Source organism: Camellia sinensis, chromosome 8 (assembly GCF_055761805.1).
Source record: "Camellia sinensis isolate YWXY chromosome 8, ASM5576180v1, whole genome shotgun sequence".
Classification (NCBI taxonomy): domain Eukaryota; kingdom Viridiplantae; phylum Streptophyta; class Magnoliopsida; order Ericales; family Theaceae; genus Camellia; species Camellia sinensis.
The window spans coordinates 115,625,608-115,697,696 of record NC_138968.1 but is presented as its reverse complement, the minus strand read 5'-3'; the positions used below and the strand labels follow the sequence as shown (position 1 = coordinate 115,697,696).

The 72,089-nt window shown below is 39.5% G+C and overlaps 1 protein-coding gene, 1 long non-coding RNA gene and 1 pseudogene across 3 annotated transcripts; 2 read left to right on the top strand and 1 right to left on the bottom strand.

Moving 5' to 3' along the window:
- Positions 1–44,277: 44,277 nt before the first annotated feature.
- On the top strand, positions 44,278–51,567 carry LOC145797059 (uncharacterized). Its single transcript, XR_014338031.1, has 3 exons — positions 44,278–44,426; positions 49,818–49,930; positions 51,455–51,567. It is a non-coding gene; the product is annotated as an uncharacterized LOC145797059 (long non-coding RNA).
- A 2,385-nt stretch (positions 51,568–53,952) lies between these two features.
- Positions 53,953–54,568, top strand: LOC145797058 (transcription factor DIVARICATA pseudogene; annotated as a pseudogene).
- Positions 54,569–57,078: 2,510 nt separating this feature from the next.
- On the bottom strand, positions 57,079–70,065 carry LOC145797057 (esterase/lipase/thioesterase family protein). Of its 2 annotated transcripts, XM_082883193.1 has the most exons (8): positions 69,591–70,065; positions 68,086–68,214; positions 67,330–67,461; positions 63,301–63,443; positions 63,104–63,201; positions 62,929–63,023; positions 61,347–61,400; positions 57,079–57,500 (listed from the first exon to the last, which is right to left on the bottom strand). In XM_082883193.1, exons 1-8 carry the CDS (start codon positions 69,960–69,962, stop codon positions 57,288–57,290), a joined length of 1,236 nt encoding a protein of 411 aa, XP_082739319.1. In that variant the 5' UTR covers positions 69,963–70,065; the 3' UTR covers positions 57,079–57,287. The 2 variants fall into 2 exon arrangements, with proteins under 2 accessions (XP_082739319.1, XP_082739320.1); XM_082883194.1 differs by lacking the exon at positions 68,086–68,214 and having other exon boundaries at positions 69,591–70,050.
- Between the last annotated feature and the right edge of the window lie 2,024 nt (positions 70,066–72,089).

Here is a 72,089-nt window from a genome sequence, read left to right as displayed (position 1 = left end):
TAATGGAAATCAAGGGTAACACACTCAACCTTACAGAGATAAAAACAAGAACGGAGAGAGAGTGAGGAAAGTGGGATGCAATCATGCAAATAGGAGGATTAACCGGTTGCCTCGGTTTCAAATTTTTTACGATTAAATAATTCAATTGTCTTAATCAATTATTGTAATCTGATGACTAAAACTTGGGTTGCATATGGTGTGCAACCTTAAGGGGGTTGCACACTTAAACAACACCCTTAAACATTATATATGTATTATGCAACATTAAACGTGGGGTAATTTTGTTGATCTCTAGTTATGTATGCAATAATATTTTTTATTATGGAGAAATTATTATTTTTATACAGGAATTTTTATATTATTATGTAATTATTGATTTTTTTCATTTAATACAGGTAATTTGATTTGATTTGATTTGATTTTATTATTTTTTTTTCGACGGCACCACATCATCGCAAAAAACATTAGAGCTAAAACGTTTTTTTTTTTTTGGCGACATAGGCAATGTTGTCGCAAAAAAAAAAAAATCGCAACAGCATTTTGTTGCCGTCTCAAATAAATTTTTAGCGACAATACAACATTGCTGTCGCAAAAGGTCTCAATTTTTACATATTATAGGTGATAGTAAAATGCTGTCACAAAAGTCAACATTTGCCGTCACAAAAAAAAAAAAGGCGGCATATTATATGGAAATTAAATTAATAAAATTTATAGCTCAGATTTAATATTTTAATTGTTTAGTAAACAATTCAAAAGGGCAAAATAGTGTTTTGAACATTTATCATTCTCCATAATATCTTAAAAAAACATAAGATTCAATAAAATAGTCTAATCCAGACATTTAATCTCACGACTAAACAAACATAGGATATAAATGCAATCCAACCAAATAGTTTAGGGACAATGTATCTCAGGACTAATAGTTCGATGGATTACAATTCTCCCTTATCCAGTCCGTTCAAACAAACACACCCTTAGGCTATGTTTGTTTGGCCACTTAGGTGGTGGGATTGAATTAATATTCCTATAAGTCTCACCAAACCCATGTTTGATTGTACTACATGCTGAAGGACTATGGGTCCTATGGGACTACCAATCCTAGTTGGGGGTAGGATTAGTATACCTATGGTGGGGTAGGATTGTTAATCCAATCCCCTTGGATTGAAGCAAAATGTCTATTTTTCTCTTTATTTATCAAACACAATAAAATCTCTTTTTATGGTATAAGGACTTTTACATAATTTTATAAATTTAATCCCAATTAACTAATAACTACAACACTACTATTTTACTGTGTGGAAACCAAGATCTTCCCTTAAGAGAAACTTGATAGTCAAACGCTAGCCACACATGTTACAATCCTATAGCTAGCAACGATGAAAGTTGGTCCGAAAATATTCAATTATTTTGGCAATCAAATATATGAAGGAGAAGATTCTAATGAAAAAGCTGATTTGTCATACAGTTGTTGTAGACGGTTGCGGTGAAGTAAAGTTTATAAATTTTTTCATAATTTTAGAAATCATGGGGGTCTAAGTTGGAGTTATAATGGATATTTAAGAATCGCCTTCACATGGTAAATGAAAGAAAAGCTGGACACTTGTATTCAATGGCAGAGCCAAGACTTGGTCATTGAGGGTAAAAAGAAGACATGGAGATTAGTTTAGTTTAGTCGGGTGGGTAGAAGCGACTTTAAACAGTTTAAATAATTATTAAAACTAGTAATAGTTTAGTCGAATGGGTTAGTGAGTTTAAACAGCTAAAATAATTATTAAAACTAGTAAATCAATATTAGAGATTTTATTAAGTGTGTAATTAGGCTCGGCTCAATTATATTAATATTTATTAATTAATTAATTACACTGGTCTGAACTATATTAATATACATTAATTAATTAATTACACTTGTGTGCGTAACTTCTAACTAACAAAAATATTTGTTTGGAGTATTTATCAAAAAAAAATATATATATTTGTTAGGAGTAAATGGCAACCCATTCTCCAAGTCAGCAAATAAATTATCCTCAAAGGAGATGAAGGCAATAGAATGGAAACAGTTATATGAAAGGTGGGAATGGTTGAAGCTTCCTTCACTCTTCGATGCTAGACAAACCGTTAATGGACTTCACACAAAATGTTTGCAATGCTTAAAGCTTCTCGCTTTCGGAAAGCTTTGAATAGTTACAAAAATTTTATATAGATGGGTAAAGCTAACGACAAAAGTTATTCAAATGGCTGGCCATTGTATAATCAAGAGTCTTGTTTTAACCAATGAGTTGAGTTCGAGCTTGGTTATTTGGACTTGATTTGAGGTTGAACATGCCAAATTTTGACCGAGTTGAGCTTGAACAAGGCAATACTTGACTTAGTTCGACTCGTTTGCAACCTAGGAGCCAAGTATAGAGAAGTCAGATAAATATTCCTATACACATACACAACAAAAATGCTAGAGATCTCAAAAGTTCTACCAAAAGTTTTATCGAATGTCTCACATGGGTGTGAGATCCGCATGGTATAAGTATTTGATAGAACTATTGGACCTTTAGCATTCCTCCATACACAATAACATGAGACTTTAGCAAAATTTGCAGGCCAGGACCCTTGACCCCCTCCCTCCACCTGGTTGTATTTGTTTGTTATGTATCTAGTTATATATGAATGGTTATCCAAATTTGATAAAGTCAAGATGAGATTTATCATTTTTTTTATATTTATATAAAACTTTTAATTTTGTTATATTTATATAGATTGGCTTTGATTTGTAATATTTGCATGCATGAAGAAGGGCTGTTTAAGGGGCATCAGAGAGGATGTGCCCATAGTGATTTTCAAATCATATCACGTTTATGATGACCTCCCAAAAAACGAGAAATCTATTGTGTAAATTGTAAGAAAGTTATGATATTTTGTGATAAAAATTGTACTTGTTTGTAGTGTGTGTTATGACACTTTGCAATAAAATCATGAATAGTAAATTTATAGAGTGTTTTGTTAAGGATGATAATATTATGACACTTTGTGATTTTTGTTAAGTATTAAATTTTTGTTATGACATTTCATGTTAAAGAAATTTGTGATTTTTGTAATGAAAAAAGTTATGATTTTTATGGTTTATGTTATGAAAGTTTGTAAAATTTTGTAAAAAAGTTGTAAAGAGCACCATTTTAAGAGTGCATATTGTAATCTCTCTCTCCAAAAATATATTTTGTTATTAATGATTAATCTAGCATATGATTTAGGGAAAGACTATGGAGGGATGTGTACCATATGATTTGAGGGTTGTGTATTATATCTACCTTATAATTAAAGAAGAAAATAATATAATTTCATACTTTTTAAGTCATAACTGCAAAAAAAAATAATAATAAATAAAAATTATAACCAAACAATACATGAGGTATAACCAAACATCTCAAAATAATGTTATAATTAAATAAGAAAATTGTGTAACTAACGGTACATATGATAAGAAGTGTGTATGATAAAATTTTCCAAATTATTTAACTCTAATCGTTTTAAATTAAATTGCATGAATTAATTGAATGGGCTCAGTGGGCCTTTTGAAAATTGAATAGAAATTTTTTTATGTTTTGTACACAAGTGTATCCTGATTTGGAAACCAATTTCAACGAATTTTAAAATAATTTACAACTCAGAATTTTGTGGTATTTTTATATGACAATAATACATGGGTATAGTAGGAATTGGGGTTCCTGTTGTGCCTTGGCACAGCAGATGCTATGAGGCTCATTAAGGGCGTGTCTCGAGTCTTTTTTGATAATCCAAATTGTTCATATTGTAAGGTTCATCGAGTAGATCATCTATACAAAAAATCAAGTACTTTGGACATTTGTAGCCTTATAATAATAGCACATTTTTTTTTTCAGAAAATAAACAGTTACCATAATTTTAATAATTTTTTAAAAACAACTAGGACTTAATCATTGGGTTAAAGATGTCCGATTAATTTGATTTTTTATATGTATGATATACTCGACAAACTTTACAATATGAACGATTCAGATTATTAAAATACACACGGTAAATACCTCTATAGATTCTTAGAGCAGGGCTGTTGTGCCTTAAAGCACGGCAACAACCCTCACCTTGTAAAAATTTTAAATCAAAATTCTCTTGCGGTGCAAATCCTTGTTGGTTTTATTGCTTAAATTTAGGTTGCTTCTATTTTATTCAAACAAATAGAGTTTTAGAAATGTTTTGGTAAGTTTCCTATTTTTGGAAAGTTTTTATTTTTGATAACTTTTCAAATTTAGAAAATAATTAAAAAATGATTGTAAGAATAAAAAGAGAATCAATATGGAAGCAATCTAATAAAAGAACTCATAAAACTCATGTATTCAAACAAATAGTTTTTGAAATTAAGTTTTGACAAGTTTTTATGTTTGATATGTGATGACCGGGTCTCTTTTCCTCTCTTTCTTTTCCTTCTTGTTGGTTTTGTCCTCATTTGTTCTCATTGGGTTTGAAATGTCCGGAGGACACTTCTTTATTGAAACTATTATTCTTGTTTTGTTCAGTGTTGGATTTCACCAGTTTTGGAGGGTGTAGGGTTTGGTCCGAAGTGTCCGAGAATCGAGTCGGAAAAATTATGGGTTGCTGGCCAGGGTTGCAAGTGCGGGTGCTCTGGGCCGCACGTGCGGGATGGGGGCTACACATACGGGGGGCTAGGCCGCACGTACGGTGAGGGTGCAGCAGCAGGGGTTTGCACACTGCCTAAAAGGCACGTGCGGGGATGTGGGCCACACGTGCAGGAAGGGCGCTCCGCACGTGCGGGGAGGGGCGCCGCACGTGCGGCAGACGGGCAGTCTAGAATCTCTGTTTTTATTTCTCATTTTAGCTGAAGTGTATCTCATTTGGGGCTCCTTTCTCTCACTCTAAAACCTAATTTTTCTCCTCCTTCTCTCTAGAAAACATTCCCAAACATTAAAATCCCTTGATTCTTGCAATCCATTGGGTCTAGATCATCATCCTCACTCTCAAATCTTGAAGATCAAGTTGGGGCTCTTCTTGGTGTGTTGGAAATCAAGACTCCTCTCATCCTTGAAGTTAGGGTTTCACCTCTCCTTCATCATCAATCCTTGAGGTAGGGATATTCTTGAGTTATATATACATGTTTTGCAAGAGTGAGTGTTGATTTTATACTTCTTTGAATTTATTTCAAAATTTTGGTTTTTGATTAAAAAATAATGGAATTTCTCAAAGGAAAGTTTAAAGACTCAAAGGTTTTCATGTTGATCCTTAAGATCTTGTATTTATAATCTCATAAGGTAGGTTTTGATGAACTTTCACCATAAAATGGGAGTTGTTTTGGTTTTGATGCAAAACCCTAAAATTTGGGGATTTTTGGAAAAACATGGAATTGTCCATGAAATTTTCTTCTCATTTGATCAAAGATGAATGTGTGTAGGCTTCATAAGGTGGTAGCATAGATGGAAAACTTTGTCATATGGTAGTGGGGAACTTTCTTGGAAACTATGGTTAAGGATATAATGATATATGATAATAAGATAGCAACTTGTTGTGCACTTGGGTTTGTAAAAAAATGTAAACGTTGAAAACTTTAAGTTTGGAAGCATCACATGTAGTCTAGATGAGCATTGAAAGATATAATGAGAAACATGATTGTTGATATTATTGTAGAGGCATTGACGATAGAGAATTGTTATGAGTCATGGAAGAATCATTGCATTGCATTCTTATTCAATTATTATTTTGCATTGTGAATTTAAATTGGAGATAATTATTTCATGAAAGAGAATGATGTTGAAATGAGAACTGTGGAAATGTGGCATGGGGTAAATATGTTGGTAAGTCCTGTTAGGGGACGTAGATGATTCTTGATAAGTTGGCCTATTACAGTTTGGTAGTACTCGTAGAGTCTACTTGCAGACACCAGCCTAGGGATTACCAGTGTCGTATTTACCGCCCCTATTGAATTAATATTGGAAGTTTGAAATTAATGAGATTACAAGATAATGTTGAGAACATGGTGATGTTGAAATAATGCATTGAAATGAACATTTTCCTCATTTATTGACCTTCGCATGACATTGCATTTACGTTTATTTATTTATTTTGTTTTTTTGTGTTGAGGAAAAAGCATAACTGTATATATTTTGTGAGAATTCTCTACTAGGCTTTATACTCACCCCTATGGGATTTGGTGTAGGTAAAGATGTGGTGATCCCGCTGAGTTAATGGCGTGGACGTGATTGTGAAGAGTACTTTGCTCTTATATTTTTTTGTAAATTTTTGTAAAGCCAAGGGCTAATGTGTATGGGTCCGAGAGGCCATTTTGTGTAACTGGGCTATTGCCTTGGAATTTGTAAGCCCTTGAGAGCCTTATTCGTTTTGATTTGATGATCTTACATGTTGTAGATTCATGTACTAGTTTGCCAATGAATGTATAACCGCATGTGAGATTATTTTTATAAAACATTTGATCTTATGTAAAGGAATATGGTTAATATCTTATTTTGGAAGTGGGTTGATGTAATAGTTATGCGGTTAGTTCATGTCGAATTATTTCGGGGCGTGACATGATAACCCTTCAAATTTAGAAAAAAAAATTTTAAGTGAGTTTAAAAATACAAAGAGAATTTTATGGAAGCAATCTAATAAATGAAGTGATAAAACTCGTTCTTCTATGAACCAATCACAAGAAACATTATGGTGCATCATATGCACTTTATAATCAAGAAGAAAAATAGTATAATTTTAATTTTTTGCGTTATAATTAATATATATATATATATTATAACTAAACACAACATGGAACATTAGTAAAGAATTCATGAGTCATAATTAAAATAATGTAATAACTAAAAAAAAAAAAAGATTATAATTAAAAAAATAAAATAACATATCTACGAAGCATATGGTACATCCTTTTTAAAGAGTGTACAATAGAATTTCCCACCAATCACGTAGATGGTTAAGATTAGTTTAAAGGCAAGGCGAATTTCATCCGAATATAAATTTCATATAAAAGGAAAAATTACTCATAAATTTCATTTGGAGAAAAGTTATTCCATGTAGTCTTATAAGTTTTCTTTTAAACCAATTAGTCCCATTTGGAGAAAATTTATTCCATTTAGTCTTATAAGTTTTCTTTTAAATCAATTAGTCCTTTTTATTTTGGGTATGTTGTATTTCCTTCATTTGGGGGTTTGAAAGTTTACTTGTTTGCCATTGTGTGTGATTTTGTTTGGACTTTTTTCCTAATGTTGGGTGTGCTTGGGTAAGGTAGGTTTTTACGTTTTATTTATTATTATTTTTTTGTGTGTGGATTTAGTGGAGTGATTTGTAGGTGGATGATGTTACCCTGTTTGTGGTGTTATTGGTGTGGTGTTTGTTCCTTTTTGTAGTGTTCGTCCCTATTGTAACATTGACATTAATTACTATCCAAACGTAACACTAATGGAACACATAAAAAAATTCCTTACTGTATTTTTCCCAAACGTAACACTCTAATATAACACTCCAAAAAAATTCTTTAGTGTAACATTCTAAAGTAGCACTCAAAAAAATTTCTTATTGTAACACTCTTATGTAACGCATAAAAAAACTCCTTAGTGTATTTTTTTTTCAAATGTTACGCTCTAATATAATACACAAAAAAACTCCTTAATGTAACACACACAAAACTCCTTAGTGTAACACTCTAATGTAACATACAAAAAAACTTTTTGATGTACTTTTTCCAAATGTAACACTTTAATATAATATTCTAAAAAAACTCCTTAGTGTAACACTTTAACGTAACACACAAAAATTCCTTAGTGTGTAAACTTCTAATGTAACATACAAAAAAACTCCTTAATGTACTTTTTTTCAAATGTAACACTTCAATATAACACTCGAAAAAAATTCTTTAGTGTAACACTTTAATGTAACCAAAAACAAAAAAAAAAAAAACTCTTTGGTGTACTTTTTTTAAACGTAACGCTCCAAGGTAACACAAAAAAATAAAAAAAAATAAAAAAAAATAAAAAATAAAAAATTCTTAGTGCATTTTTTCTAAACTTAACACTTCAATGTAACACTAAAAAAAAAAAAAAAAGAATGTGAGATTTCAAACCATTCCAAAAGGAATACAAATATTCTTTAGTAAGTTTTGAACAAATATATAATTGAAGCGTTACGTTTAGGAAAAGTACACTGATAATTTTTTGGTTTTTACATTGAAGCATTACGTTTGGGAAAAGTACACTAAAATTTTCTTTTTTAAGTGTTACGTTGTTATGTTTGGAAAAAAGTACACCAAAACGTTTTTAGTGTGTTACATTGAAATGTTACATTATTGGAGTGTTACGTTAGTGTTAGGTTTTTATTCGTAATGTGGGATTTATTCTAGAATGGGAAAAAATTCAAAACTTCTATAGTGTCAATTGCCAAAATGTGTAATTTTACATTTTGAGAAAATCACTTTTATCCCTAAAAAATTAAACTCAAACATGTAAGTGATTATCCTTTTATATAATTTTCACTTCAATGGGACCTTTGGGTTTATAAGAAAAAAGAGAGGACTAAACCGCTTATGAAATCACATTTTAAGATTTATTAGTACTTCATCCCAATAAAAAAATATTTAAAAAGAGTTAGTAATCTTACCAAGATAAAAGGCTGTCTTAAATATTGGGCAAAAACAGTGCTCAACCAGTGCCTATTTCTTTTTGTATTTATACATCCAAATCAAGATATTTCGTTATGACAGTTCAATGGCTTCAATAAAAATAGAGTTAGATTTGTCTAATTTTCTCCTCAAAAAATTAAATGGTTGCAAGGCACACTAAGCTTCATTTGGCATTGGTTGCAGTAGTCAATTTTTTTGTGTTAAATTTTTTTTAGTCTGGCTTTTTTAGCCTCATTTAGTTTTTGTTTTTGAGTTTTTTTGACTTTTGTGAGAAAAAAAATTCTAATAATTATTGTTTGGATGTGATATTTTGTCCTATTAGCTTGTGTAATTTATTTTATTTTTTGGTGCTTTTTTAACCTCAAAATATTTACCAAACAAAAACTAATAAAATACATAATTTAACAGTTTAAAAAAAATAGATGAGGCCTAAATACACACAAATCAAGACAATTGATGCTTTGTAATTCTCAAACAACTAAGGGAATTCAAATTTATTAGTATATTATTTAACAGTCGTGCTGGAGACTCCCAGTCTCCAAGCACCCCCGCCACCCCCTGCACACACGTGGGGGTTGGTCATTGGATCAAAAAAATAAAAATAAAAATAATTGACCAATCACGTCCCAATGGAGGTCTGAGGCTTTATTGATTATTTAAACATCATTTACTAGGTGGGAATGTCTCAGGTCCTAAGTCAGCTCGAAAATCAGTATAAACAAATTAGAAAGATCGATCACATACAAAAAATAACAGACAAAAATTTGTACTTATCAAAACTGAAGAACTTGGAGTTTTATCATAATTATTTAAAATAAACTAGAATTTAATTATAATAATTAAAAGTTTAATTTTTTTTAAGATTTTAGACCATCTCCAATGGTGAATCAGATTTATCACCAAATTTGAATTTGATAAAAAAGTACAGTTTTTTTTTTTTTTTTTGTCTCCAACGATTTCATCAAAATGATATCAAATTGAGAATGACCTAAAATTTTCACCAAATTGAGGAACTAGAGTAGATTTCACCATTTTACTATGAAGGAATGTTGGTGGTGGGTCCCACCAGACGATCGGCTAGACGTCTCGTCAGTTGTCCTTTCGATCATCCGATTAAATGCACAATTCCCAGAACTAGTAGGCATGCTCTCTCAAAGCATTATTCGAAGAGGAAAATGAATCAAGAAATAGAAAATGCAAGGGAAAAAAATTGCAATTCAATTCTTCCATTACTAATCACTGACACCCCTATTCCCTCTTCTCCATCATCGCCACTACCCCCATGAATTCTTCGCCGCCATAACTACCCTCCAACTTCAACAAATTTACCTGTAAACCTCCAATGGCCCACCCTAACTCTCAGAACCATCAGTCTCTGTCTTCTCCTTGTTTCACTTCAAAATTCAAACCCTAATTTGATTGAATGACAGGGTTTTGATGCTTAAGAGGTGGGTGTGAAGTGGTTGAGGTTGCGCATGGTGCCGATGCGTTTGGATGGGTCTGCATTGTCGATTGAATCGCCTTTGAAGAAGGCGAAGACATCTTCAGCGAGGTCTGGTTTGAGAAAATCTCCAAGATTGTGTGCTAATGTCGATGTCAAGTGTAATTTGTTGGCTTTGCCTGTATCATCATCATCATTGTTGGCATTGCCTGTATCTCTCTAATCCATAAATTCACTTTCACTGTCCGGTTGACCCGTGCTCGTCCCCCAGGACGTTCAATGTATTTGATGCAAACTTTGACAGGCAACCTTGTCCTCTAAGCTCATCCGATCATCCTTCATGGCGAAAAACGACAACATTCCGCTGTCCGCCATCGACGACATCACTTTGGAGTCCATTTGGAGAAAAGATGGTTTTCCCGCCATCCCTACCATGGCTGGTTTGGAGATCTTTCGTGGAGAGCACCCCAGAGATGTGTGAGACAAGCGCGCAAAGAGCACTGACCACTCACGAAGCCCTAACGGGCACCGGCGTTGAAGAGAGTCACACGCTCAGCGCCTAGAGCATAAGCTGAGGGATCAAGACGTCCTCATTCGAAGGATGGCGGCAGAGATGGAGACACTAAAGCGACAGGTCAAAGGGAAAGGTGTTACTGGAGTGGGTAACCACAGTGAGCGCCCTCAACCCCATCGCTCAGGTAGCCAAAACCAGCGTCACACGCCTTCTCTCTCCATCACTAGAAGTTATGCGGTTGGAGACTCTGACCCGGCAACAAAGAAGTCTTGCGTGCAAGATAGCAGTTACCGTCCCTCACGTCCGCCAACGACGTCGAGATATTCCTACTCCGCTCGTTCGGAGGACTTGAGGGACGTCTTAGAAGAAAAAACGCCAACGTGAGGCGCAAAGGGCGCCGGCGCTACAGCGGTTATCCTACGGAGGTCGCGCCAGTGAAGAAGTCGTAATGCTGCCACCCCGTTCAGTTGTACTTGTCCCTTTGGACAAAGATTTGGCAAGGCTAAGCATCACCCCCTTCTCCCTTGACATAGAGACCACACTGCTCCATGCGGGCTTTCACCAACCCAAATTTATGCTCTATGACGAAAAAACCGATCCGTACATGCGCGTAAGCCACTTCCGACAGGTTATGGCTGGATATAGGCGTAACGATGCTCTCATGTGCCTTACTTTCCCGTCAACTTTGGGCGAGTTGGGCTTGCAGTGGTTTGAGAGGCTTCCGGAGGAAAGCCTTGAAAGGTGGCAGCAGTTGGCGGAAGCATTCGTGACCTGATTCAAAACCAACACCAAAACACCAAAGGAGGTTGACCACCTTCTGAGTGTCAAGATGGAACCGGGCGACTCCCTCAAAGCATACAATGCCAGATATTGGGAAAATTTCAACGAGATCCTTGATTGCCCGACCAACCTGGCAATCTCCCAATACAGGCTCGGTCTCCCAGTCAGACATAGACTAAGGGACTCACTCACGATGAACCAACCGACTTCCATGGAGCTGTTGATGCATCGCATCAACGAGCACATTTGAGTAGAGGATGATGCGATCGCGGCCACCGGAAAGACAAATTCGATGGCAATGGACAAAAGTGTGGCTAGAAAAGTCCACACGGTCGGATAGGAGACAAACCGTTCAAGTGACTGCGTCAGGGAATCAGACCGTGGTTCGAATCGTAGAAACTAGGGTAAAGGTTGCCGCAACGATCGAGTAGATTATCCCCACGATGACGCGATAGATACAAATAGAAAGTTAAATGCCCGGACAGGCATCACCACGGTTTTCAAGATCCCAATCTACCGCATACTTAGCGAAATCCACGACGAGGTATAGGTCCAATTTTTGGCCAAGTTGGGCGATGCACAGAAGGGCTTCAATCCGCGGTACCGCTACACCTTTCATAGGGAGTGAGGGCACCGGACGGAGGACTATTTGCCCCTAAAACAACACTTAGAGGAGTTGGTCGCCGCTGGTCACTTGGACTGTTACATCGATGGGGGCGTCAAGGCCGCACACCATGCTCTAGCTGAGCCAAGTGGTTTGGCTGCTCTAGAAGCACCCCCCCAAGGAGTGGTCAATGTGATCCATGGTATCGTCGAGCCAGCGCGGGTTTGTGAACTTTGGGGGATGATAAAAAAAGAGGAACAAACGAGGGAAGTCCTGTCAGTCCAGCCCACGGTCAAAAGAGGCAAAACCGAGGAGAAAAATGTGCTCAGCTTCTCAAGCAGGGATCTTGAGCGCATTCAAATGCCGCACAATGACGCTCTAGTGGTCACCCTTCACGTTAAGGACTTTGATGTTAAGCGCATTTTGATCGAACAAGGTAGCTCGGTCGAGATCATGTATTACGACGCCTTCAAGCAGCTTAAACTCAGAGATACAGATTTGGCTCCGACAATTTCGCCACTGGTTGGTTTTAACTCACAACCGGAGTGGCCAATGGGAGAGATAATCCTACTGGTCAAAGTCGGATCTGTGGTCAAGCAGGTGGAGTTCTGGGTGTTGAAAGTGGCCTCCACATACAATCTGATCCTAGGTAGGGGATAACTTCATACCATGCAGGCAGTGGCGTCAACATACCACTAGGTTATGAGGTTCCTCTCTGCTATGGGGAAGGTTAAAGAGATTTGGGGCGATCAGGTCATGGCTAAGCAGTGTTTCGTGGCAGTGAATGAGAGCCAAGTGGCCAAAGGCTTCGTGCAAATGATCGAGGGCCCGGAAGATCAAAGTGTCCTGGATGATATGGGCACTAGGGCTGAAGAAAAGATTATTGAAGATTTGATGGAGGTGCGGATCGGCGAAGATAATCCTGGCAAGTTCTCTTTGTTGGGATCCAGCCTGACCGCCCAAGAATGGATGGAAATGGTGGAGTTCTTGGTGGCAAATATCGAAGTGTTTGCATGGACATCTTACGACATGCCTGGCATCGATCCAAGCTTTATTTGCCACCAACTCAACGTCTTCCTGGACGCTCGGCCTGTCATTCAAAGAACGAGGAGATCAGCCCTTCATCACGCTGAGGTAGTGGCAGAGGAGGCCAAAAACCTGCTCGAAGCTAGGGCCATCTAGGAAGTGCACTATCCTCGGTGGGTTTCTAACACGGTTGTGGTACCCAAGAAGAATGGGAAATGACGAGTATGTGTAACGCCCTCAAAATAACAACATTAAACCCATCAATAAAGATATGCATTGATATGTAAAAGTTCCACATTCTTCCATTTATCAGAGTTCCATTACAAAAGTATTACATGTTAACAACAAAAGCAAATGCCCTATGGGCTTACAGCTTTCCAAGTTAACACTTGGTTACAACAAAAGAGTACTAACTCATTTACACATTAAGCCCTTGGCTTGAATTTACATGTAATACATCAAAAGTAAAATGACAAAAGTATGTCCGCCTCTAGCCTCCCAAGCTATGTCCTTGGAGGTGGCATGCTACTTGTACCTGAAAATGATATTCCCATATAGGGTGAGCCACAGCCCAGTAGAAATACACTAAACCAACCATGAACAATGACTAAAAGATTAGCAATTGATAGATGGCCAACACTGATACATTCACATAAATCACATATTTATGTCATACGACTTATGAGTCCAAGTTACTTTTCATTTTCCCTTTTTCAACAGATAGGCATATAAGCTCTATCCACATTCTCAACAGATATGTATAAAAACTATATCCCACATTCACAGACAAGCATATAAGCTGTATCCACATTTCACAAAGATAAGCATATGAGCTCTATCTTCACTTCTCTAGACAAGCATATGAGCTGTATCTACGGAGTTCATCCCCTATCTTCTCCCAACACTATCCGGTTTAGAGGTACATCCCCCATCTTCCCCTAAACCGCGAAGTACATCCCTCATCTCCTCCTCTACACATAACGTATACAAACACATTGGTTCTATATACAATCACTCAATACATACAATTAATGTATTCTATCAACCGTCAAATTCCATGACACATTCCATTGATTAGTTTCCGTTTGCCTAATCATCATGCATTGTCTACAACAATCACGACTATCCTCCACCGATAGCCCAAAGCAGTTATCTCTAAACAGAAAATAAATGCACAATGGATATTCAATCAACATTTCATTTCCTCATTTCTCACAATTAATTATCCCAATTAATCAAACAATGTAATTAGGTCATTATCCATAATTGACATTTCAACCCTTAGGTCCCATTTTCACCAATGATTCAACATTTATTCCATTTCTCTATGCCAAACATGCATCTAGGTTTATTATGAATAAAACCTCAACTTTTGTAAAATAACACAAAAGCCCCAAACTTTCACTAAATTACCAAACCAACCCCAACATCTCAAAATACTAAAATTTAAAGACAAAATCCATAGAGAGGAGTAGGATATCCCTACCTCGAAGTTTGAGCCAAAAAGGAGATGAAGACTCGAAGATCAACGTGCTCCAAATCCAAACTTTTTCAGATTAAGTCGAAGCTCTCAACGCCCTCTATCTTTTTAACAAAGGCCCTAGGCTAGATTCACACTCTAGGGAGATCAAATCTTAGAGAGAGTGTAGGTTTAGAGAGAGAGAGTCTCGGATCTAGGGTTTGAAAGAAAAAGAAAGTGAAAAACTGATGTTCAAAAACGCTACTGACCGCTGATATAAAACACGCTCGCTCGAGCAAAGCCTTTGTCGCTCGAGCGACCAGACACAGAAAACTCTCGCTCGAGCCGAAAACTCAGAAGTGCGCTCAAGCGAAAGAATGCTCGCTCGAGCCAACAACTCAAACCCTCAGGTCTGCAACCAGAAGCACGCTCGAGCGACAGACTTCTCGCTCGAGCGAAGAACAAACCAGACCGCTTGAGCGAAGAAAACTCGCTCGAGCCAAGAAGTGCAGCTCTCAGGTCCAGAACCAGACGCAATTGCTCGCTCGAGCAAAGCCACTCTGGCTCGATCCACCAGGCACGAACTCAACTCTCGCTCGAGCGACCAACTCCTCGCTCGAGCGAAGGTCCAAAAATCTGGGCAGCAGCACTAGGCTCCCAAACACAACCAACCTGTAACAAACCTGCCCAACACATCCTATAACTCAATATACAAAGTAAAGAGGATGCAAACAAGATAATAAACAACTACCAACATCCACGGACACATGTCCGGATCACTGTACAACAAGGGTAAACCCGGGATCGCTATAACCTCCCCCCCTTAAAGAATTTCGTCTCTGAAATTAAGCACAAGTTTTCAAAAACAAGTTTTTCTCCATTTTAAACAATGTTACATTTTAACATTCAACAATTCGACCCATTACCGGTCTTATAGCTGGACACAACCGACTTAGTTTCTTAGATACTTATTGCGGTTATCACCAGATCGCCATGCATGAGCCCGATAGGGAGATAACCTCTTTTATGGCGCCTAGGGGACTGTTCTGCTATAGAGTCATGCCTTTTGGCTTGAAAAACGCTGGGGCGATGTTCCAAAGAATGGTGACTATGATGTTCGCCCCTCTACTCAGCTGCATGATGGAGGCTTACATCGATGACATGGTGGTCAAAAGCAAACATTGGGCCGACCACTTGACCGACCTAGCAAAGATGTTCATCATTCTTAAACAACACAAGCTACACCTGAATGCGTCAAAGTGTGCCTTCGGCATGGGGTCAGGAAAATTCCTGGGCTTCCTAGTCACCAACCGAGGCATAGAGGCAGACCCCTCACAAATCAGAGCCATACAAGAATTGAAGCATCCCAACTCAGCAATGACATACAACATTTTGCTGGTATGGCAGCCGCGCTTAACCGATTCATAAGTCGGTCATCAGATTGTTGCCGCCTTTTCTTCCGAGCCTTGAAGTCCAAGTTTTCATGAGACGAAGAATGTGACAGAGCCTTGGCCGAGCTAAAGACATATTTGTCTTCTGCCCCACTCTTGGTCATACCTAAGCACGGTGAAGAACTCTACCTTTACCTGGCTGTTTATCAACATGCAGTTAGTGTGGTGCTCGTTCGGGTAGAAGGTATCCAACATCTCCCAATCTTTTACGTAAGCAAACCTTACTACCAGCAGAGTCAAGATACTTGCCACTGGAAAAACTTGTTTTGGCACTAATGATGGCCTTCAGGAAATTGGTGCACTACTTTCATGCTCACATAATTGTGGTGTTGACTGAATTCCCTTTGAAAGCCTTATTTGAGCAGGCGGATTTCTCTGGCCGAATTTTGAAGTGGGCAGTCGAATTGGGGCAATTCGACGTCAAGTTTCAACCTCGAACCGCCATCAAAGCCCAAACATTGGCCGACTTTGTTGCCGAATTCTCGCTTGGAATTCACCCGATATGCTGGTGGATCTTACCGAGGCAGCTGGGGTAAAGGGGGTAAACACAACGGAAATTGCACAACCAAATGATGATGGCGATGCAAAACTTGTGCGCCAGTCTGCAAATCCATCACTTAAAGGTTTTCTTCAGCCTAGCAATGCGATGTTGGATTTGGGAATAATAGGTCAACCTGTTGAATCCAATGCCGCATCACCGAGGGGAGATGAAGACACGTCTGTTACAATCGTCAACGGCGAGCTTGTAGCAGAAATAGCCGAGCAGCCGAGCAACCGTGATCACCTCAACCTTCAAGCATCCCAAGATGCCTTAGAATGCTGGAAACTTTTCATTGGCGAAATGTGGAAACTTTTTGTAAACGGCGCCTCAAACAGGCACGAAACCGGGCTAGGCGTAGTTTTGATCTTGCTAGACGGACTAACCATCGAACATTTTATCACGCTCGGGTTCCTAAATCAAACAATGAGGCTGAGTACAAAGCACTGTTAGCCAGACTGAAAAGCGAGCTCCAATTGCACGCATTCGAGTTGATGGTCTACAGCGACTCCCAACTCGTTGTAAACCAAACATCAAGAGAGTATGAAGCCAAAGATGACAGAATGGCCAAATACCAAGCCTTAGCGAGAGAACACATCAAGAAATTCCAAGCAATAAGAGTCCAACAAATTGGCCGTGAAGATAACGGTCGAGCAGATGAGTTGGCTGGCCTAGCTTCCATGATTAACAAATCAACTCCTAGCCCTCTCCTAATTGAGTTTCTCCCAAGACCCAGCATTGAGGACTCAAAATAGACGGAAGTATTCTGCACCGAGCATGGTCCTTCTTGGATGGACCCCATCATCATTTTCCTTAAAGAACGGATCCTGCCAACCAACAAAAAGGAAGCACACGAAGTTTGGGTGAAGTCTGAATGGTTTTGGCTCTCTCCATCTGGCTCTTTGTATAAGAAGTCATTCACCGGTCCATACCTCAAGTGTATTCATCCAAACAGTGTGGAGGCTTTCCTTTACGAGATCCACAAAGGCATGTGCAAAAGTCATATCGGGAGGAGATCTTTAGCCTACCGCGCTATTTCGCAGGGATACTAGTGGTCGTGCATGCAGGAAAATGCGCAGAAATATGTCAGAAAATGCGAGACATGCCAGAAGTTCGCCCACTAAATTCACCAGCCTGCTAGAGAACTCCTCCCCCTCACGAGTCCTTGGCTTTTCGCAATGTGGGGGCTTAACATAGTCGGACCACTCCCAACAGCGCCGGCCAACAGCAAGTTTTTCATAGCGGTGACAGACTACTTTACCAAATGGGTCGAAGCCAAGCCCTTGGCGACAATCAAAGAAAAGGATGTTAAGAAGTTTGTTTGGCAAAACGTGATAATGCAGTTTGGCGTCCCCAAGGCTTTGATCTCTAACAATGGCACCCAATTTGATGGATGGTTGTTCAGAGGATTTTGTGAGGAATTGAAGATAGAATTCTATAATTCCATCCCGGCCTACCCTCAGTCTAACGGCCAAGTCGAAGCATCGAACAAGACCATTCTAGATGGATTGAAGAAAAGGCTAGAGAAAGCCAAAGGCAAGTGGACCAAGGAACTTCCTAGTGTCCTCTGGGCTTATCGGACAACCCTGAGACGCTCGACCGAGGAGACTCCTTTTGTCTTGGCATATGGCATGGAGGCAGTCATCCTATTGGAGATCAGCATGCCCACCATCTGCAGTGAAAATTTTGAGCCCGACTTGAACGCTGATGCCATCGCTCTAGAATTGGACCTAGCTGATGAACACCGAGAAAATGCGTTAATCCACTTGGCTGCACAACAACAAGAATTGTCCAGAAAGTACAACAAAACAGTGCACCCCAGACTATTTAAGGTTGGGGACTAGGTTTTAAGGAAGGTGATGGGCAATACATTGGTGCTGGGCGAAGCAAAGTTAGAGGCAAACTGGGAAGGGCCTTACAGGATAATCGGTTTGGTGGGCAATGGGGCATACCACCTAGAGGACTTGGATGGCAAGAGTGTACCCCGGCTGTGGAACGCGACCAATCTCAAGTTGTACTATTTTTAGTCTCTATCATTTGAATGTAACTTTATGTAAAGGGACATGTTTTCCCCTCCATTTACCAATGTAATCCTCTCAGTCATTATGTGAATTCATGATTGCAATTTGTAATAGAAACAAATTATTTTACATAAGAAATATGTTGCGATTGAAGAAATGTAGTGCACTTGGGGAAACCGCCTCTAAAGCCGAGATGTTTTACCCCGACTAGAAGAGTTGATGATTTGTTCAACTCTAGGATTTTTAGTTGAGATGTCTTATCCCGGCTAGTAGAGTTAATGAATTGTTCAACTCTGAGATTCTAGCCAAGATGTTTTACCCCGGCTAAAAGCGTTGATGAATTGTTCAACTCTGAGATTCTAGCCGAGATGTTTTACGCCGGCCAAAAGCATTAATGATTTGTTCAACTCTAGGATTTTAGCCAAGATGTTTTACCCCGGCTAGTAGAGTTGATGAATTGTTCAACTCTGAGATTCTAGCCGAGATATTTTATCCCGGCTAGAAGAGTTGATTTGTTCAACTCTGAGATTCTAGCCGAGATGTTTTATCTTGGCTAGAAGAGTTGATGATTTGTTCAACTTTGGGATTTTAGCTGAGATGCTTTACCCCGGCTAGTTGAGTTGATGAATTGTTCAACTCTGCGCTTTTAGTCGAAATGATTTTTGCTTAGTCGAAGAAGTTAACAAATTATTCAAGTCTGGGATCTTAGCCAAGACAATTTTGCTCGGTTACAAGTCAGTGAGGAGTGGATGTTTTGTTCCAGTCTTTTAAGACCGAGATAATTTTCTCGGTTCAATCAATGTGTAACATGTCAAGCACGTATAGCGCGGTTGCAAAATGAAAAACAACATAAATTACAAGAATGCAAGCGAAATGCAAACAACTTTTCATTGATGGAAAAATTTAGTACATAAGGTGGGGCTTATAGCCCGGTTACAAAAATTCAAATAAAAAAGCTATGCTAATGGGGAGAGGTCGGCAAACTCGTCCCTGGCTCCCTCCGTCGCAGCTTCCAGGTCGACAACTGTAGCCTTTTCTTTCTCGCCGGGCTCTTTTTGGATGGCCTCATCCTCGGTCTCTTCTTCCGCCTCTTCTTGCAAAGAGTTGAAGACTTCATTGGTATAAGGTATCAGATAGGCCGACAGGAAGGCAGGGGGAGGAGAGGCGAACACCTCGGTCTCAGATCCTTGGCCAAGTTTTTTACAAGCAGCCTTCCAACCGAACTTGAAGTAGATGTCCTTGGTGGCTTCGACTTCCTTGATATAATTGTCTTCAGCCTTCTTGAAACCGAGATTGTTGGTCTCATCCACGGCGGCTTGCTTTGCTTGTTTTTCAACTTCTAGTTGGGCCTTTAGTGCGTCTCTCTCTTACTCAGTCCTAACGAGCTGGCCAAGGAGTCTGGCATTGTCAACATTGGCAATTTCAAGGGAAGACTTAGCCTAGCCAAGCTCAGCAGAGACGTCTTTACCAGTATTGTTTAGTTCAGTAACCTTGTGGCGTAGGTTTACAATGTGGTCCATGACCATGTGCTGTTTCTGGATGGCCTGTAAGAAGAAGGGTGTTAGCCGAAATAAGAAAATTAACCGAGCAGGAACTTGGTAAGATTTCGAAATGTACCCTCATCATGGACTTGATCATTGATTTCACGAGCCGGGTGTCAGGAACATGATCGCTTCCCGTCACGTTGCTCGGCATCGAAGGCTAGGAGGTGCTCCTTGTCCCCCTTGATAGACGCGGTGGCCGATATCTCTTTGCCCCGGTGTTTGAGCTCCGGCCTCCACGGTGTAGCTGGCTCGGTTTCCTATGCTGTTTGGTCAGTGCTTAGCTCGGCCACAAGCTCGGCTGAGGGGTTGGCCGACAGGGCTCGCTTGGCAGCGCAGCGGGACTTGAGAAGGATAGCCATAGAAGCCAGGGCGATCATGGTCCCCGAGCACTAGCTAACGAAGGGGGCAGGAGGTGGCATGCTCGGTAACTAGGTGAAAGTAGCGGTAATCAGATTCTTAATCTTGCTCCTCTTTGCCATTTCTTCTTCCTCGGTTAGTCGTATAAGGGGCACATCTGGCAGACTTGGGTCAGGCGGAGGAGAAGGAGCCTGGAGAAAGTCTGTAACCTTGCTCCTACGCGGTGCTAAATATCGGTAGGAGGGGATGTAACTGAGGAGATCGTGGCGATCTCGGTGCCAGTATCTCAGTATGGCCCTAATTGCCTCATTGTTGGGATACTGGTAGTTAGCTTGCAATTCTTCAATAGCTGCAAAACAAAAAAGAAATAATTAGGTCGGTATGAACAATTTTAGTAAAAGAGATCATTTGGGAAGATGGGCTTACAAGATGACCCGAAGTTCTTGCTGATGTACCAACTAGGCACATCAGCTGTTTCGTAGTTACCGGTCACCCAGAAAAAATCGTCATCGTTCATGTCCTTGTCTGGCGTACTGGTCACTAATCGTTCCCTACCTGGCCTTATTTTCAGGTAATAGTTGAAGCCATCTTTCGTTCGACCGAGCGTGTATTGATGCAAGATCTCCGCTAGGCCCAGATTTAAACCGAGCCAATTGTTCAACTTGGCCACGCCGTTTATGATTCTGAAGGTGTTGGTAGATACTTGGGTGGGAGCTAGCCTGGTACATCTCAAGAATTCGTACATGAGGGGCTGCACTAGGAAGCGCAACCCTCCCTCAATCATGCTTAATACGGTGAAAGGGCAAGATTCTAATCTGCCCCACGGATTAATGCCCTCTTCACCGAGCTCCGAGTGTACATCGACGACGCCGCCGTACTCCTTGGGGAACGCAGCAAGGGCGCCCAACGTGTCTACAAGGAAGCGGTAGCGCCCCATGGAGGATCGACTTGTTCAGCACGGCAGAATTGGTTTGATTAATTTTTGCACGGCGGTTGCTCGGTCTTTGAGAGTCCTTGTGTTGGTGTCTGGTCCCCTAGGACTCTGCAGTTAAAAGCCAAATGTAAGTGATAGCACAGTCGCGCAAACGAGCTTGACTTCAGCTCGGTTACTTTAGGCGTAACAGCACCTCAGCCTAATTAGGTGAACTCAACAGCTTGGTCGCTTGAAGTGGACCAGATGTTAGCCTGGTCGAGCAGCGCATTTATTAGCCCAGTCCTCATCTAGGCCGTATCAACATGGTTCTTGCTCGGCTTACTTATGGTTTGGATCAAACGAAGGTTTGAAGCCTGGTCATTCCCAGATTCAGGCGTGTTCATCACAGAAGATGATGAACAATGGCTAAGTTGGTCTTTATGATCACATTGGAGAGGAACCCTAACCTAACTTTTTTCGAAGCCCTAAGACCTACGGTTTTCGTATGCTAAACTCATCTGTGGGAGTTGAATTTAAGAGCATGGCAAGCCCAAGAACAGAAAGAACGCTAGAGGTGATTCGAAGGACTTACAGGTTTAGTGGCGAGAATCAGATTTCCAAGTGTGAAGGTGTTTCTGTGTGGCGACGGCAGGGCCAAATTCACTAGTAGGCTACTGCGATGTGGGTGAGAATTGTATCGAGTAGAGGTGGTTGTGATGTGGCTCTGGTTCGCAGGGTTGTTTGAGAAAGAGGATGAACAAAAGAGGGAGGGATGTAAAGGGACGTACAACGAGTATATAACGAGAGGAGAGACGCCAAAATTTGAATTTAGAGAGACGGCGTGAGGCGGCTGGGTTGGCTGTACAAGGCCAATAAACAAGCGAGACACGTCTATAATAAGAACGGCATTAGTCTTGAAAGGACATGTTGATAAGTCGAAGCGCCGACTGAGCAAGTCACGAGACCGAGCGTGAGATTTAGCGCGGTGAATGGCTTGAGGTGAAGGGCCGAGCAGATGAGTGACCCCGGCAGGAGAATATAATTCCGATCACGCTAGCGCGTACGAAATTAAGGGACAATTGAGAGGGAGATTTCATAAATCGGCATTGGGCCGAGGTAATGACCGAGCTAAATTGGGCCAAGCAAGTTTGGGCCGAGCTGGGTTGGGCCAAGCAAATGGCAGTGCGCTTGGTCAAGGCCCGATCCGATTTAGCCGGGGTAATATCTGACTGCCAGCCCGGTTCACTTTATTTGCTCGTTGAGTTAGATGGGTTAGATCTTCCGTAGATCAGTCTAACCGAGCAGGAGCTCGGTCATAATTGAGGACGGCTAAGTCGCAGTGGGATTCTTTAATGTAACCGGATAATTAGTACGACCGTGGTGTGACAATGTGGCGTCGTGCTAGGCGTAGCTCGGTTTAGAGCATTGCATGTCTCGGAAGCAACACGGTCGTGGAATGATGGAGCGGCGCCGTGCTGTCTATTCGCGCCAATGCCGTTTGGCGGTTTGGTTAGGTGGTGTTTAGCTGTATTTGCGCTGACATGTGGAAAAATGGGAGATGAGAACAGGTCCACGCGTCCAAAGATGAATGGATGCAGAGGTGCGCACAGAAGGTATATAAACGGTGCTGTGCCCCCATACTGAGGTCTGGAGCATCTTATGATCACAACTCACCTACCACTTCATCTCTTTTGTTTTCTCTCTCTCCCTGTGTGCTAACTTGACCGTTAGAGGGGTTTTCCGGCAGTACATTGCCGGGTAACTTACCGTCATTGTGTTCTCAGGTCGATCGGAGTGAAGTGCAGCTTGGACACAAGGAGTACGAACAGCGACGGATATTTGCTCCTCATACAATGTCAAATTGAGAAAGTTGTCTTTTTTTACTTAGATTTAATGAAAAAAATAGTGAACCGTTAGAAATGCTCTATAAGATTATTTGGAGTTTGCTTATTTAATACATTTTTTAACTATTTACAAAAAGATGTCTAAAATTTTTTTTTTAAAAATAATATTATCTAAATAAATACACTTAATAACTAAGTACACTTATTTAGTACATTCTCAAACGACTCTGATTTGTATAAGCTAGACAAATAGATAGAACAGGCTAGTCGTGGAGGTAGGGAAAAACAGTGACTTGATGTGCAGTAATGATTCCACAATTTATTGACAAGGAAACCCATTATTGTCACTCTCTATATGCCTTCAATTGACAGAAAAAGCAAAGGAAAAGAAAATTGGTACAATAATGCTGTAAATTTAAATTTAATTATTCAAATATTATTTAATTTTTTTTTTTATGATTTAGATTATTGTACATATAAACTCTATATCATACAAATTCAATCATAATTACATAATCTCATTTGAGATAAATTCAAAATAAATGAGGTAGGATACATAAAATTATTCCAATTGGAATAGTTTTTTTTAGGTGAATTTTTTTATTTATTTTAAGATCACTGATATTAAAATTTTATAAGATAAATCATATACAATATTTTCATACTAGTTAGGGTCCCTTAATATTTTCACAGAGAAAATTCGACACAAGAAAATTTCTTTGGTTTGATCATAGAGAAATTTCATCGAGAGACTTTCTCCAACAAATTTTTGAGCCCAAAGTGATTAATTCTCCTCTAATTCTCATATATATACAAGTTGATTAGCTTAAGATGCTAATTAAGGATTATGCTTACTAATTGCAACTTAAGTTAATTAATCAAAACTTAATTTTTTTGAACTAAGTCAATTTTTAATCAAACTTCCCAATAGATCTTAAAAATTATGCCATCTTAATTAAACTTATCAATTTCGGTTTCTGAAGTCCTTAAAGCTTTCAATTTCAGATTTAAAACAGAAATAATTTATCAAACGAATAGATATGCACAAATTAAACATTAACATACTTGAGCATTCAAAATTAAACAAACATAAGTACATTATGTGATGGGGTTATCATAAAGTTGGTTCACTTCGAAATAGTTGTCCAACCTGGAGGTATAACTTGTTGCTCGACTAGCTTCCTAGTATCCACTTTGGAGTGACTCGTGCATTGGGCTGAACTCCAATGATTGTCTTGTTTTGGAGCAAGTGTTGGCCATAGGGCCTCCAACCTAGCCCAATCTCAAAGTGGGCCTAGCATTGGGAGCTAAGGTCCAAAATACAGAAGAAAGAAGTGTTTTCATGAGTTGACCACCCAATCAATTTTGTTCCATGTAAACCAGAAATGAATTAACAAATATGAAGCAAGATCTACTCCCTCTGAACACCAAGACTTAGTTAATTTTTACCACCTTCATTTGTCCCTGGCTTGCCCTTGCGTTTAATGAAGTAGAAGCCAATTTCAGCACCAGCTTCGAGCTCAGTCAGTCGCGACTTAATTTGAGCCTCGTGGGTTGGATTCAAAATTATTATTCGGCCAGAGTGCTTGCGTTGGGCCTAGCTTGATGCTTTTTCTTCTTCGGTTTATAACCGTGGTGGATCTTCAAGCTCGGTAATATATATATATATATATTTGCTCTATTCTGCCTCGCGGTGTTCATCGATTGGGTTGAGCTGCTCAACTGCACTTCAAAGCGAGCCATGCGTGCTTAGCTCAGCTTTGTTCTAATTTTCTTGCTTGGTCATCTCCTATTAGATGGGTTTTGTTTTTGTTTTGACGTTGTTGATGGGAAATGCTTTGTTGGCCCCCGCATTGAATGCCATGCATGGTCATGGCATGCGTATTCATTTGTTTTGATTGTTTTGCACGTGGGTTAACTATTGTTAGCAATTCCTCAATTGCCTGAGCAACTATTGCTTTTGTTTGCTCGGCCCCACTGCTAGGATTTGCTATTTTAGTTTTTTTGCTGGGTGTGCCGTCAACTCGGTTCTCTTTTGATTCAAGTGAACCTGCTCCGTTGTCCCACTTTACGTGTTAATTGACTTAAAAATTAATCCTTTGGTCCAACTTGTGTAAAGCCTGCTCGGTCTTCCATGCACAATCACTTTGTTCGTCCTGTCTCACGCATGTCTTTGCTTGTTCGAACTCGTGCATGACAGCTCGGTTGGCTTCGTCCGAATCTGTGTTACATTTCTTTTAGCTCGGTGGACCAAACTATTCAATCAGGGTTGTTGGTTTGGTTTGAAACAGCTTTGTTTGCAGAAATTATTGCTCGGTTGCCGAATCTCGTAAAAGTGCCGTTGTCTTCCTCAGTTGGTCATTCATGCATTAGTTGGCCATCGCCAACTGGGTTGCGCGTTTCTTCAATCAGTTTGATCGGTCGCTTTACTCGATTATTCCTGCTTGGTTGGTATTTGCTTGTCCATGGCTCCGGTCGTCTTCACTCGGTGGGGAGTGTTTCACTCAGTCTTGAGAAGGTCTATGCTCTTTGTTCGGTCCTCTCTGAGGTCCAATTATGGTGGGCCAAAGTAGGACCATTGCGCTTGATAGCTCGGTTGAGGTCTGAAGCACCTCGGCCAACCGATTGCCCGATCTTGGACCAGGGTAGGTTTGCGCAGAGCTTAGCTCAAATCTTGTCTGGGCATCGCTAGTTTGAGACCAAAAGTTGTATTAAAATTTTTATCAAATGTCTTTTAAGATTTATATGAGATTCACATAATGTAAGTTCTACAATCATGTAAAATATTTAATGAAAATTTTGATAAAATTTGTGAAATTCTTCAATTGTTAAAATAGCTTGGTCTGACCTCGATGTACTTTCGTCTGCAGAATTGCCACGTGTCACTCCATGATTTATTGGGTCAGCCATTTTTGAAATGATCGACAGAATGAGGTGAGTTGCATTTCTTCTGCAACACGCTACACTCTAAGGGCTAAGGGCCTGAGACATAAAATAACAGTTATGTTAGGTATTTGGATTACACTTATAATAAAACACCACACACTAATGAAGGTAATTGAGAGGGTAATTTATAAGAAAAATTGGGCTAAGGTGGGCAATGGGCCGTTATGGGCCACTGTACGAAGGACTGAGTAAAATGGCCATGAAGTTATTCCGGTCCAAATGAGGCTTGAAGTTATTCCGGTCCCAAAAAGCTACGGTTAGCTCGGTCACCATACTAAAAGTTATACCGGTCATGGCACAGTGGTATTAAATCGGTCGGAACCATACTAATTGTTAGCTCGGTCCAATCATGCTGTGGTTTGTACAGGAGCAACTGAGGTAGAGTTATCCTGGTCTGATCTGCGGCTTAGCATAGCTATGCTTATCTCGGTCATATTGGAGTCCGACCATGGAAAAACCATCTCACTTGGTTTAAGCAGTGAGGGGGGTGTTGAAGGATAAGCATTATCTTTCAGGAGTGTGACTCCTAAGAGGACTCTACACGGAGAAGTTAGAGTCTTACTAGGATTGCGCCACGCGGAACCTATAAAAACTCACAACATCACCTATGGAGAGGTAACACACAACTTTGACTCCTGAATTCGCAGAGCTTTTTGTCTGTTTGTCTATTTTGCTGACTTAGGCATCAGAGAGGTATCCGGCACACACCCGCCGGCTAGCTCACGTTTGTGTTTTCAGGAAGTAAAGCGACGACGTACGGAGGAGCGCAGACTTGATCAACAGGATTATACGGAAAGAATATTTCGTGCCCGTAGAATTGGCGCCATCTGTGGGAAAATCATACTATAACAAAGCCACCTGATCAAGCTTTTCCTCTTTAGAAACAATGACGCACAACAAAGATTTGCCGCAGTCCGCCATCGACGGACAAACACCAGAGGGGGGTGCAAGCCGCGAAGGCCTACCTTCTATCCCTCCCATGGCAGACTTGGAGCCTCAGCGACAAAATTCCAGGAGGGATGCAAGGGGGAGGAGGTGGACTAACAGCCCCCGTCACTCTCGTTCACGAAGTCCTGACAGACAAAGGCGACAGATTGATCCTCAAGTTCTGGAGGACCGCGTGAAGGAGCAAGATGAATTAATAAGGAAGATGGTGGCGGACATGGAGGCCATGAAGTGCCAGATCAAGGAAAAAGGGGTGGCGACAAGAGAGGGGCGCAAAGGCAATGCGCCTCCTCGCCACTCAGAAGATCGTAGTAGGCATACCACGACATCGCAAGCAGAGAGTAGAAGCCTCAGGATAAGCGACACTCAATCAAGGACTTCCAGAACTCGTTACTCCAGGTCTGAGAGAACGAGATCATTAAGGTCTTACACAGAGGGAAGTACCTATCGGCCCTCACACACGTACTATACATCATCCAGGCAAACAGAGTTGCCTAGATCGTCCGACTTACAGACTGTGCTTGAAGAAAGGGCGCGAAAGAAGGAGGATGCTAGGGCACGCAACCCGCACAGAGTTTCAGCCTATCGGCGGTTGGCTCCTCGGACGCATGGAAGCGTCGAGGTTGGAATGCCAGTACCACACCTTGCCTACAAACCAACAGATAAAGCGTTGGCAAGACTACATAGCTCGCCGTTCGTTCCGGCGATAGAGAACGCATCATTACCCTCAGGCTTCATCCAGCCTAAATTTATCACGTACAAAGGGAAGACAGACCCTTACATGCACCTAAGCCACTTCCGCCAGGTTATGGCGGTATATCGACGAAACGAGGCTTTGATGTGCATTCTCTTCCCATCAAGCCTTGGTGACCTAGGCTTGACTTGGTTCGAAAAACTTCCAGAAGGCAGCATAGCCTCCTAGGCGCAATTGGCGGAGGTATTCGTAACAAGGTTCAGAACAAACACCAAAACCCCGGTGGAAATTGATCAACTGCTCTCTATCGACATGGGCGAAAAAGAGTCATTAAAATCCTACAATAGCCGCTACTGCTGGAGACCTTCAACCAGATTGGGGACTGCCCCACCAATCTCGCTATCGCACAATACAAAAGAGGCCTTCCAGTCGGGAACAGACTAAGGGACTCCATTACTATGACACCGCCTCTCACAATGGAGGCCTTAATGGAGAGAGTGCACCAAAACATTCGGGTAGAAGAAGATGGCGCCCATGCTAAGGCAAAGTCTAGCACGACCGCAGTACCAGATAAAAAGACCGCGACAAAGGTCAACACAGTAGAACGTCCGAACAAAAACGGACGAGGCAGGCGGGACAACAGAGAAGACCAGGATAAAAGATGGTTGAGAGTCCACACTGCCATTACCACGATATTCAAAAAGCCAAGCTACTGGATTCTAAGCAAGATACGCGATGAACCTTTCGTCAGATGGCCTGCCAAGCTAGGAGAGGCTCAAAAGGACTATGACGAAAGATCTTGATGCACCTTCCACAAAGAAAAGGGGCACCGCACTGAAAATTGTATGCCATTGAGACAGCATCTGGAGGAGTTGGTGGCAGCTGGTCACCTGGATAAATATATTGAAGGAGGGATGCAACCAGCCCCCCAGGACCACAATAGTCCCAATGGAATGCCAATTGACGCCCCACCTCAAGGTGTGATCAATGTGATACATGAAGTATTCGAACCTGAGCGTGTATGCGAGCTCAAAGGATCGATCAAGAAGGCTGAGCACTTAAGAGAAGTACTAAGCACTCAACCTACCATCAAAAAGGGGAGAACAGACCCTACGAATGTCATCTCCTTTTCAGACAGAGACTTGGAAAGAATATATTGCCCTCACAACGATGCACTGGTCGTCACCCTCCGCATCAAGGATTACGACGTCAAGCGAATTTTGATAGACCAAGGTAGCTCCTGTGAGATAATATATTACGACACCTTCAAACAATTGAAATTGGAGAACAAAGACTTGGCACCAGCTGTGTCCCCCCTGATCAGATTCAACTCAATGCCAGAGTGGCCATTCGGCAAGATCATCCTTCCAGTCAGGGCAGGAAGCGTGACAAAAGAAGTGGAGTTTTAGGTATTGAAGGTCCTTTCCACTTACAACATAATCTTGGGAAGAACATGGCTGCATGCCATGTGAACGGTAGCTTCATCTTACCATCAAGTAATGCGATTCCCCAACGAAGCCGGGATAATTGAAGAGGTCTTTGGAGACCAAATTATGTCCAAACAGTACTTCGTCACGGTTAATGGCAGCCGCACTGCTAAGGGATATGTTCATTCGGTGGAAGAACCTGAGAGCAATGAACTATTCGCAGATGTCGGCAAAGCAGCTGATCAAAAAGTGGTGGAAGACTTGGTAGAGGTAAGAATAGATGAAAAGAACCCGGATAAGTTCTTTTTTGCTCGGTTCGTCGTTGTCCAACACTGAGAGATTAGAAGTCTTGGAATTATTGACCTCTAACATCGAAGTGTTCGCCTGGACACCCTACGACATGCCAGGCATTGATCCAAACTTCATCTGTCACCAACTCAATGTCCACCCATCCGCCAGACCAATAATTCAGCGCACTCGCAGATTGGCACTCCACCACGCCGAGATAGTGGCGGAAGAGGTGGGAAATCTGCTAGAGGCAGGAGCTATCAGAGAGGTGCACTACCCCAGATGGATTTCCAACACAGTCGTGGTGCTAAAGAAGAATGGCAAATGGCGTGTTTGCGTCGACTATAAGACAGTCAACAAAGCATGCCCAAAGGACAGCTTCCTTCTACCACAGATAGATCAATTGGTAGACCTAACGGCGGGGCACAACCGACTTAGCTTTCTGGATGCGTACAGAGGCTACCATCAGATCGCCATGTATGAACCAGACCAGGAGGTCACGTCCTTTACAACTCCAAGAGGACTGTATTGCTACAAGGTCATGCCCTTTGGCCTAAAGAATGCAGGGGCAACATTCCAACAGATGGTCACCAAGATGTTTGAACCATTGTTAGGTAAAACAATAAAAGCTTACATCGACGACATGGTGGTCAAGAACAAGGATAAGAATGACCATCTAAGGGACCTAGGTGAGATGTTTCAGATTCTAAAGAAACACAAGTTGCGCCTTAATACATCTAAGTGCGCGTTCGGTGTAGGATTTGGCAAATTCCTGGGCTTCCTGGTGACCAACCGGGGTATAGAGGTAGACCCCTCCCAAATCAAAGCTATTTAGGATTTGGAGAGGCCTAACTCAGTAAAAGGAGTACAGCATCTCACCGGTATGGTTGCTGCACTCAACCGATTCATTAGCCGGTCGTCAGACAGACTACGACCATTTTTTTAAGCATTGAAAGCCAAGTTTGAGTGGGATGAAGAATGCGACCGCGCTCTGGAAAGCTTGAAAGAATACATGTCTTCTCCACCACTACTGGTGACCCCAATACCTGGAGAAGAACTCTTCCTGTACCTGGCAGTCTCTCAGCACGCAATTAGCGCAGTGTTGGTCCGTGCGGAAGGAATCCAACATCTGCACATCTATTATGTCAGCAAGACATTGCTGGGTGCTAAAACAAGGTACTTGCCACTGGAAAAACTGGCCTTGGCCTTGATGATGGCCTCAAGAAAGTTATCGTACTACTTTCACGCCCACACCATAGTCGTCCTCACAGCTTTCCCATTAAAAGCTTTGTTTGAGAGGGCGAACTTTTCTGGGCAAATCTTGAAGTGGGCAATAGAGTTGGGACAATTCGACATCAAGTTCCAACCCAGAACCGCAATAAAGGCCCAAGCTTTGGCAGACTTTGTCGTAGAATTTACCCCGAGAAGTCATTATATCTGCCCAATCGACCTAACTAATAACACAACCGAACTAGGAGTGGGAGTTGACGCCGGAATAGCACAACCCCTGGTGCAGAATACTCAATCGGATCCCAAGGCAGACTAGAATAAAGAGAGCAAGGCAGAAGCGAACCATGCTACACCAAGCCAAGACTCACCAACAAATAAAGACTTGGTTCAACCAGATAGCGAGGGGCAGACAGCCAGTATGGACCCTAAAGAAAACACCAGCGACATTCTTGACCCCACGGCATCGTCTGATCCCTCCACTTGCTGGAAATTGTTCGTCGGAAAGATGTGGAAGCTCTTTGTGGATGGAGCGTCCAACCAGCATGGTGCAGGACTTGGCATAGTCCTCATCTCACCAGACGGCCTAGTTGTGGAGCAAGCAGTAAACCTTGGATTCCCAGCATCAAACAACGAAGCGGAGTATGAAGCGCTTCTTGCAGGTCTCAAATTAGCATCCTACATGAAGGCCACTGTGCTAATGGTGTACAGCGACTCACAGCTGGTGGTAAACTAAATTTCAGGTGACTACGAGGCAAAGGATGACAGGATGGCTAAGTATCAAGACTTACTCAGAAAGGAGATCAAGAAATTTGAAGTAGTTAGGATAGAACAGATTGGCAGGGAGGAAAACAGCAGAGCAGACGAACTAGCAGGCTTTGCTTCAATGCCAGACACATCCATCCCTCATCCATTGCTAATTGACTACTTACCAAGACCAAGCATTGAAGACCCCGACGTAGAAGAGGTGTGTTGCGCTGAATTAGGCCCCTCATGGATGGATCCCATCATACTGTTCTTAAAAGACGGTGTCTTACCAAAAGAAAAGAAAGAAGCCAACAAAATTAGAGCAAAGTCGCAGCGATTTTGGCTCTCCCCATCTATAGCATTGTACAAAAAGTCATTCTCAGGACCTTATCTAAAGTGTGTCCACCCCAGCAAAGTAGAGGCATTCTTGTTCGAAATACATGAAGGCATGTGCGGAAGCCACCAAGGAGGAAGATCGTTAGCTTACAGAGCCATTTCACAAGGATACTGGTGGCCATACATGCAAGCAAACTCAGAGAAGTATGTGAAGAAGTGTGAGAAATGTCAGAAGTTCACACACCAAATACATCAGCCAACCAGAGAGCTCTTACCGCTAACCAGCCCATGGCCCTTCGCAATGTGAGGCTTGGACATAGTAGGACCACTTCCAATAGCACCCGGAAACAGGAAATTCTTTCTCGCAGCAACAGACTACTTCACAGAGTGGGTGGAAGCAGAAGCATTAGCATCAATCAAGAAAAAAGATGTGAAGAAGTTCGTCTGGCAGAATATCATCACTCGGTTCGGCATACCTAAAGCCCTAATATCAGACAATGGCACTCAGTTCGACGGCAGAATCTTTAGAGGCTTTTGTGAAGAATACAAGATAGAGTTCTACAATTCTACACCGGCATATCCCCAAGCAAATGGCCAAGCAGAAGCATCAAACAAGGTCATCTTGGATGGATTGAAAAAAAGGCTAGAGAAAGCCAAAGGCAAGTGGGCAGAAGAGCTCCCTCATGTTTTATGAGCTTACCGCACCACACCTTGGCGGTCAACAGGAGAAACTCCATTTTCCTTAGCCTATGGTATGGAGGCAGTAATCCCACTAGAAGTTGGCCACCCCACAATTCGAAGCGAGAATTTTGATCCAGACTTGAATGGCGAAGCCATAACATTGGAGCTCGACCTTGCAGAAGAAAGAAGAGAAAGAGCACTGGTTCACATCGCCTCATACCAACAAGAGTTATCCAGGAAATACAACAAAACAGTGCATCCAAGGCAATTCAAGATCGGAGATTGGGTACTGCACAAAGTGATGGGAAACACCATGGTTCCGGGAGATGGCAAGTTAGAGCCAAATTGGGAAGGACCGTACAAAGTGGTTGGATTAGCAGGCAAGGGGGCATACCACTTAGAAGATGAGGACAGCAAAGTAATTCCCAGGCCATGGAACACTGCCAATCTCAAACTATTTTATTTTTAGCTTTTCTTCAAAATACTTATAATTTTTCTTTTCCCCAATAAAACAAGTAGTTTTTTCAGCATAAGTGTTTTATTCTGTAAAAATTGTTTTAGTAAGTTAGGGGCATTGAAAACATGGTTGGCTGGAAAAACCAACACACTTCCTAAACCCAAGATAAGGATCTAGACTGCAGGACGTTTGGTCGGAATACCCAAAACATTTTACTCTAGGATTGGCTGGAAAAAACCAACTTAGAGGTTGGCTGGATTGAACCAACACCCCTCCTAAGCCCAGGATAAGGATCCAGGCTGTGGGACGTTTGGTCGAAATAACCAAACACTATACCCTAGGTTGGGCTAGAAAAACCAATCTACAAGTTGGCTGGAAAAACCAACACCTTTCCTAAGCCCAAGATAAGGATCCAGGCTGCAGGACGTTTGGTCGGAATACCCAAACACTTTACTCTAGGATTGGCTAGAAAAAACCAACTTAGAGGTTCGCTGGATTAAACCAACAACCCTCCTAAGCCCAGAATAAGGATTCAGGCTGCAGAACGTTTGTTCGGAATAACCAAACACTATACCCTAGGTTGGCTGGAAAAACCAATCTCCAGGTTGGCTGGAAAAACCAACACCTTTCCTAAGCCCAAGATAAGGATCTAGGCTTGTCACGACCCCATTCCGCCCCTAGTAGAATGGTGTCGTGATGGCTAGTAATCCGAGATTACCAAAGGCCAACTTTCAAAAATTCACACACAATCAGAGTATTACATATGGGGCTAACAAGTGCGGAAGCAATAATTTACAATACAAGTGGTCCATAAGAGCAGTGCGTAGATCAAATGAAATGGCATACATCTTTACATAGCTTTACAACTTGAATACAACCAAAATAAAATACATATTACATCTTGATAAAAGGCTTCTCAAGCCGACATATACAAAATACATGAAATATAAAGTCAAGATGCATAATCTTCAAGATTGCCGACATCCTCACTGCCGACATAACATGCATACAAAACACACATCTCGGCGTAGCCCACTTCTTGCTTGTTACCTACATATATCCATAGGGAGGGTGAGCTTGGATACTCAGTGAATGGTATAAATAATAAAGGTTTAAATGAATGATTCCCGAGGTCTTTGCAAAACATACATATCATAGCTTGTACAAAACGTAGGATGAATCTAGTTCATCAACTTGATCTTACAAAACTTACTTACTTACTTACTTTGGATGTTAATAGCATCTACATAATACAAGGGATGACATTCCGAACTTACAAGACCCACGTGGTAAACCGTCAGTGGCAAAACAAGACAAAGCAAGGGAGATATCTCAAACAAGATGTGCAGTTACATTATAGTCCCCTAGCACTAAGGACTTTCAAAACAAGATTTGCAGTTGCATTATAGTCCCCTGGCACTAAGGACTTTCAAAATAAGATGTGCAGTTGCATTATAGTCCCCTGGCACTAAGGACTTTCAAAATAAGATGTGCAGTTGCATTATAGTCCCCTGGCACTAAGGACTTTCCGAGAATGTCATCAAAACAAAACTTACTTGATACATAAAAATAGGGGTAATCATTCATGCTTGATCAAATGCTTTTATCAAAACGAAACAAGGCTTTATCAAATCTTTATAACATAACTTTATTAAAAATACCACTCACATAGTTCTCCGGACGTCGAGATCAAGGCAAGGGTCCAAGTCCTACAAACACATGGCAAAGTCTACTGAATGCACTTCTCAAAACAAGTCTTACATGCATGCAAATGATCTCGGGAAAACATGCTGGAAGTCAAAACACTGTTTTACATGTCTGGAAGACATGCTGGGTACCAACCAGGTCTTTGCCAAGGTCCCACACCTCCTGGCCGAGGTGTGGCTACCTAGGCTTCGGCGTGCGGCTACATGCCGAGGTGCGCACAAGACAAACTAAAGGTGTAAGTGATCATGCAAGGTAGGCCAAGGTGAGATACGATGCTTGGCCTAAGTGTGAGGTCTAGGTAAGAGTGATCTCGGCGACTACACTTAGGGAAGTGAGGTCTGGAGATCTGGGTTTCCACCCGTGAAGAACACGAAGAACATGAACATGAAGACCATGAAGAATATGAATGTTAAAATCATAACTTCTTTATTACAAAAATCTGGAATTTCATGCTATGAGTTCGAAAACATGGACCTTGGTACCCATACTTGAAGATCATGTGAAAACAAACACAAAAACATGGATCTTGGCATGAACTTTCGGATCAAAACATGACTTTTCTTGAAGAACACATGAATACTATTTTCTCTTTCTAAAACCGAACTTCAAAGCAATGCATGGCTTACAAATCATATTCAATCATGCAATGCAATAACATGAACATAAAGAACAACATGGGTAGATCAAGAATCTAACCTTAAAACACGGATCTAACGGTTCAATCTCTAGGGATCAATCTTGGAAATCCACTCTCCCTCAAGAACTCCTCTTCCTCTCCTAGAGCTTCTCTCTCCTCTTCAAAAACAAGGATATAACAAATGATAGGTTTCTCTCTCTCTGTCGCTGACTTAACACTCATCTCGGACACGTGGCAACGGCTGGTTGGCTCTCCTCAAAAAGGTGATAGATTGACAAGACATATGTAAGACAAAGTGTATCTAGCAAGCTATTTGGTAAGGCACTCCGGCAAGTGATGACATCGGCTAAGGACAAAGCTTCGGCAACTAAGGTGACAATGACGTCGGATAGGAAGGACAACACCTGACTAAGCTGTGTCACACCTTGGCCTAGATGTGCCACACCTCGGTCTAGGTCATACCACTCCAGGACAAGATCACTTAGGTGCAAAGGTAACATCTCGGCCTAGATAATACACATCTCGGCCTTGGTGATGAACACCTCGGCCTAGATAATGACATCTCGGCCAATATGTTAGGGCAAAGGTGGAGGTCAAACAAAGTGGTTCCAGGATAATTCTAGACGGAAGATGACCTCGACTTGGAAGGATCTAGACGTAACATAACCTAGGCTTGGCATGACCTAGGCTTAACATAGCAGGGAAGGGACAAAGCATGCAAGCAACACTTAAGCAAAACAAGACAAGATTCATGAATGCAAACTTAGCAAGACAAGGTTATGTAAATGAACATGAACATGACTATGACATAAATATGGGTTGTTACATCCTTCCCCCCTTAAAGAAGTTTGGTCCTCCAAACTTAGCTTACCATGTCCTCAAAACAATTCCGAGCGTCGGGTTCTCATCTCTTCTTATCTTTTCTAGCCTTTACCTTCGGACAGTCCTTCACACGGTGACCCATTTCGCCACATTCAAAGCAAGCCCCCGATGCCCAATGACAAACTCCAAAATGTCGCCTCCTGCAACTTGTACATGTCGGCCTAGTGCCACCTTCCTGATTCGCGCTGTTGGAACTGTCCACACTTGTCTTCTTCTCGGCACCACACGGGTCTGGGCAATCATCATAGGTCTGTCTCTTTTTCTGCTCCTCCCTCAAACTCTGACTCTTGTTCAAGTTGGCTTCTGCCAATATGGCCTTGTCTAGTACTCCGGCATTCGTCGGCGTGTTAAGCAATGTGCCACCTCCATACGAAGCTGGCTGCGGAGGCACTTGTGGCACTGGAGGAAGTGGAGGTGGAACTGCATGTCGGTCATCTGTCTGTTCGGCCTGAGTAGACGTGGTACCAATGTTCTGCTGTCTTGCCTGCCTTAACTCGTGTGCCAAACCTTCGACCAGTCTTTCTAATCTGTCTATTCTATCCACGAGATAATCTCGGCCAACTGGGGGTCTACCTCTTCTCATGATGCTAGGAGTATGCAGGATGTGACTCTTAGAAACAAATGAACAAATGAACATGTATGCAAGTGAACATGATCATGCCGATGTAACAAATGCTCATGCTGAGATGATGCACACCTTGTCAAGTCGCAAGCAATATGATGCAATCCTAAGATCATTCTAAGGGACATCTTATGCTCTTTAGGACTCGAAGTGTGTGAATAACGTACTATAAGGAACGCGTGCTCTGATACCATTCTGTCACGACCCATTCTGCCCCTAGTAGAATGGTGCCGTGATGGCCAGTAATCCGAGATTATCGAAGGCCAACTTTCAAAAATTCACGTACAATCAGAGTATTACATATGGGGCTAACAAGTGCGAAAGCAATAATTTACAATACAAGTGGTCCATAAGAGCAGTGCGTAGATCAAATGAAATGGCATACATCTTTACATAGCTTTACAACTTGAATACAACCAAAATAAAATACATATTACATCTTGATAAAAGGCTTCTCAAGCCGACATATATAAAATACATGAAATATAAAGTCAAGATGCATAATCTTCAAGGTTGTCGACATCCTCACTGCCGACATAACATGCATACAAAACACACATCTCGGCGTAGCCGACTTCTTGCTTGTTACCTACATATATCCATAGGGAGGGTGAGCTTGGATACTCAGTAAATGGTATAAATAATAAAGGTTTAAATGAATGATTCCTGAGGTCTTTGCAAAACATACATATCATAGCTTGTACAAAACGTGGGATGAATCTAGTTCATCAACTTGATCTTACAAAACTTACTTACTTACTTACTTTGGATGTTAATAGCATCTACATAATACAAGGGATGACATTCCGGACTTACAAGACCCACGTGGTAAACCGTCAGTGGCAAAACAAGACAAAGCAAGGGAGATATCTCAAACAAGATGTGCAGTTACATTATAGTCCCCTAGCACTAAGGACTTTCAAAACAAGATGTGCAGTTGCATTATAGTCCCCTGGCACTAAGGACTTTCAAAACAAGATGTGCAGTTGCATTATAGTCCCCTGGCACTAAAGACTTTCTGAGAATGTCATCAAAACAAAATTACTTGATACATAAAAATAGGGGTAATCATTCATGCTTGGTCAAATGCTTTTATCAAAACGAAACAAGGCTTTATCAAATCTTTATAACATAACTTTATTAAAAATACCACTCACATAGTTCTCCGGACGTCGAGATCAAGGCAAGGGTCCAAGTCCTACAAACACATGGCAAAGTCTACTGAATGCACTTCTCAAAACAAGTCTTACATGCATGCAAATGATCTCGGGAAAACATGCTGGAAGTCAAAACACTGTTTTACATGTCAGGAAGACATGCTGGGTACCAACCAGGTCTTTGCCGAGGTCCCACACCTCCTGGCCGAGGTGTGGCTACCTAGGCTTCGGCGTGCGGCTGCATGCCGAGGTGCGCACAAGACAAACTAAAGGTGTAAGTGATCATGCAAGGTAGGCCAAGGTGAGATATGATGTTTGGCCTAAGTGTGAGGCCTAGGTAAGAGTGATCTCGGCGACTACACTTAGGGAAGTGAGGTCTGGAGATCTGGGTTTCTACCCGTGAAGAACAAGAAGAACATGAACATGAAGACCATGAAGAATATGAATACTAAAATCATAACTTCTTTATTACAAAAATCTGGAATTTCATGCTATGAGTTCGAAAACATGGACCTTGGTACCCATACTTGAAGATCATGTGAAAACAAACACAAAAACATGGATCTTGGCATGAACTTTCGGATCAAAACATGACTTTTCTTGAAGAACACATGAATACTATTTTCTCTTTCTAAAACCGAACTTCAAAGCAATGCATGGCTTACAAATCATATTCAATCATGCAATGCAATAACATGAACATAAAGAACAACATGGGTAGATCAAGAATCTAACCTTAAAACACGGATCTAACGATTCGATCTCTAGGGATCAAGCTTGGAAATCCACTCTCCCTCAAGAACTTCTCTTCCTCTCCTAGAGCTTCTCTCTCCTCTTCAAAAACAAGGATATAACAAATGATAGGTTTCTCTCTCTCTGCTGGCTGACTTAACACTCAGCTCGGACACGTGGTAACGGCTGGTTGGCTCTCCTCAAAAAGGTGATAGATTGACAAGACATGTGTAAGACAAAGTGTATCTAACAAGCTATTTGGTAAGGCACTCCGGCAAGTGATGACATTGGCTAAGGACAAAGCTTCGGCAACTAAGGTGACAATGACCTCGGCTAGGAAGGACAACACTTGACTAAGCTGTGCCACACCTTGGCCTAGATGTGCCACACCTCGGTCTAGGTCATACCACTCCAGGACAAGATCACTTAGGTGCAAAGGTAACATCTCGGCCTAGATAATACACATCTCGGCCTTGGTGATGAACACATCGGCCTAGATAATGACATCTCGACCAATATGTCAGGGCAAAGGTGGAGGTCGAACAAAGTGGTTCCAAGATAATTCTAGATTGAAGATGACCTCGGCTTGGAATGATCTAGGCGTAACATAACCCATGCTTGGCATGACCTAGGCTTAACATAGCAGGGAAGGGACAAAGCATGCAAGCAACACTTAAGCAAAACAAGACAAGATTCATGAATGCAAATTTAGCAACACAAGGTTATGTAAATGAACATGAACATGACTATGACATAAATGTGGGTTGTTACAAGGCTGCAGGACGTTTGGCAAGAATAACCAAACATTTTTCTAAATTGGCAGAATTAACCAATCTAGAGGTTGGCTGGATTAAACTAACTCTTCGTAATCTTCAGCCGAAGTAACTATATCGGCCAAGGAGTAGGTTGGCTGGATTAAACCAACTCTTAGTACTCTACTCTTCAGCCGAAGTAAGGATCTCGGCTAAAGAGTGGTTGGCTGGATTAAACCAACTCTTAGTGTTGTTCAACTAATGTATGGATTTCGGCTAAAGAATGGTTGGCTGGACTGAGCCAACTGTTAGTACTCTTCAGCCGAGGTAGGTATCTCGGATGAAGAGTGGTTGGCAGCTATAATTAGATTGCAAGATCAAGACCAAAATAAGTATCTCGGCAAGTGAATACTGTACCTCATCCAAGACTTCGGTTAGAAAGTAAAGTACAAGCATGAAGATCAACCGAAATAAGAGTTGAACAAAAAAACAGACTTCATTGAAAATTCAAAACAAGTACAAAGGGTGGGGCCTCAGCCCGGTTACAATTTGTTTCCAATAGCAAAGAAAAAAAAATACAAAGTCAATTAAATAGATCGTCAAGATCGGCATCAAGATCAACTCTAAGACCGGTTTTAGCTGGCAGCACAGTCTCGGTTGGGAGCACGGTTTCACTAGGCAGCTCATCAGTCAGGTTCTCCACCACTGGCACCAACCGACCTGACTGATCATTGACAACCGAGGTATCATTGGGCACGGTTTCTTCTTCCTCATCTGATTCTTCAAGAAATTGTTGTTGAACGGTCACAGCATACTCCGTCATTGAGCCCGGTATGAAATATGGTGGAGGATTGTAGACCTCGATCTCTGGTTGATGACCGAGTTGAGTCACGGTCGCCCTCCAACCGCACTTGAAGAAAAGGTCCTTCGCCGCTTCACATTGTTTAATATAAAGGGCTTCACCTTCCTTAAAACTGCGGGTCTCAGCACCCTCCAGCTTCTTCTTCATCTCCTCAATTTCGGCTTTCTTCTTTCCTTCTAGTTTAGCAAATTCGCGCAAATATTTGTCCTTGATCACGTCTGCAGCTTTTTGTTTTTCTGCTTCAGCCGAGCTAACAAGACCGGCCAGACGACCGTTCTCAGATTTTAGCTCGGCTAGTTGCTTCCTAGCCTCTTCTAGCTCGGCAGTTTTTTCAGTTACTTCGGCCATGGCTTGCCTTGCTATTTTTCGGAGCTCCAACACACGCTTATGGGCAATTTGACTCTTTTGCATGGCCTGAAGAAGAATGGAAAGAAACTAATAACAAAACCGAGCAAAAAGTTGGAAAAATTAGAGAGATCAGAGGGGCTGCTTACCAGGATCATTGATTTCGTTGCAGGCCAGATGGCCTTGAGCTCGGTCAAATGGTTGTGATGCTCCATATCAGGGGGCAGACATACACTCTTAGCCAGATTGAAGGCTAGCATATGGTCTTTATTAGCCACCACTGAGTCAGTATCACGGATAGCACAGTTTTGGAAAGACATTTTTGGAGCCCACTTGGAGGAGCTAGCCCGGTCAGAACCCTACGGCTGAGGGCTCGGTGGAGGGCTCAGTGGAAGAGTGGTTTCATCTTCATCAACAAGGCGTTGCTCGGTTTGGGTAGTCCGGGCACGCTTGCTGGGGCGAGATGAGGAGGGTCGTTGAGATGGAAGAGCCACCACGGTCTCTTGAGTCTGGGTGGTTGGTGGTACTTCGGTAGGGTGTGTTTCGGTTAGGAGGGCCCTTACTCTGTTCCTCTTCGCCATCTCTTGCTCAGCAGTAGTACAGACCAAATTAATTTGTGGCAAGGTTGGATCCGGTTCAAGCGATGCCTCCAACAAAAAGTCTATTACTCTGGCTTTTCGTCGACTGCTGTATCTGTATGTCGGTTCAAAATTGAGTATCTTGGGCCAACTTCTTTCAGGATACCATAGTGCGGCGCGAAGTGTGTTTAGGTTAGGGTAACTGTACAGTGACTTGAGGTGGGCTGAGTCTACATAAAGAAGACAACTGTCAGTTCGGTTCAGGAACAGGAAATCGAAATAAAAAGAGGCATGCAATAGAGCCGAGGTAATTATACCGGTGGTCCCTTTATTCCAGTTTATTCGGTCACCAGGAATCTGGGCTTCTTGGTCTTCGAAGTTCCCAGAAACCCAGAAGAAATCATCGTCGTTTAAATCTTTATCTGGGGCATCTTGGATTATTTTTTCTTGGCGGCGTCATATTCTTAAATAATAAACCCAGCCGTCTTCTTTTGACCCTATGGAATATTGGTAGAAGAGCTCGGCTAAGCCGAGGTTAAGGCCAGCCCGACGGTTTAGCTCAGCTATGCCATTTATTATACGGTATGAGTTTGTGGAAAGTTAGGTAGGACAAAGGTTGGTTTGTTTAAGGAATTCGCAAAGTAAGGGCTGTACAGGGAAGCGTAAACCGCACTCCACAATGGAAATAACGTTAAAGGGGACAAAACCCTATTTTTCCCAGGGGATGATGTCTAACTCGGCTAGAGAAAGGTGGACATCATCTGGGATTTGGTAGTCCTTGCGAAATTCAGCTATTGCACTAGGAGAGTTAACTAAAAACCTATACTTTCCCATTTATGGTCTAAATTATGGGTAAATTAAACTCGAGTGCTATCTCGATCGGAGATTTGTGCTGTGTAGCTCGGTTGAGCGCTCAAAGGAGTGCTTGGGCAACCTAAGTCTGCAAAGTGAAAAACAAAAGTGTTAAGCACAGACCATGGGACCGTGCTAAAAAGAAAACAAAGGCAAGATAAATGAAGCATTTAGCTCGGCTATGTGGCATACTACGGGTTCAAGCTCGGTCTTAGCAAGGGGTCCGATAGCTCGGTCTCAGTAAGCGGGTCGATAACTCGGGAAGAAGGAAGGTTTTGTTAGACCGGTTGAGCTCCTAGGGGCAGTTTTCTTAGTTTGATCTAAACTAAGAGCGCTGGTTTGGCCCCAAGACATAGCTCGGTTGGAAGTGAGGCTTTCAAACACACTAATTGCGGACTTGGTTCGGTTTGTTATCTAGGCTAAGTTAAATCAAAAGATGGTTTGACTTGTTGAAATTACTAGTATAGCATGAAGTATTAGTTCGGTTGGATAAGTATGACTAAGATTCACAGCAACTACAAACAACTTTTTAGTTCGGTTATATTGTGATTTTGGATCAAATACAGTGTTCTACAGACTGCTTCATGAAATACAAGGGGTTCTTATAAGGTTTTTCCCATAAAACGCAAGGAAAAACAAAAATGTGTTTTGTAAAAACACCAACAATATGCTATGGATTAAACAAAGTGCGAAAATAAGAAAAATAGAACAGATTAGTGAAGCTTACCAGGTGAAAAGGAAGGAAAGGGAAAGTAGAAAGCAGCCACATGGAGGCTCGAAGAGAGGGAGAAGGAACTTGAATAGTAAAGTGGTTGATTCGAAATAAAGAGCTTATTTTGTGTAGAAGGCAGGACAAAAAGGGCAGGACTGTTCAAATTTCGCGAAATACGAAGACGGCGTGACAGTTGCCTTGGGCCAATCAGAGTATGCCACGTGTCGTGTGAATGAGAAGCGATTCAGTTGGTGTGATTGAAGAGACGTTTTGACCGGACAGGTAAAGCCGGCGTAAATTTAGCTCGGCTGGAAAAGCTAAAAGAGTTTTTTAGCTCGGTCAGAAAGGCTAAAGGAATTTTTTAGCTCAGCCGATAAATAGGTAATCCCAATCATGCTACGCAGATGGAATTAAGGGGCAATTGAGAGGGTAATTTATAAGAAAAATTAGGCCGAGCTGGGCAATGGGCCGTTATGGGCCACAGTACGAAGGACGGAGTAAAATGGCCATGAAGTTATTCCGGTCCAAATGAGGCTTGAAGTTATTCCGGTCCCAAAGAGCTACGGTTAGCTCGGTCACCATACTAAAAGTTATACCGGTCATGGTGCAGTGGTATTAGATCGGTCGGAACCATACTAATTGTTAGCTCGGTCCAATCATGTTGTGGTTTGTACAGGACGAACTGAGGTAGAGTTATCCCGGTCTGATCTGCGGTTTAGCATAGCTATGCTTACCTCGGTCATATTGGAGTCTGACCATAGAAAAACCATCTCACTTGGTTTAAGCAGTGAGAGGGGTGTTGAAGGATAAGTATTATCTTTCAGGAGTGTGACTCCTAGGACTCCTCTATACGGAGGAGTAAGAGTCCTACTAGGATTGTGCCAGGCAGAACCTATAAAAGCTCACAACATCACCTATGGAGAGGTAACACACAACTTTGACTCCCGAATTCGCAGAGCTTTTTGTCTGTTTGTCTATTTTGCTGACTTAGGCATCGGAGAGGTATCCGGCACACACCCGCCGGCTAGCTCACGTTTGTGTTTTCAGGGAGTAAAGTGACGACGTACGGAGGAGCGCAGACTTGATCAATAGGATTATACGGGAAGAATATTTCGTGCCCGTACAATAATCTAAGGGTCACAAATTTTTCATGATCATTTTCATGAAAAAATTTTCATGATTCCTAACATTTCTCATAAAATAATGATAGGAATTATGAAAAAACAATCATGAAATGCTTCATGAAAATTCTCTATCCTTAGATTATACATATAATAAAATATCATCAGCAATATTAGGTATTATAAAAAAAAATTTCATGAAAATAATTATAAAAATTTTGTGACCCTTGGATTACAATCAGAATAAAGCACTGCACACTAATCAAGATAATTTAAAGATAATAAATCTTTCATGATTTTTTTCATGATCCCTGACTTTTCTTAAATATCACATACTAATTAAATGATGAAATACTTTCATAAAACATTTCATGATATTTTTTTTCTATAATGCTTATCCCCACTAACTTTGATCTCTCATACTTTCTCTTTTTATAAATATAAATTCAAAGGTTCCAGAATTTTGAAAGCTTGAATCAATGTGGCCTTCCAACTTTCTCTCTCTAGAATTTCAAAATTTCTCAACATTGTGAGCTTCATCAACGGCGAGCCTTGAAATCTTACAGTGCAGGTTGTTGGGATATACCTCCTTATTGGAGTGTGGGACCCAATTGGTTTATTAAAAAGAATTTTAATTTGGCTTGGTTTAGGTATAATATATTTTTATATATTATATTTAATTTTGTGGAGACCTAATCTAATTTGGAAACAACTAAGGTTTGATTATAAACCCTAGATCCACAATATATTTATTTGTATTGTTTTTCCCGAAGGAAAATAGCGGCAGCAGCATACACTTTCTTCTTGGAGAGATAGTGCTTGGGTTGATAAAATCAATTGGGTGGTGCAGAAGTTTTTCCATTATTCGGGGCAGTCATTGTGTGGCCAATTTGGTTCGGTTGGCTATTTTGAATTCTGCTGTTTGGGTTAATTATTTTGGGTCTTCTTCAACTCTGATTCTGAAGATTTTGGTTCTTCTATTTGGTGAGGTCTTTCCTCTTTGTTTATTTGAGATTATTTGGAATTCACCTAAGGGTGGTTTTGTGAGACCATTAGTGTCTCGTTTGTAATCGTTTGGAATTATTTTGTTGATAGTGGAATCGGATTTCGATCCCGTGGACGTACCTCACATTGAGGGAACCACGTAAAAATTCTTGTGTTGCCTTTGATTTAATTTTTCCGCATTAGTTTTTATTCCCATTGATTGATTTACTTGTGGGGAATCATCGTTTTTCCCTAACAACTGGTATCAGAGCTTACGGTCTATTTGAATTTATTTATTTGTATAAATCAATGGAGGGGAATGTGGGTCGCATGTCTAGCTTCAATGGAAGTAATTGGGTAACTTGGAAAACTAAAATGGAGGACCTATTATTTTGTAAAGATTTATATGGACCCATTGAGGGTGATTCTGGCAAACCCGAGGGTATGAAAGATGATGAATGGAATAGGCTTAATCGAAAAGCCGTTGGTGTTATCCGTCAATGGATTGATGACAGTGTGTTTCATCATGTTGCTACTGAAACTTCAGCACATGATTTATGGAAAAAATTAGAGGGCCTTTATGATAGGAAATCAGCCACAAATAAAGCTTTTCTGTTTCGTAAGTTGGTTAATTTAAAATATAAAGAGGGCAGTCCTATTCCGGAACATCTGAATGAAATAAAGAGTATTGTTAACCAACTTGCTTCTATGAAAATTGTTTTTGATGATGAGTTGCAGGCTTTGATGCTACTGAGTTCTTTGCCCGAAAGTTGGGAGACTTTGGTTGTGACGGTTAGTAATTCGGCACCTGATGGAGTTGTCACAATGGGCCAAGTTACTAGTAGCCTGTTGAATGAAGAAACTAGAAGAAAATCAGCGGGTTCCTCTCATTCGGAAGCATTCGTTGTGAGAGGCCGAAGCAAAACAAGGGGGAGGAGTAAGACTCCTCATGGTCGTGATCAAAGCCGTGACAAGTCAAGAGATGGCTCTTTTTCAAAGAAAGACGTTGAGTGCTATTATTGCCATGAGAAAGGGCACATGAAGCGGGAATGCCGAAAGCTCAAGAATAAGGAGAAAATGCGTGATAAAAGTGTGGATAAGAAGCAAGAAGACACAACAGCAGTTACTACCAATGGTGATCTCATGGTCGTTTGTGAAGATGATTGTATCAATTTTGTGGGCCAAGAGAGCAATTGGGTGATTGATTCCGGTGCTTCTTTTCATGTGACTTCTCGAGTTGATTTCTTCACTACCTACACCGAAGGAGATTATGGTTTTGTTCGAATGGGTAATGAAGGTTTGTCCAAGATTATTGGCATGGGTAATGTTTGCTTGGAAACAAATTTGGGTTGCAAGTTGTTGCTTAAAGATGTGAGGCATGTTCCCGACATTCGTCTCAATTTGATCTCTACTGGGAAGCTAGATGATGAAGGCTTCAACAACAAATTTGGTGATGGAATATGGAAGCTCACGAAGGGTTCTTTGGTGGTGGCTAAGTGCAAGAAGACTCATACACTTTATTCGATGCAAGGAAAAATTTGTAAAGGTGTTGTCAATGCACTTCAAGATGATACTTCTACCGAATTGTGGCACAAGCGGCTTGGCCACATGAGTGAAAAGGGGCTGCAAGTTTTGTTCAAGAAAGAGCTTCTACCCGGTTTGAAAGGTACACATCTTAAAACTTGTGTTCATTGTTTGGCGGGTAAACAACATAGAGTTTCTTTTCATAAAAATGTTGTTTCTAGAAAAGAAAATGTTTTGGAGTTGATCCATTCAGATGTTTGTGGTCCTTTAAAAGTTAGAACACATGGTGGTGCACTTTATTTTGTTACTTTCATTGATGATTATTCAAGGAAAGTTTGGGCTTTTTTACTAAAAACTAAAGATCAAGTTCTAGAAGTATTTAAGCATTTTCAGGCTATGGTTGAAAGAGAAACAGGGCAGAAATTGAAGTGCATCCGATCAGACAATGGTGGTGAATACATTGGGCCATTTGATGAGTATTGTCGCAGCCAAGGTATTCGGCACCAAAAGACAGTTAAGAAGACTCCTCAACAAAATGGCGTTGCCGAGAGGATGAACCGCACCATTGTGGAAAGAACAAGGTGTTTGCTTTCACAAGCTAAATTGCAAAGATCCTTTTGGGGTGAGGCATTGAAGACGGCAGTTGACGTGATCAATTTGTCTCCTTCCTATCCTTTGAATGGTGATGTTCCAGAAAGAGTTTGGACCGGTAAAGATGTGTCTTATGAGCACTTGAGAGTGTTTGGTTGCCGAGCTTTTGTTCACATTCCAAAAGATGAGAGGTCCAAGCTTGATAGTAAGTCAAGACAATGTATTTTTCTTGGCTATGGGCGTGATGAATTCGGGTATAGATTGTGGGATCCGGTCGACAAGAAAGTCATTCGAAGCCGTGATGTTGTGTTTCTTGAAGACCAAACAATTGAAGACTTTGGCAAAGGTGATCAACCGGAACCAAAAACTAGTGATCTCATTGACATGGATCCATCTCCTTCATCTTCAGTTGATGATGAAAATGGGGGAGATGTGCAGCCACCTATTGAAGATGTAGAGGATGATGCTAATCCTAATGAAGTTGAGCCAGAACTTGAGGAAGAGCATCCAACTCAAGAACTACCACCACAACTTGAGTTGAGGAAATCTACAAGGGACCGACAACCTTCAAGAAAGTATCCTCCCAATGAATTTGTGTTGATTTCTGATCAAGGGGAGCCGGAGAGCTACCAAGAAGCAATTGAGCATGCAAAGAAAGGTGATTGGAAAAAGGCCATGGAAGAGGAGATGAATTCCTTAGTTGAAAATCACACTTATGATTTAGTGAAGTTGCCTAAGGGGAGGAAAATTCTGAAAAATAAGTGGGTTTTCAAATTGAAGAATGATGGCAAGAATCTGAGGTACAAGGCACGTCTTGTTGTGAAAGGCTTTGGGCAAAAGAAAGGTATTGATTTTGATGAAATTTTCTCGCCAGTTGTGAAGATGTCTTCTATTCGGGTTGTACTTGGCATGGCTGCAAGTATGAACCTTGAAGTTGAGCAACTTGATGTGAAGACCGCATTTCTTCATGGTGACCTTGAAGAAGAAATTTACATGGAGCAACCGGAAGGATTTGTGGAAAAAGGGAAAGAGAAATTTGTTTGCAAATTGAAGAAAAGTTTGTATGGCCTCAAGCAAGCCCCGCGGCAATGGTACAAAAAATTTGACTCTTTCATGATGAATAATGGTTTTTCTAAAACCACTTCGGACCATTGTATGTTTGTGAAAAATTTCCCGGATGGTAAATTTATTATTCTTTTGCTTTATGTTGATGACATGTTAATTGTGGGTCAAGATTCTACCATGATAAACAGGTTGAAATTGGAGTTGAGCAAGTCTTTTGCTATGAAAGATTTGGGACCGGCAAAGCAAATTCTTGGTATGAAAATTGTTCGTGATCGCAAAGAGGGGCTGATTTGGTTATCTCAAGAAAGCTACATTGAGAAAATTCTTGAGAGGTTCAATATGGATAAAGCAAAGCCGGTTGGTTGTCCACTTGCGGGTCACTTCAAGCTTAGTTCGAATCAATGTCCTATAAGTGAGAAAGACAAAGAAGAGATGTTGAAAGTTCCTTATGCTTCAGCAGTTGGTTCTTTGATGTACGCCATGGTTTGTACAAGGCCGGATATTGCTTACGCCGTTGGTGTGGTGAGTCGTTTTCTCTCTAATCCGGGTAAAGAACATTGGGCAGCGGTAAAATGGATTCTAAGGTATCTTCGAGGGACTTCGAAGGTATGTTTGTGTTTTGGGGATGGTAAACCGATGCTTGATGGGTTCACAGATTCTGACATGGCTGGTGATGTTGATTCTAGGAAATCTACTTCGGGGTATTTGATGACTTTTGCAGGGGGAGCTGTGGCATGGCAATCTAAATTACAAAAATGTGTTGCTCTCTCAACTACCGAAGCTGAATTTATTGCTATTACAGAAGCTTGCAAAGAAGAATTGTGGTTAAAGAAATTTTTGCAAGAATTGGGTTTGAAGCAAGAAAAGTATGTGCTTTATTGTGATAGTCAAAGTGCTATTCACTTGAGTAAAAATTCTACTTTTCATTCGAGATCGAAACACATTGATGTGAGATACCATTGGATTCGTGATGTGTTAGATTCGAAATTGTTGCAACTCGAAAAGGTTCACACAGATGATAATATTTCAGATATGTTGACAAAGACTTTGTCGAGGGACAAACATTTAAAGTGTCGAACTTTGGCGGGTATGGTTGATGTCTCCACCTAAGTTGGTAGGGGGAGAATTGTTGGGATATACCTCCTTATTGGAGTGTGGGACCCAATTGGTTTATTAAAAAGAATTTTAATTTGGCTTGGTTTAGGTATAATATATTTTTATATATTATATTTAATTTTGTGGAGACCTAATCTAATTTGGAAACAACTAAGGTTTGATTATAAACCCTAGATCCACAATATATTTATTTGTATTGTTTTTCCCGAAGGAAAATAGCGGCAGCAGCATACACTTTCTTCTTGGAGAGATAGTGCTTGGGTTGATAAAATCAATTGGGTGGTGCAGAAGTTTTTCCATTATTCGGGGCAGTCATTGTGTGGCCAATTTGGTTCGGTTGGCTATTTTGAATTCTGCTGTTTGGGTTAATTATTTTGGGTCTTCTTCAACTCTGATTCTGAAGATTTTGGTTCTTCTATTTGGTGAGGTCTTTCCTCTTTGTTTATTTGAGATTATTTGGAATTCACCTAAGGGTGGTTTTGTGAGACCATTAGTGTCTCGTTTGTAATCGTTTGGAATTATTTTGTTGATAGTGGAATCGGATTTCGATCCCGTGACGTACCTCACATTGAGGGAACCACGTAAAAATTCTTGTGTTGCCTTTGATTTAATTTTTCCGCATTAGTTTTTATTCCCATTGATTGATTTACTTGTGGGGAATCATCGTTTTTCCCTAACACAGGTGGGTTTCATCACCATTGTTTTCAGCGTTTCTTATTACTCTGAGATTCACCTTTTCCGGCGGGGTTGCTTCGTTGGGACGCTCTTTGCCATTTGCTACTTAATCTCGGCACTGTAAGTCTTCGGTCCCGTGTATTTTGTTTCGGTCTTCGTTGTCGCTTGCCATTGTTGATTTTGGTTGTTACACATTGTTTCCGATTGGTCACATGTTATCCGGCGAATCCGTGGTTTTCCCATTGCCATTGGTGGACCATTGTTTTCTTCGATTTTTGGGTAAGCCCACTATTTTTTTGAGTTTTTGGACAGGCCTACTACATGTATATATATATATATATATATTCAGTTTTTGGGCTGGCCCACTATTTTCTGGGGTTTTGATTTAGGGAGCGTTTAGCAATGACTTTTTTAATTGTTTTTTTGAATTTTTTGACTTTTTTAATTTAAAATTTTTTTATTTGTTTAGTTTTCTTGTTTGGCTTTTTCACTTTGGAATGACAAATATTTTTTTTTTTCTTTTTGTGATTTTTGACTTATTGATTTTTTTGTCCTTTTGTGATTTTTTAACTTAGAAAGAAAATCAAACCCGGGCTTAAAAAGCATTGGCTTTAGTATCGTTGATTGTTCGGTCGGCCATTGTGCTTCCAGCATTGCAAGTTGTTCATATATATATATATATATATATATTTTAAATAAAATTATATGCACCAATTAATATACTAACTAGTGTACCAATTGATGATATAGCATAATTTAAGAGGTTTTTGTATTTGTAATTTGTATAATGAGTGGGATCAATAATAATGTCATAACTAGTATTGATATATTAGTTAGTGCATTGATTAGTAAACTAATTAGTGCATATAGCACCACCGTATTTGTTTTGGTAGAACGTTGCACCTCTAAAATTGATAGTTGTCTAGCACGTAGTTGCTTGGTCGGCAATTGCACCTTCAACTTTGTAAGATGCCTTTAGTGTATTTGTTTGGTAAGACATTGTGCCTCCGACTTGTGAGTTGTCCATTTGTTGGTTGCTTGGTTGGCTGCTCAAAATCTGGGCAAGTTTCATAACTTAGTAAATACTCCAGCAGGAAATTTCACATTCGCAACGATGTCACGTTGACATTGGCGATGGTGGACGTGGCTCGGTCGTGTATGAGCATCACAATACCCGTCCCAATTGCCTCCATTGTAGATGGGGTGTTATGTTTCCGTTGAATCCCTTGTTGCATCGATTCTTTTTTTATTTTAAACTTACACCAATGCAAATATCAGTGAACACATTTAGAGTGGTAAATGGCATCTCGGTCTTAGATGGCCTCATAGACTTAGACTTTTTAGGCATTTGGGATATCCATCATTGCTATTCATTGTCGCACAACAAAGGTAGTAAGACCTATTATGTCAAGGTTGGACCTCTAACTCGTCACTGAACTTCCCAATAATGACAAACATGGCTCTAATTTCCTTCAAGTCGGGGGGAATTGGGAGTTCGCTATTGAGGAGGTGGACTGATCAAAGCGGGTCCAACGAGTGAACGGCCATCCAAGTAATTCTTCATTTTAATTTCTTTTTGTCCATCCGCTTATTGTCTATGATTTTTATTTTTTTTATTCTAAGTGTTATTGTTCGTACGTGCAGGTTCGAAGAAGCTCAAAAGGAGGCCAGAGAAAAAGCATCCGAAGGACACCAAAGTTGCAATGAGGTACAAAGATTGGTCAGCCCCGCATTTGCTTAACTATATGCATTCTTACTGTAAGAATTTATGTATTTATTGATTGATGTAGATTCTTGTGTATATTGATTTGTATGTTACAAGCTATTATATAGGAGAGGTGTGAGGTAAGTGAGTGGTGGTAGTGGATGGTAGTGGAGGTGGTGGGTGGTAGTGGAGATGGTAAGTGTGTTAGGTTTAGTGGATGTAGTGGGTTAGGTTAGTGGGTTAGGTTTAGTGTACATTAACAGCCCCCCTCAAACTCAAGGAGGATAGGAACTAACCAACTTGAGTTTGAAGAGAGTAACAAAACAGAAAAGTAAACTGATAAATAAAAAACAAAACAGGATAGGAGACACGGTATGATCGTGTCGGACCGTTGTAGCAGACAGTTTACGGGGTCATGTCGGACCGTTGTAGAAGACACTGTGTGGTCGTGTCAGACCGATGTAGAAGACAGTTTATGGGGTCATGTCGGACCGTTGGAGCAGACAGTTTACGGGGTCATGTCGGACCGTTGTTGAAGACAGTTTACGGGGTCATGTCGGACCGTTGGAGAAGACAGTTTACGGGGTCATGTCGGACCGATGTAGCAGGACAGTTTACGGGGTCATGTCGGACCGTTGTAGCAGCTGACCGGAATCAATGTCGGGACAGTTTATGGGGTCATGTCGGACCGTTGAAAATGCTAACCGGAATCAAATGTCGGGACAGTTTATGGGGTCATGTCGGACCGTTGGAGATGCTAACCGGAATCAATGTCGGGACAGTTTATAGGGTCATGTCGGACCGTTGTAAAAGTTGCACCCTCAAAAGGTGTGCCCAATTTTTCAAAAGTCGTGCCATCAAAAGGCGAGCCTAATTCATCAAAAGGTGTGCCGGATTCATCATGGCGAGGCACGTGGGTGCCTTGGTTGGCGCGCCCGTTTGTCGGCTAGTGGCAAGAGGCGCGCGATGCGCGTGGCTGCCTCGGCTATAAGATGAAGGCTGAGGCTGAGGCAGAGGCGGAGACAAAAAACTTGCGAGAGATATTCTGAGAGTTTCGGAGAGAGATTGCTGAGAGAGATATTCTGTATCACTCTGTTGTCTGAGAAAATGGCTTCATCGTCTTCCCGCGGGCTGCTCACCCTCTTTCCCGACCTCAACGAGGCAACGAGAGAGAGAACTGGTGCGGTGGCACTGGAAACTCAACCAAGCGCCCCGGAGTTTACTCCGTTGAACTTTCCGATGCGGTCTGTGGAGCAAAGAATGGCAGGGCAGTCAGACGTGGAGGCCAATCAGTATACTCTGAAGGCATGTGTGGAAAGCATGACGGCGGTCACAAACTTGTCGAACCGGCTGCAGAGTAGGACAAATGAGGTGCAGCATTTAAACTCCCAGCTGGCTCTGCTCCAACGCATGTATAAGGATGCGCGAGCAGAGATAAGCGTGCTAAGGGCAGAAAACAAGGAGCTGAAGCGGAAGGCCACCGTGATGTTCCGATTTGGAGGTCCTCCATATGCTGCAGTGGAGGAGTATGGGGGAGTGAACGTGCTCGGCGGCGTGGAAAACACGGAGGCAGCACCGTCAAGGGCCGCCCAGGACGGAGGCAAGAAGAAGAGACCTGCAGTAGAGTAGAGAAGGGATGTCGGGGTGTGGCCGTCTGCAGGAAAGAAAACAAAGCCGTTGTGGTTTGTTGTTGGTGTTGTTGTTGTTGTTGTTGTTTTTTTTTTTTTTTTTTTTTTTTTTTTTTTTTTTGTGTGTGTGTAAAATTATGATCGGGGTTGATATAAAAAATAAAAGAAGGATTTGAAATACCATGCCATTGTCTCCACACATGATATGTTTATGTATAATATATATATAAAACTCACATGGTTTGACCTTAGATGACAGCCTGCCCACAACAAACAAAGCCGACAATTTTTTTTTTTTTTTTTTTTTTTTTTTTTTTTAATTACGAAAAATAAAATAAAAAAAAGAAAAGGAAAGTGGGGTGGTGTGTTATTATAGTTTAGAATAACAGTGGAAGCTTTGTTGTGGTTTTAAAAAATGAGATGATGATGTTTGTTAATAGAATATATATATATATATATACATATTTTTTTTTTTTTTTTTGAGACAATAAAATAAAGAAAGAAAAAAAAAATAATAATTAAATTTGGAAGCAAACGCAGGAGAGAGAGGGACAAACTTAGGTGGATGGCATGATAAAAAAAAAACAAAAGAAATAAAAAAAAAAGGGAAAAATGCAAAGTGGAGACAAATTGAGTGGATGCTTTGGCTAGTGGTAGGCCCACCAGCACTATTCATTTCAAAAATGTGGAATGGTGGAATGGTGAGCATGTGTATGCATGTGCTCTCTGTCGGTGGTGTTCATGGGCAGGGGTGAAAAATAGATTTCAAAAGGGAGAGCTTTTCTGAGGGAGGAGAACAATGACTTTCTTGTTCAGCTTTGTATTTTTCGAACTTGAATATGTTGATGCAAGAAAGCAAGAGCCCAGAATGGACTAAAGAAGAGAACAAAAGGTTTGAAAGAGCTCTAGCGATGTACGACGAGAAAACTCCTGACCGGTGGCTAAAAGTGACGGCCATGATTCCTGGGAAGTCAGTCTATGATGTGATGAGGTGGTACAAGGAACTGGAAGCAGATGTTAGTAACATAGAAGCCGGTCGGGTTCCATTTCCGGGGTACGTCACTTCCTCTGTCACATTGGAGATGGTGGATAATCACGGGTTTGATGGGTTTAGAAAGAGGCCGTTGACAGGTCGATCCTCAGATCAGCAGAGGAAGAAAGGGGTACCTTGGACAGAAGATGAGCACAGGCGGTTTCTGATGGGGCTGCAAAAGCATGGTAAGGGAGACTGGAGAAATATATCGAGGAATTTTGTGAAGTCTAAGACACCAACTCAAGTGGCAAGCCATGCTCAGATGTGGAGAGGTCCGGCGGACGGCCAAAGCGAGACTGCCGCCCGCCGGTGAAGCAGAATGGTTAAGTTGTTAACCTTGCTCTGATACCATGTAAGAATTTATGTATTTATTGATTGATGTAGATTCTTGTGTATATTGATTTGTATGTTACAAGCTATTATATAGGAGAGGTGTGAGGTAAGTGAGTGGTGGTAGTGGATGGTAGTGGAGGTGGTGGGTGGTAGTGGAGATGGTAAGTGTGTTAGGTTTAGTGGATGTAGTGGGTTAGGTTAGTGGGTTAGGTTTAGTGTACATTAACACTTACAAATATTTCATCCAACGAAAACTCAAAGTAAGCGACTTTTTGAGGAACTCACTTGAAATAGAAATCGAAGAACAAGTTGGCCATACCACTAGAGAGCTTCCTCTTCTGTTGTTGTTTGTTCATTGAGTGGATCATTCAATAAAGGCTACCCCCGCATAGGTTTGTTTTTTCCCCTCCGAATTCTCACTTTGTTGATTATCCTATATTGGGTTTCTATTTGGTTGCTCGGCAAGTGATTTATCTTGGGTTGAGTTTCAATTTTTAATTAGTTTTAGTGATGCTAGGGTTTTATTGATTTCATGACCTCATTAGGGTTTTATTTATAGCTTTGTGCAAAGGGGGAGGGTGGTGGTTGCCGGTAAAAGAAGAAGGTAAAGGAGAAAAGTGGCAATCGTCAATGAAACAGAAAAATGCGGAAGTGCAATAAATGGGTATGAGGAAGAGAGTAATTGCAGTGGGTTTTGATGCAATGTGTTGAAGTTCATGGTAACTATATGATGAATGGCTCTGATGTAATGGATGATAAATATATGGTGGTATTGATATGGTGTGATCATGTTCAAATATAAGATTAATATCAAGTGAAATAAACGAATGAAAATGTGCCACGTGTGCATTAATTTTTTTTGTCCCATCAAATAAAAATCTCCCGAAGTTGGGAACCCCCATAACCCCCAAAATGATGTTGACCAATCATGTGTTTTTATTTTTATTTTTTTTTCTTTCCTTCCTGGACCAATCACAGGTCAGTGAGAGTTGTGTGAGTTGTGTTTTTTGGGAGTCTGTAGCATTGTTGCCTATCAAATAAGTTAACATAGATGGACAGATGGTTCACATTGATAAGAAATATGAAGTTCAAGGTTTAAATTGATGCAATTGAAACTTTGTGATTTAATTTGAAGAAATGTGAAACCTTGGAATTTTTTATTTTTTTTATTTTTATTTTTTTTGTAATTTTTCCTAAAATAAAAATACGAATTGGAAACCCAAATATTAATTTTGAAAACTTCAAACCAAACAGAGTGTTGAAAAAATTAGAGAAAAATGTGATGGTAGAAAAGAATGTAATAATAATATTTATGAAAAGTTGTAAACTGATTGTAAATAAACGAGAATCTTTATAAAATTGCAAAATCTCTGCTCTGTTTTTCGGCCCTTCTTTTCTTCACTTCCCCGCCACCACCCGTTCCTCCATCGACAGCCCCAACTCCCTCCACCCACCTTTGGCCACTCTAGCCCTTGGATCATCTTCTGTCCAATGCGGTACCCCCTCTTGGTTTCCATTGGGTTTACCTTGTTCACAAGTCGACCCATGGCAACAAGAAAAGGCAATCTTGTGCTATACTCCGGTGATATCTTTCCTACCAAGGCACACAAACTCCCATCGTGTCCAAGATCACAGAACTAGATAGATTTCAACAACACGACTACGTATATATACTTGTCCTTTAAGAGTATATTTATGCACTTGCTTATGATCATATGGTTTAACTAGGCCACCCTCTACAGCACTTCACTCTACCCTTTTGCAACCACAACCCTACCCCAAGTCCCTCTCCTCATCTTCATAACCCCACACCTCCATCACCTTCCGTTGCCTCCCTGCACTCTTAACAACCCCTATCCATTATCTCGCCCTCAACGACCCTTGGTTCAGATAGCAACTAGACCACAACTCCCATCTCTCTCTCTCTTGAGGTTTTGATTTTGAGATTTTCTTTCAGGGTTTTGATTTTAAAGTAGGATGGCAGATGCTAGGAAGGGTGGAAGAGGGTCATTGACGATTGGGTCGGTTGAATGAGTAACAGTGTGAAAAGGAGGTGGAGGGATGAGAGAGGGATAGAAGTGGCAAGAGGAGTTTATGAAAGACTGGTGGCTGGAGAAGAGTTGAGGGGCCAGGGGAGTTGATGAGGGGCTTCAGGTAGTAAGGGTGGCCAGGAAGGGTTACATTTGGCAAGGGATGGTGGGGAAAGGAAAGGGTTGGCCAAAGCTGGTGTTGGCCACCAATGTTGCAAAAGGAATGGAAGATGGGGAAAGAGTATTTTTGTCTTGCTAACTTGTGATACCACCTTATGCTATTAATTTTAAACATTTCATCTCTTTTGAAAATTTTGAAAACATCCCACTAGCAAATATGTTGTCCCTACCATCTTTGTACAATTTCCCAATTATTATTATTATTATTTTTAATTGTTACACTGACTCGCAATTTCTCCCAAGTTTTTAAGCATATGACCTTTTGTCAAATTTCTTGCATTTACACGCCATGTAATGGTCAGGACTCTGTAGTGCACAAATTACTTAAATCAATACCACCATTGGTTCTCGTTGATGAATTTCCCATTCCAAATTGTAGTTATATACCGATTCCATTCATATGATCTCCATTAATGAGTTTGATGGATTACAAAATGACTCATCTGACACTTTTTTGGGTCAAAAGAATAAAATCAGATGACATTATTACTATCTCGGACACTTGAAAGAGTAGATTGATATATAAAACCATATACAACAATGGAAATATAAGAATCAACTTGCTGGCTTATACCTCAATGTGATGCAAGCCCTCTTTGTTTACCTTTGCACTGCCAGATTTAGCTATAGATATTTCTCTTTCTCTACCTCTTTCCAAATGTTCGAGGAAATCCATCACCACAGGATCAGTCCAAGGAGCTCCACGAGGAGATTCAGCACCTGCAACCCACCCTAAATGGCCCCCTTTTGGTGTAACTATCAACAAACAGTTCGGGTTTTCCTGCAACAGCACGTGATACAGAACATTAGAAACAAACATTTTGCACATGCTCAGCTTTCTATCTCTTCATGTCTTTCCCTCTTATCCTCTTTCTTTTGTGATTCTTATACTTTTTACTTTAGATCAAACATACAGGAACATCGTGTGAAAGCTTTTGCAATGCCTGTCAGTGTAAGCTCTCTTGAGGACAGACAATCATATCAGTGCTCATGTCTGTACAGTTACAGAATTTTTTGGGAGTGCTTTCCAAATATATAGCAGTATCTAACAATATCGAGAGCAAAAGAAGTAAAATGGAGGTTATGCAAAACTACAATAGCACTCAAGAAAACAAGAAAGCATTAGTAGAACAAAGCCATGGCTGATATCATTACATGCGACTCATATTGTATCATATTATGAAAAATAAGTTTGGTTATCTATTTCTATATCAACAAGGATGGAGCCCCGAATTTGCTTCAGAAGCAATCCGTGCATAAAAAACAAATAGCCAGTAAAGTTCAAATGCTATTAAAGAATTAAGAAACAAAACACATGTTGCAATTGAAGTACACATTTTCTCATTCCAACAATAATTAAGAAATTTGCATATGCACTGATAATCAAAATTTTAAAATATTCATATACATATATATTTCTTATAACATCTAACAACTACGCAAATAAAATTATTTAGTACCTAAAAAGTAACCATACTGCTTGTTATTTGCACACAATAAATAAATAAATGGTTGCTCATATTTATGAATGACATGCAAGATATTTATCATTAGAAAAAATTGATACATACCAAGATGCTATGAAGTATGAGTATTTTGACAAACATGACGTACCCATACCGGATACTTACACTGTATTGATACTTTGCACGGCTATTTTTGCATACTTGCAAAGTACGCTTAACACCTATGAGATTTTTCTTTTTAATTTTTGTCGTACCATAAAGGCACCTAATATATATATACCGAAGCCGGAATAATATTTTCTTCTACATAGAGGTGAAGTCAAGGTTTTAAAAAGCGGCCGCAACCGTTACGTAACGCCGTTACGTAACGGTTTTGGCGGTTAAAGCCACCCGTTACGGCCGCTTTTGCAGTGTGATTGAGATTCACAAGTGTGTCGGCTGTAACGGCTGCCGTAGCAGTTGTAACGGTGCCGTAACAACCGTAACGGCCTGTTACGCACCGTTACGTAACGGTTCCAAGCTGTTTCTTTCAAAAAAACACAAAAAAAAAGTTGAAAATGGGAAAAAAGGGATAGAGAGAAGAGGGAAGATAAATAGAGAAAATGGAAGAGCAAAAGATAGAGAGAGAGAAGAGGGAAGATGAAGAACGTGTTATTGATTTGTTGAAGCTGTATGACCTATGCTATTCTATTCAGTTGCTATCACTAAACCATTTTGTTTGTGTGTGTCTATCTATATATTGTTTGAAAATAAAAATAATAATAATAAGTGTGGTCATTATCTATTTGACTTGGTTAAAATATGTATATATATATATATTTAGGCTCTTATTTATTCTCATACTTTTGTTATTGTTTATCTAATATATAATAATTAGTGATTGAATTTTTGTCTAATATAAAGTCATTAATTATTAAAATAAAATGTAAAAAACTCAGTTTATAGTGATTTAAAAATATGAAATATATTGGATCATACTTAAAAATTTACAAAAATTGATCAATATTTATTTTTAATCCAATAAATATGATCATGGAAAAAAAAAATATACGTATCGGTAAGTTTTTTTCAAATTGTGCGAAAAATAAAAAAATTCACAGTTCCGATTACCGCAACCGTTACACTACGGCCTTTACACCCCGCAACCGCAACCGCGTCACCGCTACCGTTACGACGACCGCAACCGCTTTTCAGAACCTTGGGTGAAGTTGGTTTCACTGAATTTTTTTTTATTTAATTATTATTATTTATTTTTTATTTTATTTTTTGTAGCATGATTTGAAAATTAAATTTTGGTTTGTAAGTTATTTCATATAATAACATTTAATTTTGGTTTATACCTTCCTTTTGGTATTAAATGTGAATTGCAGGTTTAAACTCAACCAATAAACTACTTTAGTAATTTTTGCATGACTCCAAATTAAAAATAAGTACTTTTTTTTACTAGCATGCTCAACCATAACCGTACCTTATTATTATTATTATTTTTTTACATTTTACCGTATCGACATACTTATACCTGTACACATGTTTCATAGCCAAGAAAGCCCTTTTTCCTTTTTTAGCGCATTCTTCTTTTATTTTTAGCACATAGGACAGTTATGTTGTCGTTGAGTCTTTGGGGGGAAAAAGGCAACACTATTAGAAATCGTAAAACAAAAGTCACAAGTGAAAACAAAGCAAACTTCCACCACTTTGTTTAGTTTTTGCACTTTCCTGTTCCTAGTCAAACTTAACAAAGAAAAATATAGTATCAGGTTTTATTTTAGCCAATTTGAGAGTCACACCAACAAGCTATGTTACATGGACTCAAGTATACAAGTATTAGGTAGGATGTGTATCCAAGTGTCAAATTTTCATAAACTTAAATCTTAGGATCTTAGGATACGTGTCCAAAATTAGATATGGGTACGGATGCGTCATATACACATATATTACATATTGTGTAATATCCTCGAATGAGATGTGAATTATGTAGAAATTTACTGGAAATTAAAATGGATTAAAGAAAAATATAAATTTCTGTCAATTCATTTGATAGGCTAAAAATATTGTTTTATTAACAAATGTGAGTTTCTTCTTTTCATATATCGTAACAAATTAACCAATAAGGCAAGTGCAATAGTCAAATACTTCCCTCTTCCCACATAATTGCAGAATTGCTACTATCATGGGTAGCTGGAGACATATAGATATTAATTTTCTGCCAATTTTACTTGGGCCTTGTAGAAATGCAGAGATCATAGAGGACTTATCAATTATCGCAATTCCCAGCAACCTAAACTTATTACAAATTTCACAAAAACCCTAGGCCTTGATATAACAAATATATAGTTACAATTTGCACCTATGGTGAAGACTAAAAAGTTGCACCAATAAGAAGTAATTTGATTGACAAGAAAACCCAAAGATGAGAAAAGGCAAAAATAGCATGAAAAAAGGGGAGAAAGAGAGCACAGATGGCAAAGGTTTAAAATAGATTTGAGTATTGAGAAAGATGAATCACAAGGGGAGTTCATATAGCCAACCACCGGAAGCTGAGATTGGTGGGTTTCTCTAACGCCGTGTTTAGAAAGGGAAAGGGGAAATGAGTGTAAAACTAAGTGAAATATAGGTAAATTTTATTCATACTTCACTTATCTTCTCCCTTTTCCTTTCCAAATTCCTCCTCAAATCCCCCCACCAAACACAGTGTAAATGATACAAAATCATTATTTTGGACAGAACTGAGATGAGAAGAGGCAAGTATAAAGAGAACATGACTCCTGTTTCATTTTTGTCTTTCTATTTTCTTTGGCCAAAAACAAAGAAATAAACAAACAATAGGCTCCCTCATTCTACTTAAATAAGAAACCATATGATGGAAAGTTTTAAAGAAATCGAATTGTTAACTATTTCCTCACTTCATAAATTCTCCCCTATTTATGACAAAACCAAAAAGATAAACTTATTATGAAACCCATTAATCCTCTCTCCTAATCCTTGTTTACAGTGGAACTAAGAACCAACAGGAAATACCAACCTGCGACAACAATATAAAAACAGAATTGCATAGAGAATTTGTGTGATCCAGTCATAAGAGACATGCAATGTGCTACGGTAGCATATAATATAAGCTAGCACTGTGCATGGAGAGAGAGAGAGAGAGAGTGGGAGCATACTTGAATATCTTTGCGAGGGATTCCCCTAGATGGAGCAATTGGATCATTTGCAGCCTGCGAACCATTCAATGCAACATATTATAAAACAAATAACTAATTTTCTTTGCTTATTCATTTTTTCCTTTCAATGGAACTTGCTAAATGGCACAATTCAAAGTTCAATTACGAATGATTTGAGAGTTGTCTGTCTTGTAATTCTCAATTCAAATAAAAATGAATTCTCAGAGCCGAATCATGTGCAGTGCATTTATTTCTTCTTCTTCCTATACTCTCCCTCTCTGATACAATCACTTGGGTTGATTTTACCCTTGAAAATTAGCTTGCAAAGGAAGGGTGCTCAAGAAGCTTATATGTACATGGCTAAGCCCTTTCATGGAAGCCCTTTCTATTGACCAACCCAATGGTATCCATTTCCCTTCTAAAGGCTTCACTCACCTATCAATTTCCAACAATCTTGGCAGGTATTTTAATCCAGACTGTAAGTGGTCCCCTCCATGGCTTGTACCGCAAAGCAGCCACTCATTGGATCCCATACTCTCATACGTTGCATCTGAACCCATACTCAACATGGTGATTGGTTCTGACATATACCATTTGCAAGCAAAAATGTTGCACTTACTAAAGACTCTATTATCACCATGCTAAAATGGAGAAACCTTACATTTCAAAATGAGCAGGAATAAAAAATGTTGCACTTACTAAAGACTCTATTATCACCATGCTAAAATGGAGAAGCCTTACATTTCAAAATGAGCAGGAATCTAATAACCAATACAACTAAACAGGAACTGAAGGCACTAGCATCGATATTATTATCCAGCTGAGTTGGCATAACTAAACAGAGATGTTTTATACTGACTCACCCTCTATGGCAACTGGCAAGAAAAGGTCTTCAAGACATACCTGAACTAAATAAAAAAATAAAAAAATAGAAACCTTCAAAGAAAATAAAATATCTGTAAACCCTAACCGTTGTAGAGAGAAGGAGAAGAAGTTCCCCACTACATCACTTAGATCGCAAAGAAATTAGGCCATAGCGAAGCTTTTGAATGAATCAAACACCTAGTGAAGTTGTCAAAAGTCCCTAGAGAAGCATTCAACAATATTGAGGCCCTGACGAAGTTGTCAAAGGTCTTAGTGAAGTTGTCGAAGGCCGATTTCTCTTTCTTCATTTCTCTCTCTCCATTTCTATTCTTCAATTTGGTACATTCGTACGATCTAAGTTATGTAGTGAGCAACTTCTTCTCCTTACAGATGTTTTATTTTCTGTGAAGTTCACTTTTTATATTTTTTATGTAGGTACTAAAATACTTTTTCTCTACTCATCCCACATTTTTCTAGTCATTAGAATCTTGATAAAGAAGTGTGTTAACCAAAACACACACTTCTTCCCTAAGCATTTTCATGCCTCAATAGGGATAAAATATTGCAATTATAATTATGTGGTAAATTAATCAAATCTAATTAACCAATAAATCAACATATCTATACTATACCAATGAAAGATTTAATTTTAAAGCTTATCAGCTATGGATTCGTACGTTCGTACATAGTGACATGAGAAATGATAAAGAAATATTGCCTGTATGCAAAGCAAAGGCGTGCACACATGTTTAATGGAATCTGCACTGCTTGAGTTAGAGTAGTAGTCATCCGCTGATTTGAACCCAAATGAAACTGCAAGATGTTATAGAGAACTTATGAGTAGTCATCATGATGTACAAGAACAATGTTTTCAAATAATTTGACAAATATACCTCGAGTTAATCCCTCATCAAATTCCTTGACAGACTTGGCATTGGCAGCCAATTCGATATTAAATTCACCACCCATATCTTCAAATAGAAGAGAGTGCCTAGAAAAAATAATAATAATTCTAGTAAAACAATTACAAATAGAGACTTGAACTACAACATATTAAGAAAGCAAAGACAAAAACTTATCACATAATTACTTCTTGAAAATTTTGCAGAGAGAATTAGCAAGAGCTTTGTCATAAACAATGTTAAAGCCCTTGCGGAAGTCCTCATCTGCAACAACCAAATTGAAAGGATTACACAAGGATGCTGCACCAGAAAGAGGGCAATTATGAGATTCCTGCAAGCACACATATAACGTTGTGAATGAAATAGAAAAAATGTGATAAAGTGAAAAACAGTGAAAAACAAGTCGACCCTAAAATATAGCTCCTTAGAACCAGCTCAACAGAATATAACAAAACTCTACCATCATTTAAACCCAATGTCCAACATAGTTACCACATCACCAAGAAAACCAATGGTTGCAGAAAAAAATGCTAAAACTAAATTAGAGTTCTTAATTAAACTCAACATCCTGACTTTGTGCAGTTCACACACTCGTAATCCCTCTTCTAAAAGCTATACAAGTAACGCCAAAAAAGAAGAAATTTATCGCATATAATAGGTTTCGAATCCTTATTACACAAATGGCTAAATCACACGCTGCCATGTGTCAACATGGCGGAATCTTCAAGATAATAAGGTTTGGGCTTAATCAAGTTAAGTCATTTGTCATACAAGGCTTACAAACAAGGAAAAGAAAAATTCCCTCCAATTGAATTTGCCTGCATGTCTTCAATTAAATATTTATTTTAATCTCTTTAAGATAAATAAATATAAAGATAATTATCAAATAGTTAGTGTTCTATCAAAACTCTCTTCTACCCACAACTATAAATAAGGGTGACCCCCAACAAAATTGGTTTTCATATACACAATTGCATACATCAAGCAAGGGAGAGCTCTACATATAAAGCTTCTAAGGCCCTAAGGAACTTTCTCATTCAAGTCTTGTCGCCATCGTCACTCAGTTTGGAGAAGATTATGCTATTTGACTTGAGAACAAGCTGTCAAGTTTTCGAGTTAACATTGAAGAGAGGAATCACACTATTAATTTGTTTGCTGAAAATTGTATTAGCTTTATTCAACATTAATAAATTGAATTTTCTTGCTACAATTTTGCCTCGATTTTTAGACACAAATTCGTGTGTAAAAGGTTTAATCATATTCATATTCTTAGAAAATAAAAAATCCCATCAACTCTCAAACCCACTTATCACTTTCACCATATGCCCTTTTGTTTTATGACTTTTCCCTTATTAGCAAAGCCTTCAATTTTATGTTATTTTATTTACTAAAATGTATCAAACTACAATCATGCCCAATGAATCATAATCTGGAGCAGAGAGAAACCCCAAACAAATATAAGGGAAATAACACCCACAACTAGGTAGGGAGATTCAACCCCTTAACCTCTCAATGCAATGAAAAGGTCTTAGCCAATAGACTAGTGTCATTAGTTGCAAAGCTTTCAGTTTCAACCATATGCAATGTAAAACAGATTTGGCCATTCATATACTAAAATTAAGGCTTATGAATTGAGTGAGGTTCAAATGGGTAGGGTGCAGTATTTGGGTCTTCCATTGGAGGATAATCCTAGAAGTGACGCTTATCCAGTGGTGGAAAAGATTGGCAAGAGATTGGAAGGGTGGAGTAAGGCTTTATTGTCACGTGGGGGTAGATGTACTTTGGTTAAGACTGTTTTGAGTGGTATTCCAATTTATTTTTTTATCTTTGTTCAAGATTCCGGTTAAGGTGACAAGGTCATTAGAAAAGTTGATGAGGGATTTTCTTTGGAAAGGCAAGGATGAGGGGAAAAAGGATCATTTAGTGAATTGGGAGTTAGTTTCGTTACCTAAGGAGAAGGGGGTTTGGCTATCGGTAACATTTTGGCTAGGAACATGGCCCTTCTTGGCAAGTGGTTATGAAGATTTTCACTTAAGACTGATTCAATATGACATTCGGTTATTAGAAACAAATATGGGACTCATGACAATGGTAGGGATTCATGGGTGGTTCTGAGGGGTAACTGTCGTGCTCCTTGGAAGGCAATTTCTCAAGTTTACACGTGCTGGTCTCGTCATCTTTCTGTAAAAGTGGGCAATAAGAAACTTGTTCGATTTTGGGAGGATGTTTGGATGTGTCGATCTTCTTTTGTTGTTGATTTATAGAGTGGCTCGATCTCATAATTCTTCAATTGCTTCCATGGCTTATTCATTTTTGGCTCAAATTTCTTGAAATTTTGATTTTTTTAGGAATCTTAATGATAGGGAGGCTTCACAGTTGACTTTTCTGTTGTCCAGGATTGATCATTTTTCTTTATCTCCTCTGTTGGAGGACAAGATGGTTTGGGCTCTTCATTCATCGAGGATATTTTCTTGTAAGTCTTTTTTTGATTACATTATTGATAATCCTCATGTCCCCCAATTTCCTTTTTGCAAAATAGTTTGGAAGGCTTGTGCTCCTCTAAAGGTAAAGGTGTTACATGTGGGTCTTGGTTCATGGAGGCATTTTGACAAGTGATACATCACAAAACCGGAGTCCTAATCTTTTTCTAAATCCTTAGTGGTGCATTTTGTGTTGTAAGAATAGGAAATCCGTAGATCATTTATTTTTGCATTGTCCAATCGCTTTGAATTTATGGCATAGATTGTTTTCTTTGGGGAATGTTATGTAAGTAGCCCCAAAGGGGAGTGCGCATATGCTCCTTGTTGACTTTCGCACATTCGGAGGTTGAAAAGAGCCAAGATGCTCTGGTCTCGTGCCTTCTTCGCAACTTTATGGGTTCTATGGATGGAGAGAAATGCGAGGTTGTTTGAAGATAAGTTCCAGGAGGTGGACTGTTTGTGGGATAATGTTTGTCACTTAACTTCTTTTTAGGTGTTAGGGAGTTCTTTATTTAAGGGAGTCCCACTTTTTTTGTTAGCTAGAGATTGATTGGCGGTGTGTGATAGGCTTTTGCTTGAGGTTAACTTGTTAGGGTTTTGTTACTTTGGATGCCATTGTCCTTTTGTAAGAGGATGCCTCATCCTCGCTTACTTTTTTGATTTATCAATAAAGTTCTATGTTGTTGATAAAAAATAAATAAATAAATAAATTTGATGAAATATGGTTTTGGAGTTTCCAAAAACCAAAAAATACGGACTGAAAATTTGTTTTAATCTTTTAATCAAATTTCATTTTAATTTTTAGATACACTTAAAAAGTACAAAATTTGTTATAAAAAAAATTAAAAATTAAAAATCACTAAATATAAATAATAATAAAAAAACCCCCAAAATAAAGTACAAAAATTCATTACATTTTCATATTTATTGAATTCATTTAGATTTTTTCACAACTATTTGACTTTTTAAGTACCTTTTGATTAGGTGCATCTAAAAAAGTTGACTAAAATAAGAAAAAAAAGTTCACTAAAGACAATCAGAAAACAAAAAACTCCAAACTATTTTGGAAAACTCAAAACCAAAAACGTAGTGTTTCTTTAATTCTATCTTACTCCTACTGGCATGTAGGTTACTACTGTTTGGCAGTTAGCAAGAATGATGTTGATTCCTAAAAAGAATCAAAAACAAAATTTTCATGATCGAGCTCAAGTCAAAGAGGTCAATAATCAGTCTCACTTTTCATCCAATAGTACACTATGAACTTATAGGCATATAAGAAAGGGAGTAAATGAATCACGATACTTAAGATATTTAGAATCCACCAACAAAAGTAAGCTTTGAGAGGCATTCAAATATCAAAACTCATGAGAATGGATAATATGATTGATTCATAGAAGCACAACGTAATTGAAATTCGAAAACTAAAAGTTAAAAAAATAACGATAATAACTATCACATGAAGGAAGAAAGCAAGTTAGCAACACAAACTCGAAGATCTTAGAGACCTTCAAGAACGTATTTATTTCTAGTGATGCACCACTAAAATAAAGCATGCACTTTGAAGATGTGCCGACAATTTTCACAAGATACTTGAAAGATAAATCAATTAGGATAAGCAAAATTGACAGTGTATGAATTGGCGTAGGAATTTAGAAAAGGAAAAAGCTGAAGCAAATTAAACCAAACAAAACAGAAAGAAAGGGGGGAAAACAATATACTGTACTTTAGTCATCCTACCTGACCCAAATATTGAACAAGAATGTTTGCTCCAAGTGACCAACCAACAGCATATAAATTGGCATTTGGGTACCTAGTGCCAACATGTGCCACTACTTCCCGAAGATCTTCTATAAATGAAGCTGAATAGAACTGCATATCACCCAGTGTTACGAAATAAACCACAACACATGAAAATGCTTCACTAAATTCAAATTGCATAATTTGATTTAAAAAAAAAACTCTATATTGAATTGGGATTGAGGGTTACCACAATCAATTTCCTCACATTTTACAACTATTATACATTATAGGCCCATGGAAATTATCTTGAATTTGTTTTACTACACCATACCCATTAATGGCTATGGGCTTTCCTCTTTTGTACAACCCTACTATAGCCACCTATGACAATCCATGAGAAACACATTAACCTGTCAGATGATGGGGCAATACAAATAGAAATTATCTTAAATTCTTCTTACTAGACCAGCTCCATCATGGACTATGGGTTTTCCCTCTTTTATATAAACCCACTTATATTCATCAATGACAATCCATGAAAGAGTCAGTAAGATACCGACTGATAGGGGGATTCAATCAGCTATAACTTGATTTAAAAAAAAAAAAAAAAAAAAAATGAGCTTCCAAGTAAATACAAGTATTTTAGGATAAAAATACATTATCAAGAAGTATTTTAGGCCAAAACAATGTTTCATTATTCAGAGAAGTACACATTTCCCAAAACAAAGCGAATCACTTTCAACAGTTAAGAACCTGAGGAGTGGTGACAGGGCTATCTCCACAGCCACGGCTATTGAAGACAACAACTCGCCATCGATTTTTTCTTGCTCTTGCTAGCATATGCCTCACATAAGTATCCCCGCTCCCTCCCGTTAGACCTGGCTGCAACCATTCATTGTAAGGACAATTATATATCCAACACTTGCTTTTTCTGGCAGCATGGAATCCAAGCCTTACATTTGGAATTGGAGGCTACATATTTCAGTTAACAGTCCAGATGGTTTCAATTCCAACTCTAGAAGGGTTGCATGTCATGCCGCCGAACAAACTTAGGTTTTGCTATACATACTCCGTTTGGATCGTGAGATGAAAAAACATATATATATATATATATATTTATACTATTATATATGTGAGCACATGACTTGGTGTCTTGTGGCGGCTTCTGCTTTTATCATGTGGCAAATTTTTCTATCTTAAAATAAAAAAATATTATTCAAAGGCGTGAGCAAGAATTGAACCCAAAACCTTAGGTTGCGTTTGGTAGAGCTTTCTAATTATGATTTGAGAGTAGGAGTTGTATTTTGAGTTTATAAATTTTGGAATTATGATTTGAGTGTGGAAAATTTGTTTAGTAAAAGAGTTTTGAATTGAGTGAGAAATTTTTGATGTGACATATGATATTTGATACAAAAACTTACAACTCATGAACAAACATAACTAAAAATTCTATTATAACACAAAAAAATTTTAAAAATTTGGAAATTATTTTTTCGAATGTATAAAAATTAACATATGTCAAATGCAAAAAAAAAAATTGCACTTTTCCGGTCAACCGGTGGGACGTCCGGTGAGACGACCGGTTAGTCCAAATTTTTCGCTTTCGACTACGTTTTCAAAAGTGAGCGTGGAATTAATTTTTGCAATTTGTAAACAAATGTCGTGTTCAAATTAAGCTCAGGAACGTGTACCAAACACAGCCTTATATTTCATTGAGAACAGTCTTACCATTTAGACAACATCCATATTATGATACTAATTTCTTTATTATTTATTTTTATAGCTACTTATCTGAATTGCACATGTATTGCATGAGCCACCCACTAATATATATATATACATATATTGTGATCTAACATCTAGATGAAAAATGAAAAGAATATTGTGTTTTCTCATTATCATATCTGAATTCGTAAGAAAGAAAAGTGAGAGATGTAAGTAAGAACAATGTCAGTGCAATAAATATTTTTTAACCAATCAACTTGAATTTTACCAAATATCACCCCTTGAATCAAGTTAAATATATTTTTTTTATTCTTTTTCACCATTTCTTATTATTTCAAACCCTATCTTATCATTTCCCATTAAACCACCAAATCCAAACACTTGCTCACCAAATTTATAAATCTCATTTCTTATCCTTTCCATCAAATCACCAAATGCAAACGGAGTCTTGTGTCTCCAATTGTTTTTGTGTGGAGAGAGAGAGAGAGAGAGAGAGAGAGAGAGAGAGAGATAGAGGAGTATGGAACGCTGACCAGTAAAATAAGGAGAGGAGAGTCAGGTGGGAGGCGAAAATCGTCGCCGGAGACCCAATCGAGAGCTACGGAGCCATTGTCTTTGGTCCTGAGACACTCACGGCGGAACCTGACGTTAGGAAGAGATCGGAAGAACGCGGCGAAGATGGTCTCCACATGTCGATTCCAACCAATAACAGGATATGGTTTATAGGGACGGTTTAGAATTTTGATTGCGGGTAGGGAGTCCCGACCTCCGCCGCCGACCACTTCCAGAGACGGGTGGGGGTGGTGCTCGGCCGGCATTGCGGCGGTAGCGGCGGCAGGGTTGAGGCTTCGGATGGGGAGGAAGGAGGTAAGAGGGGCTGCAGAGCCTAAGGAGGCTCTCGCCATTGATGAAACTCGAAAGGGGTTTTAATCTGTTCCCAAATTAGATGAGTGGCTGATGACAGAGGAGTGCATTATAGGACCACGTACGGAAGCTCCAGAGGAGCACTGAATATTTTTATTTATTTATTTGGGTGATATATAAAGGATAAATTATAAATGCATCTTTTGAAATTTGATTAAAATATGAATTATTTTTTATAATTTTGAAAATTATATTTTACCTTTTAAAATTTCTAATTTCATAATAAATCGTTCATTTTATTAATAAATCATTAAGTCAATTAACAGTTTTTAATGATGTTAAAAATATATTTCAATTAATAATTTAAGTAATTTTATTATTGTATAGGATAGCAATTATAAATTTCAATTTTTTAGTTAATTCTGTTAAATAAAAAATTCTAATGAGAGATATTTGTAATTTTTTAAACTATACGAACAATCTGTATTTTAAACAAATCTCAAAAGTGTATTTATAATTTATCCTAAAATGTACTATAACTTCATAGTACTACACGTTTAAAATAATGGGAAAATATCGGAAGATATTTTATGAAGGTAGTGGATTTGGTCCAGTCCAAGATCAGACTAGACCGTGTTGTTGGGCCCGTGGGGGTCCATCACGGGTCCCGTTTTGATAATCCGAACCGTTCAATATGTAGAAATCGTCGAGTACTATATGCCTGTAAAAACTCACGTTGATCAGATATCAATAACTATGTGAACAAAACAGTTTTTTATCAACCGTTAATTTTTTCACCGTCCATTTTTTTTTATACAAAACTGATTTAATCACATAGCTATTGATATCCAATCAACGTGATTTCTTACAAGCATGTAGTACTCGACGAGTTCTACATATTGACGGTTCGGATTATCAAAACGGACCCAAAAAATGAGCCATATGGGCCGAACTAGACGGGTCCAGTCTTAATCTCAACTTGAGACAAGCTGGACCCTTTTATGAATATTGATAATTAAATTTAGGGTAAATTATAAATATATTTTTTGAAGTTTAATTAAAATATGAATTGCCTCATGTACTTTTAAAAATTATAATTTTATCTCTGAATTTTCTAATTTCCTAATAAATCGCTCATTTTATTAAAAAATCATCAAATCCATTAATTGTTTTTAATAATGTTATAAATATATTTCAATTAATAATTTAGATAATTTTATTATTGCATAGGAGAGCAATTAAGACTTTTATTTTTTTAATTAATTCTGTTAAAAAATTCTAACAATGTAGTATTTATAATTTTTCAAATCACAAGGAATAATTTGTATTTTAAGTAAATTTCAAATAGTGTATTTGTAATTTATCCCTTAAATTTTTAAATAAAATAAAATAAAAAAATATGAGAAATCACTAAAATAATTAACTTAAGAATTAAATATGTTCGACTCTTGTATGATGACCAAACTCTTCACAAATGCAACAATCAAACTTTCTTCCAATAGGAAGAAACTAAAAAGAGCAAATTCGATGTAGTTGAGAATTGGAGAAAAAAATTTACAAACATATGGAAGCGTAAGTGTGTAATGAAAAGTTATAAGGGTGCAAGTGTCTCTCACTCCATATATTAATAATTTTTTTCCCAACTCCCACCTACATATAATTCACCTAATTAAAATTCCACTCAAACTTTCTTTTGACGGAGACTACGCTAACATTGAAGACATGTTTGTTTGCCTACATGAGTAGGAGGATTAGATTCACATCTAGATTTGTTAAAGCTAAAAATTTTAACTTTATAATGAATTAATTTATTATCGGACTAATTTAAATTTATTTATCTATATGATCTATATGTTTTTAAAAATAAATTGTTCATGTCTTATAATATATTGTAATTTGATCATATAATTACTAATGTTTGATCAACCCAATATTTTCCATGCATGTTCTTCTAAACTTATCATGTAAAATGAATGGTTTAGTTTATTGAGATGAGTATAAATTTGTTTCATAATATGCCAACTTTACTCATGAAATTGAAATTTTTGACTTTAAAAAATATAAACTTGGCTATCATTACCATAGTTAATCATGCTATGGGTTTGAGCCCCCTTTAGCTAGGTTCATAATGGGTTTGGACCTTCTAGGCCACTATTAGGGTATTCTAT

Coding starts and splice junctions, on each gene's coding strand:
- LOC145797057 (XM_082883193.1), bottom strand. CDS start 69,962: ATGGCGAGAGCCTCCTTAGGCTCTGCAGCCCCTCTTACCTCCTTCCTC. Junction 68,215..69,590: donor CTCCTCTCCTTATTTTACTG/GTCAGCGTTCCA, acceptor GAATGGTTGCAG/CCAGGTCTAACGGGAGGGAG. Junction 63,444..67,329: donor TTGTTCAATATTTGGGTCAG/GTAGGATGACTA, acceptor GTGTGCTTGCAG/GAATCTCATAATTGCCCTCT.